Raw genomic sequence first — 72,089 nt, forward strand, 5'->3', positions numbered from 1 at the left:
CAGCTGTTTTGTCCTTATATTTCAGGTAAGTATACTTTTTTTTCAGATTTGAGACTCTCTGGATGACTGAATCGGTCTCTTGTTTGGCTTTGATATCTTCAATGGAGAGTGGGTGAGTAGGTGGTACAGTGCTGCCATTTTGTAGTAAGACCTCAGCATTGCAGGTGACAGCAGAAATCCAGTTTATTTCACCTGCTTGGCTAGTCCTAAGGGCCTTACCGATGCTCCCCATGACCTCCGGCTCACATTCCTCCGTGCATTCCTGAATGATATGTTCAATGGGCGTTGGTCTACGGGACAGGAAGTCAGCATCCCTGTTGGCTGTTCCAGGTCTGTACTTCAGAGTGAACCGGTAGTCTGCCAACTCTGCAACCCAGCGGTGTCCAGTGGCGTTGAGTTTTGCAGACTTGGTGACATAAGTTCTTTCAGGTACATTAAATGTAGCATTGGGAAGAGAAGTGCATTGGTTTGCAGCAGGTTCAGTGTTTGGTGCAGTGCCAACCTTATCCACCAGAGGGTGCCGGGGTGATGTAGGACCAGACTTGGACAGCGTTTTCAGTTCATCCGTGTCTTCATTTACTTTTAACAATAAAGACATCCCTCCATCTTCTAGCACAGTAATATCCTCACAGTCCAAACGCTGAAGTATGAGCCTTCTCAATTTTCGAGGGGAGTCCTTATCCGCATCATTAATGTTTATTTCCAGCATTGCACAAATATCAATAAGCTCCAACGCAGGTAAGGTGATTAACTTTACTTCTATTTCCTCAAACATATTCTCCCACTCAGAAGACATTTGCTGTTGTGAGGCAGACATGATTGAAAAATTGTCAGTTTTACCTTGGATTTGATTATGATTTGCGTTGTTGTCCTTGGAGTAGTAGCCTTGTAGCCTTAGCCGTAATGGGATCCAAATGGGATTCTGATCCATTCATAGAGCCCCCATGGTGTTATAAATGCTGTATAGGGTCTGCTCTTCTCACTCATGAAGCCTTGGTGGTATGCTTTGCCCTGGTCAAGAACCGTAAACCAAGAGTTTCCTCCGAGGTTCTCCAGGATTTCTTGGATTCTGGGGATGGGGTGACGGTCTGGCAGTGTCTTCTCATTTAGCAGCCTGTAGTCAATGCACAAACGGAGACTACCATCCTTCTTCCTCACGCACATGACAGGTGATGAGTAGGAAGAATATGACTTTTGAATCCAGCCTCTATTTAACAAGTCCTGAATGTGAGCTTTAACTTCTTGATACAAGTGCCGTGGGATTGCATTGTATGTTCTTTGCACGGGAATATTGTCTTTTAGGTTAATGTCCATTTGTAAGCCAGTAACACAGCCAGCATCCCACTCATCTCTGGCAAAAACATCACACTCCTCCCTTAGCATTTGCCGCACCCCTTGCTGCTGCTCTGCAGAGAAGTGACTCAGGTCCACGGGCGGGTCCCAGGGCTCCCCCTGTGGTACTTGACTGGATTGCTCCAACGGTGATGAGGTGCTGCGGTCTGGTGCCTTAGCTTCTAATGGACAGATTGCATCAACACTATGTAACCAGCCAAGCGTCATACGGCCACATAGCGTAAGGTCAGTGTCTGTGGTATTCTCAACAAACACTTTAATTCTTGTGTTGGTCTGGGGGAGTAGAATAAGCTATTCCCTCACTTTACAACCGGTGGGCCATGGCGTCTCTGGGCTAGGTTCCAAAATGGCGTGAGCTCCACTGAACACAACCTGCACGTAATTACACTGGACTTCAATGGTTTTGTTCCTCGGGACATGGATAGGCATCCTCCCAAGACGTGCAATATGGGGCTGGTCCGTAAGTGACTGTCTCTTTAAAACAGAGAGGACAGCTCTTGCAGTTTTCTGTCCCACTTCCAGTGCTGAACAAAGTCTTTTTATCATATGACCGCTGGAAATACAGCTCTCTGTCCCTTCATTTGTTAAAGCCAGCTCTTCAACTACATTGAATCCGATTATGGGACGTTCAAGTTCAGTAGTGGTGACCAGAATTGGGACAACAGGTTTTTCACTCATCCCAGTGACAGCATTTTTAGACAGCCTAAACTCCACTTCAACCCAGCCTTTATTTGGAATGTGTGTACCATTTGCCGCAGATAGGTCGAGTCCTCCTTTGTCCAGTAACTCCTCCACACGCCTCAGTGCAACATCCGGTAAGTGTCTCCGTTTCCACTCAGCTCCGACGATGGAAACTTGTGAGCCGGTGTCCCATAGCACTGTGGTGTCCACATTGTTCAGCGAGGCTTGAACAAGACACCTTCTCCCCACTAGCTTGGCTGTTTGTTGTTGTTTGCCAGTGAGGGGCGCTGTGGTGCAGAACCGGTTTTGTTGTGTCTTACCGAGATGTACCAACCTTTCAACTTTGTTGATGGAGGCTGTGGCATTTCTGGGAACTTTGCGGCAGCCGGTGGCCCAGTGGTCTGTACTACCACATTTATAACAGTGATCACATCTTCCTCCTGGATTTGTCTGCTGACACTGTTGACACTGTCTGTAGGTGCGTGTTCTTGGTTGTGGCCTGCTATAGTTTTGTCTGGCCTGTCCCCTTGCTTGTGGTGGCGGTGATGGTTGTTGCCTTGGAAGCTGGTGTAGGCTGGACAGCTGAGTGGTGAGGTTCTGAATTGCCTCACAAATGGCTTTATTTCCCTGGTCCACCTTCTCCAGCAGTGTGTCACGTTTCTGGGCTTGATCTGGCATTTTGTTGCTTGTAGGGTTACTTTGGTGACCATGGTTCTCTGCAACTGTAGAGTGCGAATCATTACTCACTGCTGACACTTTAACTCTGGCCTTTGTCATTGACAGCTTGCTCCTCCTCTCCATTTCTAGATTGTAGGCAGCAGTCATTTTCTCCAGCAGGACTTCATCCGTTATTCCCGGGTTTTGGAGGTATGGTTTTAAATCCGTGCGGATGGTGTCATCTTGGAGTCTGGTGAGTATTGTTTGTAAAAACTGATTCTGAATCAGCTCTGGGCTGTACTGTAATCCATTTTCTGCTCTCTCAGTAGCAAAGTGTATTTGTTGCCGTAAGTCCATGGCTCGAACAAGGAACTGAACAGGAGTCTCTCTGGGTTCTTGGGCAGCACGAGTGAGTGAGTGATACAGCTCAGTAGCATCTTTTTCAACAAAATGAGTCCTTAAAATTTGTCTCAGAGCTTGCAGTGAAAGGTCAGCTCTACTCTCCAGGTAACTTCTGAGTTTTGTGCCAGGAACAATGGCTTGAACAACAGCATCCACAATATCACATTCATCGTATCCCTTCTTGATTGCTTTTGCAATTTGGCGGTCTAAACTTGCAAATCGCAACTTGTCCTTTTGATTATGTTCCCCAATTTGTCCAATTATTTTAAAGTCTTTTCTGTATAACTGTTGTACAAACGTTCTTTCAGGTACATTAAATGTAGCATTGGGAAGAGAAGTGCATTGGTTTGCAGCAGGTTCAGTGTTTGGTGCAGTGTCAACCTTATCCACCAGAGGGTGCCGGGGTGATGTAGGACCAGACTTGGACAGCGTTTTCAGTTCATCCGTGTCTTCATTTACTTTTAACAATAAAGACATCCCTCCATCTTCTAGCACAGTAATATCCTCACAGTCCAAACGCTGAAGTATGAGCCTTCTCAATTTTCGAGGGGAGTCCTTATCCGCATCATTAATGTTTATTTCCAGCATTGCACAAATATCAATAAGCTCCAACGCAGGTAAGGTGATTAACTTTACTTCTATTTCCTCAAACATATTCTCCCACTCAGAAGACATTTGCTGTTGTGAGGCAGACATGATTGAAAAATTGTCAGTTTTACCTTGGATTTGATTATGATTTGCGTTGTTGTCCTTGGAGTAGTAGCCTTGTAGCCTTAGCCGTAGCTCCGCGTTAGCTCCGTGTTAGCTCCGTGCTAGCTCCGTGTTAGCTCCGTGTTAGCTCCGTGTTAGCTCCGCGCTAGCTGCTCCCTCGTGGTTTATTCACCAAATCCCCTGACAGGTGCCAAGTGATGCAGTAATCCACAGCAATAGTCCAAATAGTTACTCCGTCCAACTTAATCCAACCGGGTGGAAACACCACGATTTTCAGAATCAGAATCAGAATCACTTTTATTGATCCCCGAAGGGAAATTCTCTTAGTTACCAGATGCCACAACCACAGGATAGAATTTAAGAATAAGAATAAAAAGTCATTTAAATAAGAATAAAATTTGTGCAAGAATAAAGTGTCATGCAATAAGAAATAAAGTGTCAGTGTTGCACTCTTTAAAATGATCACGGAGAAAAGATCCCTTTTCATCATTTATTGGGGGTGCAGTAAAGTCATAACAGAAGAGCCCTGGTGAAAACAACAACAATATAAAACCATTGTAGTGTAGATACAGTATGGATTATTTGTGGATTTAAGTTTACGGAGTATAAAAACAATAGTGGCAACACTTACAGCAATAACACCGATCAACGTCCCGACAGCAGCACAGACACAAGTCTGGTGGCTGCTTCTCCACATACCTAATATGATTCAGTAGGCCGGCTTAAATTTGCTGCGCTCTACCTTGGAACTGGTCACGTGTTTTCCGGGCAACCAAATAAATATTTACAATAAAACAATGAATAGTAATGTTAGTTGTAAATGACCAGATACTGTTATTTACAGTGAACACAAATAATTAAAGTGCAAGTGCTATACAAAAAAAACAGTGTTAAAAATGACATGCCCGCAACATAAAACAGACTTAGTGACAAACAGACTGACTTGCAGTGGTGGAAAAGCAGTTGCGGTTTTACTCAATTAGGATTTTGGCTATTTGCTCTCAAGTAAATTCTTAGTGAATAGTTCCTTTAGTGTGAGTCTTATCTCTCCTGCCTATCATACTCCCTTTCTCAGCTATACACCCTCTCCTTTCTTTCAACCCTACCCCCACTATCTCCCATCAGCATTTGCTTGTGTACCTGAATATCAAATTGAAAACCTTTTCCTCCACTAGACAATGGACGGTAGAGGAACAAAGTTTACTCCTGCTACAACAAAGGAGGCATGTACTAATGCATTAGATATACTTTTGTTTGGGACAGAGGATAGAAAGAAGAAGAAGGTGACAGAAAAGTTTGGTATGTGGGTAAAGTACTTGCAGATGAGAGGTTTGATAGGGCAGGACACATCTCCAAATCCTAGAAAAAAACAATTACTGAATATTCAAATGGTTGTCCATGCTGCTTGTGATTTCACTGAAGCTGAATGGGAACGAAATGGCAAAAAATGTATAGGGGAGTTTAAAAAGAAAGTGGCTATAGCTAGAAGAAATAAAGCTCTTTGCAATGCATACCTCCCCCACTTAATGAGTTGGGCAGGTTTTAACATAACATACACCACAGTGACGCCACAAATACAATTGGTGCAGTTTAAACTGAAAGGGACACGACCTTAGATAAGAAGGGGGAAGATGTATTGACCCTTCACCTTATAGTGAGGCCCATGAATTACTAACTCAAGCTACTAATTCACAAACTTGGGCTGTTACACCCCCAACACTGATAAATACTAATGAATCCAAGCCAACACCACAATGTCCATTGGTATTAGTTAAAGCAGGATTAGTAGACATAGTAGAAGAACCTACAACAAATGAAGCTATCAAAGTAGTAAACACAATGCTTGCTGATAATGCGGAAGCAATCAGTGATGACAGTGCAGGAGGAGCAACATCTATGACAGGGCAACTGATTGACCCAGATGATGTTAAAACACTGAAATTTGTTAATGTGAAGGGCATTAGCACTGAAGGCTCAATAACTCCTACACCCACTAAATCGATAAGAAAAACAAAACAATTTGGAAGTGATGATAAGCATTCTCAAAGCACTACACTAGAAGAGGTTTCTAGTAAAATAAAAACAAAAATAGATAAATCATTGTATGAGACTTAATTTACAACTGATGTTAAACCTAAATCTACAAGGCCAAAAGGTTTACATATTAGTGATCTACCAAACACAGGTTATGATAGAGTTCCAACTGACCTTTTGACCCCTCCTACCTGGGTCAGGTATGAAAGATCACCATACTCTCAGAATCCTGCACTCTCTGAACAGTTTACTCATCAGAAGTATGCATATAAAAAGAAAAAGCAGCATGAATTGAGTGTGGAAGAGGATAGTGAACATGACAGCACTGACTCAATCAACTTAGATTAATTAAAATTGGCTGAAACTAAACAGAAACATAAAAAGAGGCTTAATAGAGATGAGTGCGATCTCCAAGGGAGACATGCCCAATCACCATTAATTGAAGTGCCGAGTTCACATGGTATGTTAATGTACCAACCAATGATAATCCAAGATAAACAACTGGTTGCAAGTAATCTTGATCCTCTAGTGGATGGAGGACAAAAATGGATAAGAAATTTAGAAACTGCAATGCTAGGTCAGAGGCTATGTTTTGGGGACTTGCGGACCATTCTTGAAACAGTATACTTATACACGTGCACCACAAGATTTTGTGCACTCTCCGGGGTATTTTAATCAGGCTTTGAAAAGAGACCTTACTGACCTTTTGCTTCCAAGTGGTACAGTTCTTATACAATATGTAGATGATATCCTCATAGCCTCCCCTAATTAACAGGACATTCTCACTGCAACCCACTTCACTCTTTTACGATTGGCTGAGAAGGGGTATAAAGTTAGTAAATCAAAATTACAGTGTGGAAGATGAAGGGTTGTATTTCTTGGGAGATCAATTTCAGGCTCATCTTCCTCAGTTTCAAACCAACATCGATCTACCATACTCCACCACCCTAAACCTAAATTAGTAAAAGACATGTTATCATTTTTAGGTTTAACAGGCTTTAGTAAGAACTATTTACCTGAATATGTCAACCACACAGCCCCACTAAGAGCACTAATAACTGAGGCAGGGCCAACTAACCTTACTGCTCAATTAAACTGGAATATTAAAGCAGAGGAAGCATTTATTTCCTTGAAACAACAGATGGCATATTCATGTGACTTGGCTGTACCAGATTATACCTTACCTTTTCACGTAGATGTGTATGAGAAAAATGGATTAGGCAATGTAATACTTTATCAGAAAAAGGGGGACGGTGTGGCAGGTCAACGTAAAGTGCTTATGTATCATAGTGCTAAATTAGACAATATAGAAAAAGGACATCCACCATGCACACAACATGTAGCAGCTATATCTATGGCCATAATTAAAACAGCACACATAGTGAAATGTCATCCTCTGATCATACATACACAACATGGAGTAGCAGCCTACTTACAATCAGTAGCTTTTACACTCTCAGAACAACGCACAGAGAAAATCAAACAAATACTAGATCAGCCACATATTACATTTGAAGGCACAACCATCAATATGGCAAATGATTTAGGGACAGGGACACCGCACAACTGCGCTGACATAGCACAACTAGACATGATTCTAGTACCAACATTGTATACAGAACCACTGCAGAACCCACAACTAATGCTGTTTTGTGATGGATGTAGCTATAGAGATAACACAGGGAAAATTAGAACATCATATGCAGTAGTGAAAGCCACTGGACAAAAGTTTGAAATCATGGAAGCTAAAGAGATACTTACGCCAGGGGCTTCAGCACAATTAGCAGAAGTCATAGCTTTAACCAGAGCATTGCAATTAGCTAAAGATCAAACAGCAAATATATATTCTGATTCTGCTTATGTAACGCATGCAATACACATTGATGCCCCTCATTGGATGCGTAAGGGATTCATAACCAGCACTGGACAACCTATTAAACATCTCAAAGAAATGACTGAATTGATAGAAGCTGTTAAATTCCCATCTGAAGTAGCTGTATTAAAATGCAAGGGCCATGCAGAGAGAACAACACTTATAGCTAGAGGGAATGAAGCAGCAGATGCAGCAGCAAAAAAGGCAGCAGGTTATGAGGGACCTCCAAGTAATAAGTATATGTGTGTGCAGATGGATGAAGATAAAGATTCAGTGAAGTTGACAGAGCAGGATATTATTGACTTACAAACTCACGCAGGACCATATGAACATAGTGTTTGGACTGACAAGGGTGCAAAGAAGGACGAAAAAAGACTTTGGCGCTATCAGGACAGACGTTTGGGACACCTAGCAGACTATTGAGCATATTGGCTACAGAAGCTCACAAGCTAGGACATATTTCAAAAACCAAAACTATTTCTTTGCTTGAGCTAACATGGTGGCATCCACACATGGCAGATATCATATCTCTTACTGTGTATGAATGTGACAATTGTCAAAAATGTAATCCTCGAGCGGCCATTAAAGCAGCCATGGGAACATTTCCTGTTCCAGATGGCCCATGGAAACACATTGTAATTGATTTCACAGACATGGGTCCCTCAAATCGATGTAATGGTTACAGATACCTATTGGTATGTGTAGACTCTTTCTCAAGATGGGTCGAAGTTACCCCAGTAAGGAGAGAGACAGCTAATTCAGTCATTAAGTGGCTGACAATGATCCAAGATGGCGCCACGTACGGTCGCCCTGGTGATTTGGTGCGCTGTGTGTTTTTTGTTTTTGTGCGTTTGTCCTGTGTTCGCGTGCTCTTACACCCGTGAAGAGCTCTTATCCATCAGAACTACCACTCCTGTCGATCTACTGCCGGTCTTTTTAGTTCCTGCAGTAGATTTTGTTCACTCTTTGGCCAAAAGAGTGAGACGCCGAAGACGAGGAAAGCGGGCAGGGGCCTTGGTGCGCCTCCGGAGACGCGGCGCTCGCACGCCCCTACCTGGAATTTTCCTGTCTAACGTTCGCTCACTCAGCAACAAGACGGACGAACTGGCGCTGCTGATGTGGAGAAACAAAGACTTCTCTTCCTCTTGCGTCTTATGCTTCACGGAGACATGGCTCAATGAGCGTATCCCGGACTGTGCGCTTCAACTGGAGGGATTCCAGCTCCTCCGCGCGGACAGACAACGGGGACTCTCCGGGGGAAAGACGAAAGGTGGAGGTGTCTGTTTCTTCATCAACAACGCCTGGTGTACGGATGTGACTGTGATCTCCCAACACTGCTCTCCCGCCGTGGAATATCTTTTCATTAACTGTAGGCCTTTCTACTCTCCACGTGAGTTCACTTCATTCATTCTGGCCGCTGTTTACATCCCTCCGTGCGCGGACACGCACGAGGCCCAGCGCGTGCTCGCGGAGCAGATTCTGGATGTGGAGCGAACCTTCCCGGACTCTTTACTGATCATCCTGGGGGATTTTAATAAGGGAAATCTGAGCCAGGAACTACCCAAATATAAACAGTTTATTAATTGCCCGACGAGAGAGCAGAAGACGCTGGATCACTGTTACACAACGGTCAGTGGAGCCTACAGAGCCGTGACCCGCGCTGCTCTAGGATACTCTGATCACGTCATGGTCCACCTCATCCCTGCTTACAAACAACGGCTGAAACTCTCCAAACCTGCTGTGAGGACTTCTAAGAAGTGGACCAGTGAGGCTGTGGAGGAGCTTCGCACGTGTTTGGACACTACAGACTGGGATGTGTTTAAGGCTGCCACAGACAGTTTGGATGAGTACACAGATACTGTGACGTCATACATTCAGTTCTGTGAGGACAGCATCATTCCATCATGCACCAGGGTGACTTTTAACAACGACAAACCCTGGTTCACACCCAGACTTAGACATTTGAGGAGGGAAAAGGAGATGGCTTTCAGGGCAGGAGATCGTGAAGGCTACAGGCGTTGCAAGTATGCGTTTAGCAAAGAGGTGGAAAAGGCTAAAGCGAAATACAATACACGTCTGGAGCAGCAATTCTCCACCAACGACTCTGCTTCTGTCTGGAGAGGGCTTAGGCAAATCACCAACTACAGGCCCAAAGCCCCTCCCGCCGTGGACAACAAACAACTAGCAGAAAAGTTAAACGGCTTTTATGCGAGGTTTGAAGTTTCACACCCCTCCCCCTCCTCCCCCACCATCATGGACATTACCTCCAAACCCACCTCGGACCCCCCCTCCTCCCCCACTGCCCTCACAGTTGTGGAGCAGGACGTGACTAAGCTTTTCAGGAAGCAGAATCCCCGTAAGGCCGCGGGCCCAGACGGTGTCTCTCCTTCCACCCTTAGACACTGTGCTGAGGAACTGGCTCCTGTCTTCACGGACATTTTTAACACCTCCCTGGAGTCATGTCACGTCCCAGCCTGCTTCAAGCTGTCCAACATCATCCCCGTCCCCAAGAAGCCCAGGATCACTGGACTTAATGACTACAGACCTGTGGCGCTGACGTCTGTAGTCATGAAGTCATTTGAGCGCCTGGTCCTGCACCACCTCAAGTCCTTCACCTCCCCCCTCCTGGACCCTCTGCAGTTTGCCTACAGAGCCAATCGGTCTGTGGACGACGCCATTAACCTGGCCCTTCACTTCATCCTCCAGCATCTGGACTCCCCGGGAACCTACGCCAGGATCCTGTTTGTGGACTTCAGCTCTGCATTCAACACCATCCTCCCTGCTCTGCTCCAGGACAAGCTCGCTCAGCTCAACGTGCCTGACTCCACCTGCAGGTGGATCACTGACTTCCTGACAGACAGGAGACAGCGCGTGCGGCTGGGGAAGAATGTCTCGGACACTCGGACTATCAGCACAGGATCTCCACAGGGCTGTGTACTTTCTCCCCTGCTCTTCTCCCTGTACACCAACTGCTGCACCTCCAGCCACGACTCCGTCAAACTGGTTAAGTTTGCGGATGACACCACCCTCATCGGACTCATCTCGGACAGCGATGAGTCTGCCTACAGGAGGGAGGTGGACCGGCTGGTGTCCTGGTGCAGCAGTAACAACCTGGAGCTCAATGCCCAGAAGACAGTGGAGATGATCGTGGACTTCAGGAAAGTCACAGCCCCCCTGCCTCCCCTCACCCTGACGGACTCCCCCATCACCACTGTGGACTCTTTCCGCTTCCTGGGCACCTGCATCACCCAGGATCTCAAGTGGGAGCCGACCATCAGCTCCCTCATCAAGAAAGCCCAGCAGAGGATGTTCCACCTGCGGCAGCTGAGGAAACGCAAGCTGCCAGTCCAGATGATGGTGCAGTTTTACACGGCCATCATTGAGTCCATCCTCACCTCCTCCATCACTGTGTGGTTCGCTGGGGCCACTGCCAGGGACAGACAGAGACTGCAGCGCATTGTGCGCTCTGCTGAGAAGGTGATTGGCTGCAGCCTTCCATCTATTCAGGACCTGTACGTCTCCAGGACTCGGGGGCGAGCAGGCCGTATAGCAGCTGACACCTCTCACCCTGGACATGGACTATTTGAGCCACTTCCCTCTGGCAGGAGGCTACGGTCCATTGGGACCAGAACCTCTCGCCATAAGAACAGTTTCTTCCCCTCTGCTGTTTGTCTCATGAACACTCTATAATATCTGCACTAAACTGGACACTTTATAACACCGGTCACTTTAATAAGCCACTTTGCACTGTTGTTCTGATGCTGCTATTGTACATATTTTTTCCCTTTAAGTATTTCATTTGATTTTTTTAAGCATATCTTTTTAACTTTGTGCATGCTCTTATTTGTATTTGTATTTATTCAGTGTGTTTATGTTGCACTTTTTCACCATATCAAGTTCCTAGTTTGTGAACTGTGTTCACAGACTATGGCAATAAAAGTCTTCTGATTCTGATTCTGATTCTGACAAGAGAATTTGTTCCTAGGTATGGGTTTCCCCGTACCATCAGATCCAATAATGACACACACTTTTGTAACAAAAATATGACAGCAATGTGTGAATATTTTGGTATAAAACAACATTTTGGAACAGTCTTTCACCCACAATCCCAGGGCCTGGCTGAAAGAGCAAATCGCACATTGAAAAGCTGTCTAGCTAAAATCATGAAATCCACCAAAATGACGTGGCTGGATGCCTTGCCATTAGCGCTAATGGCAATGCGATCCACACCACATAAACATCTCAATCTCTCTCCACATGAGATCTTAACTGGGAGAAGGATGGACACTCCTCTCCAACCTGATGTGTGTGTACCTAGAAATGACCAAGACCATTAAAATCTCTGACTATTACAAAGCATTAACTAATTTAAGTTTAGTTCTCTCCCAACAGATCCTGAACCTGGAGACCTCCTCTGAGTCAACTTTGGAAGACCCAATCAAACCTGGTGATTGGGTACTGGTAAAAAGTATTAAACCTAATTGGACTGAACCCAAATTTGTAGGTCCTTAAAAGGTACTTAACAGTCGCTCAAGGGCTATTAGAATCGAAAAAATTGACAAAGCCCACAAAAGCAAAGTGAGCCACTGGATTCACATTACTCATTGCGTCAGAGCCCAACCTCCTGAACACACTCTGAAACAAATTAGAAGTAATTTGGCCAAACTTGATTCTTCTTAATTATGACTGTGGCATTGTATTAGTACTCTCAAAGAGATACTACATTAATTGTAATGCGGATGCTGCATAATTGCTTCTTTTTTTTTTTTTTCTTTACATGTTCCTATGAAATAATCACACAATAACAACACTAACAACTAACCAATAACAGTTTTGGGCTTCACAAAATGTTTATTTCAGCAACAGTAATTTGACTGTTCTCTTGCAGCAGAAGACAACAAAGCCAAAATTGACAAATGTTTATATAGATATATAAATGTGTCAAAGGGGGGATATTACAAATTTGATTTTAGTTTTCAAAACTGGATTGTGTGAAAAAAGGTGTTATCGTTTGGAGAATGTTCCATTAACTTTAAGATTGCTAACCAAGTTGCTGCAGGTTTCAAATCTATTCTTTGTTGGTGGTGTACCATTAATAAAAATGTAGATAGAATTAATTATATTCATTACAATGTTATGTATCAGGCCAATCTAACAAGAGCTGCTTTACTCCTATTACAAGAAGAACTACATGCTAATACGTTAATGACCTACCAAAATCACATTGCTCTAGACATGCTTTTAGCTGAAAAACAAGGTGTATGTTCACTCTTTGGTGACCAGTGTTGTACAATCATACCCAATAACACTGGCCCTGTTGGGCCTCTCCAAGAACTTTTAGATAAAATGAGAGATCACTCAGACCAGATGCTTACTGCCTCTGGAATTAATGATGTAATAGGTGATTGGTTTTCTGATACCTTCGGAAAATGGAAAACTGTATTTCTCTCGCTTTTCACTTCTCTTAGCATAATTGTAACCATACTGATGGTCTGTTGTTTTATCCCTTTTGCTCGTACTATGGTTGAGAGGTGTGTGTCTACAGCTTTTTCTAAAGAAGCTACTGCTGCAAAACAAATGGCACTACTTCCTATTTCTTCTAACACCCCTCCTCCTATGTACATCACAGTTATTTCTGACTCTGAGACTGAGGACATTCAGTATAAAAATACTATATAATGTTGTTTTGGGAAATTCATGTTTTTGATTTTGGGTTGGTTTAATAATAGCATAATCATGTACAGTACTGTGGGTATATGTGGTGTCTTCGGACGGCTGCCGGGAGCAGGGCCACAAAATGTCTTTTCCCATTTAAGTCAGAAGGTGAAAAAAAATGTCAATACTATAATAAATGGGTTTTTAGATTTTGTACCCATAAATCCACGTACTTTAATTAAGCAAACTTATTTTCATAGTGTTTACTTATTGTGGTCATGTATGAGTAGTTTATGGTGAGAAAGTTTTAAAGTCTCAAATTACAATGGATAATCTGTATGTGGTGTGCTGAGTCTACTCATGAATGTGAATGCTTTTGTTATTATCCTTAGTATTATACTTGATTAAATGATTTAGGACGTAATATTATGTTTTTGATTTCTTCCATTATTATTACTTGTTGTAAATATTGCTTTTTATTTTTCATAGTTGGGTTCACACCATGTTGCATGGTGTGAAAAGGGGGAATTGTAAGGTATTTTTTAACAATGTAACACTACATCAGATGCCTGCAGCCCTATTCACCAAGGACTGTGTGACCCCCACCCTGAGAGGGTCATAAAACAATGAGATTGTTTGATTTAAAAACACACATTGTTTGATTTTGCCAAAAGGTTTTTAAGGTGTGACCATATGCTGACGAGAAGAAGTCCCACCTCACGTGCACACACACACACACCCATGCACTGGGAGACCATATAAAAGCTGTAAACACAAACATCTCAGGACTCTCTCTCTTCCTATCTTTCCTGAGAGTCCGGTGCTTCATTGTTCACTTTACCTGTGAGGAACTCATTAAACCCTTCTGACTTATACTTCAGTCTCTTAGTCCTCTTTGACGCTTGCACCAGAAACAAACAATTCTAACACGTTCACTCACTCAGCAACAAGACGGACAAACTGGCGCTGCTCATGAGGAGAAACAAGGACTTTTCCTCCTCTTGCGTCTTATGCTTCATGGAGACATGGCTCAATGAGCGTATCCCGGACTGCGCGCTTCATCTGGAGGGATTCCAGCTCCTCCGCGCGGACAGACAACGGGGACTCTCTGGGGGAAGACGAAAGGTGGACGTGTCTGTTTCTACATCAACAACGCCTGGTGTACGGATGTGACTGTGATCTCCCAACACTGCTCTCCCGCTGTGGAATATCTGTTCATTAACTGTAGGCCTTTCTATTCTCCACGTGAGTTCACTTCATTCATTCTGGCCGCTGTTTAAATCCCTCTGTGCGCGGACACGCACGAGGCCCAGCGCGTGCTCGCGGAGCAGATTCTGAATGTGGAGCGAACCTTCCCGGACTCTTTACTAATCATCTTGGGGGATTTTAATAAAGGAAATCTGAGCCAGGAACTGGCCAAGTACAAACAGTTTATTAAATGCCCGACGAGAGAGCAGAAGACACTGGATCATTGTTACACAACGGTCAGTGGAGCCTACAGAGCCGTGCCCCGCGCTGCTCTGGGATTCTCTGATCACATTATGGTTCACCTCTTCCCTGCTTACAAACAACGGCTGAAACTCTCCAAACCTGCTGTGAGGACTTTTAAGAAGTGGACCAGTGAGGCTGTGGAGGAGCTTCGCACGTGTTTGGACACTACAGACTGGGATGTGTTCAAGGCTGCCACAGACAATTTGGATGAGTACACAGACACTGTGACCACATACATTCAGTTCTGCGAGGACAGCATCATTCCATCATGCACCAGGGTGACTTTTAACAATGACAAACCCTGGTTCACACCCAGACTGAGATATCTGAGGAGGGAAAAGGAGATGGCTTTCAGGGCAGAAGATCGTGAAGGCTACAGGCGTTGCAAGTATGCTTTTAGCAAAGAGGTGGAAAAGGCTAAAGCAAAGTACAATACACGTCTGGAGCAGCATTTCTCCACCAACGACTCTGCTTCTGTCTGGAGAGGGCTTAGGCAAATCACCAACTACAGCCCCTCCCGCCGTGGACAACAAACAACTAGCAGAAAAGTTAAACAGCTTTTATGCGAGGTTTGAAGTTTCACACCCCTCCCTCTCCTCCCTCACCATCATGGACATTACCTCCAAACCCACCTTGGACCCCCCCCCTCCTCCTCCCCCACTGCCATCACAGTTTTGGAGCAGGACGTGACTAAGCTTTTCAGGAAGCAGAATCCCCGTAAGGCCGCGGGCCCAGATGGTGTCTCTCCTTCCACCTGTAGACACTGTGCTGAGGTACTGGCTCCTGTCTTCACGGACATTTTTAACACCTCCCTGGAGTCATGTCACGTCCCAGCCTGCTTCAAGCTGTCCACCATCGTGCCCATCCCCAAGAAGCCCAGGATCACTGGACTTAATGACTACAGGCCTGTGGCGCTGACGTCCGTAGTCATGAAGTCATTTGAGCGCCTGGTCCTGCACCACCTCAAGTCCTTCACCTCCCCCGTCCTGGACCCTCTGCAGTTTGCCTACAGAGCCAATCGTTCTGTAGACGACGCCATTAACCTGGCCCTTCACTTCATCCTCCGGCATCTGGACTCCCCAAGAACCCACACCAGGATCCTGTTTGTGGACTTCAGCTCTGCGTTCAACACCATTCTCCCTGCTCTGCTCCAGGACAAGCTCGCTCAGCTCAATGTGCCTGACTCCACCTGCAGGTGGATCACTGACTTCCTGATGGACAGGAGGCAGCGCGTACGGCTGGGGAAGAATGTCTCGGACACTCGGACTATCAGCACAGGATCTCCACAGGGCTATGTACTTTCTCCCCTGCTCTTCTCCCTGTACACCAACTGCTGCACCTCCAGCCACGACTCCGTCAAACTGGTTAAGTTTGCGGATGACACCACCCTCACTGGACTCATCTCGGATGGCGATAAGTCTGCCTACAGGAGGGAGGTGGACCGGCTGGTGTCCTGGTGCAGCAGCAACAACCTGGAGCTTAACGCCCAGAAGACAGTGGAGATGATTGTGGACTTCAGGAAAGTCACAGTCCCCCTGCCTCCCCTCACCCTGACATACTCCCCCATCACCACTGTGGACTCTTTCCACTTCCTGGGCACCTGCATCACCCAGGATCTCAAGTGGGAGCCAACCATCAGCTCCCTCATCAAGAAAGCCCATCACAGGATGTTCCACCTGCGGCAGCTGAGGAAACGCAAGCTGCCGGTCCAGATGATGGTGCAGTTTTACACGGCCATCACTGAGTCCATCCTCACCTCCTCCATCACTGTGTGGTTCTCTGGGGCCACTGCCAGGGACAGACAGAGACTGCAGCGCATTGTGTGCTCTGCTGAAGGTGATTTGCTGCAGCCTTCCATCTCTACAGGACCTGTACGTCTCCAGGACTCGAGGGCGAGCAGGCCGTATAGCAGCTGACACTTCTCACCCTGGACATGGACCATTTGAGCCATTTCCCTTTGGCAGGAGGCTACGGTCCATTGGGACCAGAACCTCTCGTCATAAGAACAGTTTCTTCCCCTCTGCAGTTTGTCTCATGAACACATTAGAATATTTGCACAAAACTGGACACTTTATACACTGGCCACTTTAATAAGTCATGTTTGCACTGTTGTTCTGATGCTGCTGTTGTATATATTTTCTACCTTTAAGTATTTTATTTTATTTTTAAGCATATCTTTTTTTTAACTTCATGCATGCCCTTATTTGTATTTGTATTCATTCATTGTGTTTTATGTTTTATGTTGCACTTTATCACCAAAATAAGTTCCTAGTTTGTGAACTGTGTTCACAAACGATGGCAATAAAAGGATTCTGATTCTGAACTGAGAGTCGTGCTGCAGGAACCTTCTGCTGTGACGCGCACACAAGCCAAGAGGGCTTGTATGTGAAATATCATCTGTTTCAAGCGCTTGCTGATTGTAAATATTTTCTGCACTTCTGAATGGCCATTCATGTGAACTGTCTGTCTTAAATGTTGCATGTAATTTATTATTTCTAATATATGGTACCAACTAAACTCAATTTCAGTCTCCTGTCACTTCCCTCCCAGAGCGTTCTCTAGTCTTCTGATTATTAGCTCATTATACCTTCCTTACTATATAACGACTGCACTATAGTAGTGCCTCACTGTTAACTGAGTTATTTCTTTACATCACGCAGTTGCTACAATACACTTCTAATGTTGATGATTTGTTGAACTTTGAGTGTTTTGAATGTTCTGGACACCATTGCCCCGATGAAGGTTAAAATGGTTAAAGATAAGCAGAAAGAGCCATGGAGGAATGATGACTCGGTCAGGGCACAGAAAAGGGAGTACCGGAGGGCCAAGCGGGAATGGAGCAAGTCAAAGCTCCAGGTTCATTTTGAGATTTATAGAGAAAAGATGCACATGTACAACCACACTTTATGTGGAACAAGGGAGAGGTATTTTTCTGACATTATTGGAAGCTGCAGTAACAACTCTCGTGTCCTGTTTGCAAAAGTAAAAAGCAAATTCTCTAGCTCTGCTGCCGTTAGAACAAATTTCCACATTTAAGTGCAATGAGTTTGCAGTATTCTTTAATGACAAGGTTTAGGGCATTAAAAATGCCAACAATTCCACAATGCAAATAACAACCCAGCAGCCACCTAGACACTTAGAGCTGACTCACTTTGCACCAGTAACTGACAAAACTGTCCAAGAGATCGTCACCAGTCTGAGTTCCTCTCCATGCTGCCTCGATGTGTTACCCACTAAATTTCTAAAGTCTGTGCTCAACAGTTTGCAATCGCTTGCATAGTTAATATGTCACTTCAATCTGGACCATTCCCAAGAGCTTTGTAAACTGCGGTTATCAATCTTCTCCTAAAGAAGAGCAGTCTCGATGCCACAATATTGAACAATTACCAACCAATCTCAAATTTGACCTTTTTAGGCATATCAAGGTGACAAATGACATTTGCTTAAACACTGATGCAGGCAAAGTCTCAGTCTTGATTCTGTTAGATCTGAGTGCTGCCTTTGACACTGTGGATCATGGGATCATCCTAAAGAGACAAGAGGACAGGGTGGGCATTGTGGTACGGCACTAAACTGGTTCAAGTCCTATGTAGAAAACAGGGAGCACTTTGTTGAAATTGGAAAATGTGTCTCAGATAAAAAGTCCCTGACAATTCTGGGACCCCTGTTGTTCAATTTCTACATGCTACCGTTAGGCCAGTTAATATGCAGCAATAATGTGTCTTACCACAACTATGCAGATGACACTCAGATCTATGTCTCACTGGCAGCAGGTGAATATGGTCCAGTGCATTCACTCTGCCACTGCATCCAACAGATCAGTGTGTGGATGCAAAACAACTTCCTCCAGCTAAACTCAAGCCACTGAAGTCATAGTCTTTGGCCCACAGAAACAGAGAAAGTGTTTGCAGTCACCTCCAGTATCTCTCTCTTTAAAATCTTCAAATCAGACTAGAAATCTAGGGGTAATAATGGACTCAGACTTGGAACTTTAACAGCCACATCAAATCAATAACATCTGCAGCTTTTTAACATCTAAAAAACACAGATAAAAAAGCCAGACTTAGAGACTTATCCATGCATTTGTCTCCAGTCGATTAGACTACTGTAACAGCCTGCTCACTGGCCTCTCCAAACGAGACAGACAGCTGCAGTACATGCAGAATGCTGCTGCTTGGTCCTGACTAGAACCAGGAAGTATGAGCATGTAAGTCCTGTGCCCAGGTCTCTGCACTGGCTTCCTGTGGCTCAAAGAATAGACTTTAAAGCAGCTCTACTTGTGTACAAGTCTCTCCATGGCCTAGCACTAAAGTACTTTTTGGACATGTTAGTGCCATATAAACCATCTAACACTTTGAGGACTTCAGCGAGCTAAAACCTGGAGATGGTATGGTATGGTATGGTATGCTTTTATTTGAACAGGGACAGTACACAACATTACATTGACCTTAGAAAACAGGAAAGATGTTTGGTGCCAGGTTATAGCATAAATACTAATTTCCACCTGTAGTCCCTGGACAGGCTGATGTTTAGTAAAAATAAGTTTGGTGTAGATGGATGAGAAAACTGTAAATCTATGGTACATATATCAAATGCAACACATCTTACAATCAAATATGACGTTTCTAAAAACATTCAGCTCACACACACACACTTCCATACTGAATTATTCACACACACAAACACTGACTTTCAAATATGCAGATACTCTTTCTTTCATACACATTCACTAATGAGTGCAAATTCACTTTGATATTAGCCATTCCTTTGTCACTTATGCAAACCTTTGAAAACTTGTGCATGCTATAATCTCATTTGGCAAACTATTCCACTGACTCACAGCAACAATCGAGAAAGCCAATTTAGCAAAAGAAGTCCTACGTTTTGGAACGCTGCACTCTCCTCTAGAGGTTGCCCTAGTGACTCGAGTTGTTGTTTCTGATCTCAGTGAGACAAACCTTCTTAGGGGAGGACTAGCAATACCATGAATATTTTTTAAAACAGATTATTAAAGTTTAGAAAACCATATTTGGAGAGGATCTGACAGTGGTGATACTGTCTGGATTTTTTGTCATGAATCTTTAGCGCATATTTATACATTGATACAAGAGGCTTTAAAGCTGTTTTGCAAGCCTGCGACCAGCTTGTTATGCAGTAAAGAAAACGTGACAAAATCATAGAATTTAAATACATGTTTGATGCCTCAGTTGTAAGAGACCGTCATATGTATCTATAATTTGCCAAATTAAATTTAAGGAGTTACACAGTTTGTTTTTTTTTACATGATTCTTAAAGGCTAAGTCTGGATCAAGAGTAACACCTAAGTAAGTAAAATAGTTGACATTTTTTATTTATTTTTTTTTTTGTCATTAAAATAGATATCTGGGTAATCTGAGTATTTATGCCTGTTTGTAAAATACATTGCAACTGTCTTTTCTAGATTTAATCTAAGACAAGAATTCTGCAGCCAGGCAGCAATCTTTTGCAATTCCCTTGTTAATCTCATGGCCACTTCTGCATTGTTTTTCCCATGAGTGAACAGGACTGTATCGTCCGCATACATGATGACATTTATACTGCACACTGAGGGGAGATCGTTGATGTACAAGTCAGCACACTTGTTCATTTTATGGTGATGTCACACTCACTTAGTCCACTTCTTTATACAGTGTTTGTGTGTATGTGTGTATGTGTGTATGTATGTATGCATGTATATAAACATTTACCAAAAATTAAAAACATAAAAAGGAGGATTAAACCAAGACAAAAAGATGACTATTCCAAGAGTAATCCTGAACTAAACCATTGCAAAACATTTAGAATGAAACAAAAAGACCACAATTAAACCAGAACTAAACCAGGATTAAAATAGAACTAAAACAGTTCTAAATTGATGTTCAGTCAAGTTGATATGTGTGTGCAGATCAGTGTGATCTGCAGCTATCCATAAGATGTGCTGACAACTTCACAGATCTTTGTTGTGATAATGTTTATGTTTTCTTCTCCAATTGGGCACAGAAGTCTGCGCACTTGTTCATTTTATTAAGCTGTTCTAGATGACTATGGCGATTTAAAATGTGCAAAGTATAACATAATGATCTATGGCTGACATAGATTTTGAATATATAGCAGACACAAGCACAATAAGTCTGCTTTAAACCCAGTGAAATTTAGGAAAAGGTTAATTATGATTAAAGTTAGAGTTTGGTTAAGGTTAAGAACAGGATGAGAAAATCAGCTCTGTCCCTGTAAACACAGCTAACTTTGAATTACACAACACAGTGTGTGTAGGATTATAATGATGAAATCTGATATTAAACTACTACATATGATATGTACATGTGTGGATAAAATGCAAATATTGAATCATTTCAGACAATGGCAGGTTTATCCAAGATAATAATTTGATATATCGATGCATCATCTCGACAAGGCGCATTAACTCAGCAGAACACTGCGATTATACCTAGATAGAAATATGACTGCATCCCAAATGCTTACACAGCTCTCCCCATAGTCTCATAAACGCTATAGTCTACTTTCTGTGTGTGCATGCATGTTTGTGTGTGTATTTCTGTTTGTGACAGCTGATGGATGAGCTGGACTCTCATTACAGGCTCTGCCCAGGTGCCCTCGAGCAACACACTCACCAAACAGGTAGCATCCAGAGAATTGGACCACAATGCTTCTGTCATCAATGTATTTTATGTCCTGTCATTCAATGCAGAGGAAAGAGATGAAGTGGGAACCAGGGGAAACCTTTGCTACATAAATCTAAATAATTGATCTGCTGGGACTTGTAAAGGACTGAAATATGTCACCAAGATATACCAACATGGTAACATTAAAATGGAAAAATGTTTGGGTTAGGATCATTTAAAAAGCATGGCATGTTCGACTACTCATTTCACCAAAACACAGTTAACCTCATTAGGCAAAAAAAAAAAAAAAAGTATTAAACAAGATTGAACATGCCACAATCAAAAGTTAGAAGAAGCCAAATTTGAAGACACAAAGAAAAAATATTGAAAGACGACTGAGTAGTAGAAGGAGATGAAACATGGAAAATAAAACCCATCATGCAAAAATTATATTAAAGCCCCGCCTTAAACCCAATAGGAAGTCAGCCAAGATCATTGTATCAAACATGAGACTGACAAAACTGACTGACATCTCCCCAACAGACCAGTTTTCATTTTCATGGAAAATATTTCAAATTTGGTCAGAAGACACAAAACCCATGTGCAATTAACAGTTGTCTTTTAGATTTCAATATGAACAAAACAGAATTTCTGTAGCTGACGGTAATATGTCAGTATATTTGTTTTCTGAAGTTCAAGATGATTGATCAATTTGTGTCAAAACACTGATGTTTATATTTTATTAACTTTATATATCTTATTTGTAAAAAAGCATTTACCATTGTGAGTCATGTGAGAGTATGTTTGCCCCGGAAGTTAAAAAAGAGAAATAGTAGTAGCCGCAAAAAGTGTAAAAAAAAGGAGGCAAGGAAAATGCGAAAAGATGCAAAAGAAAGATGTCAGACTTAACTACCGCTGGTCATGATGGCGGACACGGTAACGATTGTTTTGTTTTTGGTTTTGGTTCATGGCTGTGAGGCGAGGAGGAGGAAGACCAGGCGAGGAGAAGGAGAGCCGAGCGAGGAGGATGAGAGCCAGGCGAGGAAGGAGAGGGAGGCGGGTGGAGGAGGGCCAGGTGGAGAGAAGGAGAGGGTCCAGCTGTCATCGGGGCATCTGAAAGAGTTACACTCCACTCCACTTCCCCCAGCTTGTTATCTCCTACTGCAGCCTATCTTATCCCGGGTTTTAATGTCACTCCCTAACTCCCTCACTAAGTAACCTGGTCATAAGCTATACTGAAGAGGAAGGTTTTAAGCCTGGTCTTAAATACAGAGACTGTGGGGGCCTGTTTAACATCAGCAGGGAGTTGATTCCATAGCTTGGTAACTGAATGCTCTCCCTCCCACTGTAGTTTTGGACACTCTAGGAACCACTAATAGTCCTGCATTCTGAGAGCGGAGTGCTCTGTTTGGCGGGTACGGGACAATAGCATCTTGCAGATAGGATGGGGCCATACCATTTAGGGTTTTGTATGTCAGGAGGATGAATTTGAATTTGATTCTAAGCTCGACAGGAAGCCAGTGCAGATATTTTAGTACAGGACTGATGTGGTCTCTTCTTTTAGTTCCTGTTAGGACTCTGGCCGCTGCATTTTGGACCAACTGGAGGCTCCTTATAGTACTTTTGGGGCAGGCTTCGAGCAGAGAATTACAGTAATCAAGTCTGGAAGTAACAAATGCATGGATGAGTTTTTCAGCATCGTTTTTAGGTAAAATATTTCTAATTTTAGTTATATTTCGCAGGTGGATGTATGCAGTTTTACAAGCTAGGTTTATATGGGCTGTGAATGAGAGATTTTGATCAAATAGGAATATAGGCTAGAAGCTATATTCACATTGTCAAGTGAGATTATCTGGTCCGACAGAGAATCTCTTTGACCTTTGGGACCAACGACAATGACCTCTGTTTTTTCAGGATTTAAGAGCAGGTAATTCAAGGTCATCCAGGTTTTGATGTCCTTCACAGAGGCACTGAGTTTATCTATTTGATCAGTCTGATTTGGTTTCATTGATAAGTACAGCTGAGTGTCATCAGCATAGCAGTGAAAATTAATGCCATGTTTTCTATTAATGTTACCTAATGGCAACATATACAGAGTAAATAGGATTGGACCAAGCACAGATCCTTGTGGAACACCACAGGCTACTTTAGAACAGGGAGAGGATATGGATCCAATGGATCCAATCCAATGGATTGGTCGTCCTTTAATTATAACACCTTTAACTGAAAGTCCAGTTTAGAAAACTGCTTAAGATTTAATATGTAATCTTCCTCCATTTAAAAAGTAGGACCAGACAAAAAGAAAAACAGTGAACAGATTACTAAACTTGACTTGCTAACTCTAAATTGTAGCTTGCTGTCACTATTCTGCTGCCCTAAGAGTTGCAAGAATCCCTGGGTTCACGAGTGCCCCTACCATGACGCCAGGTGACTACGTGCCTCACCCGGCACCTTTTCACAGCCGCTTAAAGCAGTAGCTGTCACTGCTGAGCATACAGCAGAGTCAAAGCTCTTCAGAAAGGTCAGAATCACCTTCACACAACTTAACAAAATGAGACCCTCTGCCAGCCACAAATTGATCGTTCTCTGATAAATCACCCAGGACTGCAGGAGGAAAAACATGAGAACTTGAGCCCTTTGAAGGTTGATTTGTATGTTGTTCGTGGAAGGCCGCAATGAGACGTTGGACCAAAATATAGCTAGTGGGCACCTGTGAGCTCTCTTCTGAACCATAGCCTTCCCAATCAGCCAGGTACTGAATGCCCCGACCACGACGTCTGGAACGCAGGAGGTGCCGCACAGTATATGCAGGCTCCTCGTCAATCAGATGTGGTGAAGGCAAAACAGGATCAATAGGGCTTTTCACAGACAGGCTTCAATTTAGAGACATGGAGACATGCTCGCCTCACTGTGGGTTGACTCTTCAAGTCAACCCACAGTGGAAGATTCTTGGTGGAGAGCAAAATAATGTGACTGGCCGGGTAAGCAGGGTAGGTGGGCTGGTGAGCAGGGTAAGCGGGCTGGTGAGCAGGGCAGGAGGGTTGGTGAGCAGGGCAGGCAGTAACTCTATAGGAATTAGAAGGATTTTTTTCAGGTTCGGCAGTGGGCATAGGGCATCGATCAGGAAGTTTCTGCCTTTTCTCTATACGCCGAGCTTGGATATGGTGATCAAGTTTGGTTGCCAACTCGATCAGGGGAGGGGAGGGGAGATCATAAGAAACCAGCTCATCCTTAATTTAGTCATTCAGATGCAAGAGATAGGCATCAGTCTGAACCGCAACATTCCACTGGCTTTGAAGGGCTCGGGTCTGGAATTCAATAGAGTAATCACTAACTGTCGGACTCCCATTAGACCACCAGCTGCATCGGGTCCGGGGGATGCTAGTCCGAACACCTTGCAGAGTTGCTGGATCTGAGCCATCAAATTAGCAATATTTTGTTCACTAGCTGCAGTAGAATCAGAATAAAAATTTTATTGCCAACTAGGAACTTACTTTGGTGATAAAGTGCAACATAAAACACACTGAATAAATACAAATACAAATAAGGGCATATACAAAGTTATAAAAGGATATGCTTAAAAAGAAAATAAATAAAGTACTTATAGAGACTTATGGAGTCAGGCATGTTGAGCAGAGCGAGCTTGTCCTGGAGCGGAGCAGGGAGGATGGTGTTGAATGCAGAGATGAAGTCCACAGACAGGATCCTGGCGTAGGTTCCCGGGGAGTCCAGATGCTGGAGGATGAAGTGAAGGGCCAGATTAATGGCGTCATCTACAGACCGATTGGCTCTGTAGGCAAAATGCAGAGGGTCCAGGAGGGGGGAGGTGGAGGACCAGGCACTCAAATGACTTCATGTCTACAGACGTCAGCACCACAGGTCTGTAGTCAGTAAGTCAGGTGATCCTGGGCTTCTTGGGGATGGGGATGATGGTGGACAGCTTGAAGCAGTCTGGGATGTGATATGACTCCAGGGAGGTGTTAAAGATGTCCGTGAAGACAGGAGCCAGTTCCTCAGCACAGTGTCTACGGGTGGAAGGAGAGACACCATCTGGGCACGTGGCCTTACGGGGATTCTGCTTCCTGAAAAGCTTAGTCACGTCCTGCTCCAAAACTGTTAGGGCAGTGGGGGAGGAGGAGGGGTCTGAGGTGGGTTTGGCTGTAATGTCCATGGTAGTGAAGGAGGAGGGGGAGGGGTGTGAGACCTCAAACCTTGCATAAAAGCTGTTTAACTTTTCTGCTAGTTGTTTGTTGTCCACGGCAGGAGGGGCTTTGGGCCTGTAGTTGGTGATTTGCCAAAGCCCTCTCCAGACAGAGGCAGAGTCGTTGGTGGAGAAATTGTGGGTGCTTTCTCCCGAAAGAAGCCGAGTCCAGAAATAAGTTTCCACAGATTTATTGTAGTTTTGAGTACGAACAGAAATTACTTGAGTATACAGATTAGGTGTCTCATTCACTAGACCCAATTGAGAGAACCCAGACCAGTTCAGTGAGAAACAAGTGGCTCTGAATCTAAAGATGCCAAGATACCCCGAAACCCCAGTAAAGCCCCGAATCCCCAAAGCCCCAAAAGCCCCCGATTTGGGTGTGACTGTCCCTTTTGTTAGATCTACTCCACTGGAGGTTCCACCCCTTCCTTGGACCGTCCACCCACCTGATGTAATTTGGTACAACTCTAACACCGGACCTAACTCTGACCATAGAAGGGAGTGAGATGGGATCTGAGCTCACTCTGGCATCTGGTTCCTCTCGAAAAGGTCACCTTGACATCCATTTATCAAAACATTTCCCAACATCCTTGTCCCAAGTTCATTTCTGGTAAACAGTGTGAACAGTATGAACGTCCAAGAGTTATGAAACATTTCAAAACACCCACAAAATGCTGCTCCAGACGTGTATTGTACTTTGATTTAGCCTTCTCCACCTCTTTGCTAAATGCATACTTGCAACGCCTGTAGCCTTCACAATCTTCTGCCCTGTAAGCCATCTCCTTTTCCCTCCTCAAATGTCTCAGTCTGGGTGTGAACCAGGGTTTGTTATTGTTAAAAGTCACCATGGTGCATGATGGAATGATGCTGTCTTCACAGAACTGAATGTATAACGTCACAGTGTGTGTGTACTAATCCAAACTGTCTGTGGCAGCCTTGAACACATCCCAGTCTGTAATGTCCAAACACGTGCGAAGCTCCTCCACAGCCTTACTGGTCCACTTCTTAGAAGTCCTCACGGCAGGTTTGGAGAGTTTCAGCCGTTGTTTGTAAGCAGAGATGAGGTGAACCATGTCGTGATCAGAGAATCCTAGAGCAGCGCAAGGCATGGCTCTGTAGGCTCCACTGACCGTTGTGTAACAATAATCCAGCTTCTTCTGCTCTCTCGGGCATTTAATAAACTGTTTGTACTTGGGCAGTTCCTGGCTTAGATTTCCCATCAGTAGACTGATGAGCTGCTACAGCAGCAGATGTTAGCTCGGCCTGATGTTGCTGCGTACTAGCTTCAAGTCTAGCAAGCCAATCCATTGGGCTCTCATTGTGTGCTGAGACCATACTGGCTAGATTGTCCTATCATGCAGGTGAATAGGACTCAAATGCAACACAAAGAGAGCAGTCAAACGTCTTAGAAACTACAACAGAAAGTGTCCTTTAAACAAGTTATTCATAATATGGTAAATCAGGCAAATAAACAACTGAGGAATAATGTCTTATTTAATGTCGACAAAAATCTCTGCCACATTTGTGATACAATAAGGGACACAGGCTGTGGAATTAAACTCAGTAACAGGTAACTCAAACAGATATAAATGCAAGTTCAGAAATGCAGAAATGCAAACAACAGAGTATTTCAGATGAGCTTGAGTGTTGCTCTTGACTGGTCAACAATCTAGCAAGAACTGGCAGAACAGAAGCAGTATATCTATATGTCTCAATTCACCAAATGCACCTTTTGAAGGGACCCTTCAAATTACTCTTCAAAGTGTAGTTTGAAGGTTCCGGATGAGAATCTGCCCTCCTCAGTGTAGAGGAGGGCAGGCCTACACCACGGACTGCACTTCCACCTCTGTCTTTGAGCGTACGATACATACATTACGTATGTTTTTTTTTTTATTTATTATTTAACAGAAGACAAGCCAAGATGTCATCGTCACAGCCGTTTCTTTTTTTTTTTTTTTTTAGATTGAATGTCAATAGGCAAATATAACGTTCAAGGTGATTTTTTTCTCATTTGTAGCTACTTCGTAACTTTAACAAAATATACCTTGTGAAAACGTAATAACAGAGACAGAGGTAACAGTATCATTTTTACATTCATATAAAGATACAAATAAAGATTTATGCCAAAGAAAGCCATAACAGTCTATAAACCAGAGAACACTTATTAGTGGTACATATAGTGGGATATTGCAGTTTAACGATTCAGTATTTTGGCCAGTGGCTACACCACTTTAATAACAGTAGATGGCAATGTTTACCTTCTATGCCATGCCAGTTCTTTCCATCTTATTATTGTGAGGTATTTTCTAGCAGTGCAGCGCTACATCACACTAGTATCTTCATTTACTAACATGAAGGTAAATGACACATGCCCACAAGGGGGTGCAGACCTATGGAATGTACGGAACTCATGAAGATTTTGTGCATGTCTCAGGACTCTCTTCTATTCTTTCCTGAGAGTCCCTTGCTTCATTGTTCACATTACCTGTGTGGAACTCATTAAACTCTTCTCATTTTATGTTTCAGTCTCTTGGTCTTTGACGCTTACAATAGAAATGAACATTCTTACATTATTATTATTGCAGTAATAATTTCTAATATAATAATGTCTTCTTATTGTGTAGCAATAACTGCACATTCCTTTATTCCATGTAATTCCCCTCCTTTTTAATCCTCAAACACACAGTACAGATCTTTATTCAGATTTAACAGTTTCATGTCGCACTGTTGTAGATGAGGTAAACCAGTACGAACATTTGAACGTATATTGCGCAGCGGACTCCATGTTCTTCTGTTTCTTGCGTAGTTGCGGTGCATGATGGGATATAGAAGTGCGTGAAGTGCACGCTTCAGTTACATCCGATCTCCATGGAAATGGTGGAAAGGGAAGGGCAGGTTTGTCGGACGCATTCAGTTGGGTGCGTTGAAATGGGACAGCCCTTGTCGCGCCGGAAATTACGTAACTGCCCTTCGACGCACACTTCAAATGGTGATTCTAAGGCCAGTTTGGCGAATTGGGACACAGCCATAGACTACCCAGGGCTGATTAACAAAACAAGAGGCAGCTGCAGCAAAAACAGGGAGGTAACAAAAGAAGGGCCGGTAGAGCCTGAAAAACAGGCAGAACTGTGACAGTTGAGTCTCAATGTGAAGCAAATGCTAAAGAGAAAGAATGTGCCAAACCAGGTAAAAATGAGACAAAATTGAGAAAATCCTCTTGTGAAAGACTACTCACTCCAAAAATGCAAGAGTTAAAGGAGCAAGAACTAGCTCAGAAGGTAAAGAGTTTTATTGCAGTGCATGAAAAATAGAAATCTAAGTAGAGTAAGAGTAAGAGACATTCGGACAATACTAAAAGAGGCATGCTCAGAAAAAGATTTGTGTAACATGATGGATGAAGCTGAAGCATATGATAGTGAACTGAAAGAGCTGTATGAATACAGCTCCAAGAAATCAGAAGGAAAATAGATGCATCCTCAGCTGTTACATCTGATTTGCTGTGCTTAAAGAGAGTCAGACTAACTGAAGAAGGAGAGCTTGATGTTGTGGCAATGACTATGCCAGATCTATATATGGGTGTGCAGCTACTAGAGTGTCTGCACATACTGCCGTTCCAAACATCCCACAGAGTCGCCCAGCATCTCAAGAAAAAGAGCAGAAATCGCTGCAGAGTTGGCTGCAAAGCAAGCTGAAAATGATATGGAAGAGGCTATAGAGGCACAATGTCAAGAATTGAGAAAGTTTGAAAAACAGAGAGTGGAAATGCAGGCTAAGTTGAAGGTGTATACTGAAGAAGAGATGAAAGTGAAACGAAAGATATAGCTCTGTACAAGACAAAGGCAGGGCTCGTCTATCATCTCATAATAAATGCGTACAACATCCAACCACACAAAATGAAGTATTTATGCAGACTTTACAGGAGTCCATTGCTCTCACTAGACTTCCTACTCCTACTAATCCTGCAGACAGATTATTTTATTTGCAAAGGTACATAGCAGGAGAAGCTAAATGTACCCTAGAAGGCAGTTTCTACAGAGAAGATGAGGAAGCTTATCAACAGGCATGGGATAGGCGGAATGCTAGATATAGGCATTAATTTGTAGTACAGCGAGCCTTTAGAGATAAGCTTAACAAGTGGCCAAAAATAGGTGGCAAGGAAATATCTTAAACTGAGAGTTTATTGACTTTCTTCAAACATGCAGTCATTCTATGCCTTACATTAAAGGTCTACAAGTTCTAAAAGACTGTGAGGAGAGCTATAAATTGCTGATTAAACTCCCAGATTGGATCACGTTAAGGTGGAATCATAATGTCATTGAGCAGCTGGAAAAAGGAAAGGACTATCCAAGCTTCTACCAGTTTGCTTCCTTCATCTCTAAGGAGGCACACATAGCTTGTAACCCTGTGTCATCCCTGTATGCTCTAAAACCACCTGCAGATATTCCAACAAGACAAACAAAGCAAACAAATGCTTTTATCACCAACAGCTCAGAGACATCCAGTTCCACATCTAACTTTAATACAGAGTGTGTGAAGCTTAAAGACTCAAAGAAAAGAGACTTTACACCACAAAACTCATCTGTAAGCAAATATATGTGTTGTGGAGAGGAACACTCCATGTCAATCGCTCACAGAAATGTCTGCAGATGATAAGAAAAAATATATACAAGAAAACAAACTGTGCTTTGCATGTATGAGGAAAAGCCACAACTCCAAAGACTGTAAAAACTGAGCAATGTGTAGCATATGCAAAAAGAGCCACCCATCTCCATTGCACGAGGACGGCTCATCAGCAGACAAGCCTCCTGCAGAAAGCACAGTAAGTGAAACTACCACCTCTCTCTCATGCTCTGTGGAAGGAGGTGTGAACTGCAGTACATCAATGATTGTGCCTGTATGGATCTCATCAGTTCAGGCTCCTGACAGTGAAACAGAAAGTGCTCGGTATACTCTCTACTGGACACTCAAAGTACTCACACCTTTCAATTTCAATTTCAATTTTCAATTTAATATTTTATTTCATTCATTAAAACAAAACAATCCGCATAACTGCATACAGTATTACGGCTTTTGTACAATTTTGTTAAGTGAATGAAAGGGCACAGAAAGAAGCAAAAGCTTATAATATCTGCCCCTTATCCACTCTGACTCTTATTCACTACATTATACAAAGTCAAACATAAATGTACAGCTACTTTACGAAAAAAAAAAAAAAAAAACAACAACAAAAAAACAACCAAAAAAAAACACAAAATCATCCTGTCACATATCAGTTATATATTTTCTTAATAATGATAATTTCAAACTTTTCTTAAACATATAAATGGATTTGGATTCTTTAATATTACTTTCTAGGCTGTTCCAAAGACTGACTCCCTTGATTGAAATACATCTTTCCTTTGGTTTTGTTCTGAACACTGGTTTAGAAAATACATCAGTTCCTCTTAATTGATATCTATTTTCTCTCTTTCGAAATCTATTTTGCAACTTCTCTGGTAACACTTTTTGATGAGCTTTGTACATGGTTTTAAGAATGCTATATTTCACCAATTTGTTAAATTTCAACGTTTCTAACTGAATAAAAATTGGATTTGTATGTTCTCTATATCCACTTCCATTGATAACTCTAATAGCACGCTTCTGTAACAGAAAAACTGGTTCAATGTAGGTTTTACAAGCACTTCCCCACACTTCAATGCAATATGTCAAATATGGAACGATCAATGTGTTATACAATAAGAACAATGCATCTCTGTTGAGAGACTCTTTCACCTTGTGTAATACGGCTATGGTTTGTGATACTTTTGATCTTACTTGCTCTATGTGGGATTTCCACGTCAGCTGTTCATCAATCATAACCCCTAAAAAACGAAATGTACTTGTTCTTTCTATCTCTAATCCTTGTGTGAATAATCTTACCTCTAAATCTTTCTTTTTTACAACTAAAGACCATAAATTTTGTTTTGCTAATGTTTATAGATAGCTTGTTAGCATTGAACCATTTTAATGTTTTTGAAACTCATCTTCTACATTTTTTATAACCTCATTTATGTTTTTTCCTGAGTAAAATAATGTGGTATCATCAGCAAACAAGATGCAATTTAGTAATTTTGATACAGACATAAGATCATTCACATAAAGGAGAAAAAGTACTGGCCCCAAGACCGAACCTTGGGGTTGCCCACACGTTACTTGACGATGTTCTGATTTTATGTTGTTAATTTCCACAAATTGATAACGGTTCGTTAAGTAACTTGTGACCCATTTGTGTGGTACACCTCGTATACCATACTTGTATAACTTCTGTAATAATATTTCATGATCTAGAGTATCAAATGCTTTTTGAAGATCGACAAAGATACTAACTAAATATTGTTTCTTGTCCATGGCATTAGTGATTTCTTCAGCTAGATCCATTAATGCTGTGGCGGTTGAATGATTGGAACGAAATCCATGTTGGTTCTTACTTAAAATTTTGTATTTTCCAATAAATTTATTTAATCTGCTAACAAATAGTTTCTCTAAAATTTTTGAGAACTGCGAAAGCAGTGATACAGGTCTATAATTTGAGAAATCATTTTTATTTCCTTTTTTAAAAAGTGGAATGACTCTGGCCACTTCCATGTGATCTGGAAATATTCCTGTGCTGAATGAAAGATTACATATATATGTGAAAGGCTCAATAACGTTTATCACTTTCTTGATCAATAACATATTAATATCAGTGTAATCATTAGATTTTTTATTTGGACAATTTTGAACAATTGTCAAGACTTCATTTGCCTGCACACTCTCCAAAAACATAATGTTTACATTATCAGCTATTGCTCCATCATTGTTGCTTTCTTTTGGGATATTGTTTGATAAATTTGGGCCAATGTTAGAAAAGTAATGATTTTCGTAATTTTGCAGTTTTTGTCATATAAATTGAGAAACGTTGTCATGAAAGTGTTATAAGCACTATTTAAATTATTTGTATATACATGATTCCAATTTTGTTTTTCAAGGTCTTCTCTGAAGGCCTCCAGAGCCTTACTAGATTTATCTCTTATTAGCATTGCCGTTACATCCTGCGCAAGCTCATCAAAACACAATTTTTCACAGATAATAAATACAGGAAGGTGATCGCTCACATCTGCCATAAAGATACCACTGATAATATCACCATGTATATTTGTGTATATATTGTCTATGATAGTCGCACTATGACCCGTAATACGAGTTGGTTTAGTTATCATCGGGCATAGACCAACTGTTTCCATATAATTCCGAAAGATATTTGTTGCTGCTTGATTTCCCAGGTCTATGTTAAAGTCACCACACAAAATAACTGATTTGTTAACGTTCTCAAACATTTCAAGGATCTGATCTGTAAATAAGTCAACACCAGCCCCAGGCGGTCTATACACACAACTAATTAATACGTTTTTCCCATTATCATTAATGATTTCTATGGTAATCAATTCCATCAAGTCACTCCCAGTTATCGTTTTTTGTTCAACCAGTTTACATTTTAGATTTACATCCACATAGAGGGCAACACCTCCTTCTTTTTTATTAACCCTGTTTATATAGAACATGTTATAACCATCAATCTGTACTTTATCCATATGTATGTCCTTTAACCAACTTTCAGTAATAGCAATTACTTTGAAGGCATGTTTAAAATCACTGATCAGCTCTTTAATTTTATCCAACTTATATTTCAAACTTTGACTATTGAGGTGAATGATGGAAAGTGCTTTATCTGAGACCTTGTCTGTTCTGGTGTTAAACTGTTGAACTGTAAAATAATGACTTTCTCCAGGTGTTAATAACTTATGTGCGACATCAGATTCAATATCATAGATTTTATCTTCCTCATTTGTGTCAATATTAATGTCCATATAACTATTTAATATGTTTTACGTCCACAACTGTGTGTATCCAACCTTACTTCTCCTTTGGTCCATGTTGACAGACCTTCTCGGCCGTTATCTTCCTCTTTCAATGTCCGTTTTCATACTTCTCAAGTTCTTTCAAGTCCCTGATCATCCTTGCTGCTCCATCGTTGTCTCTTATCCACACATTGCCATTACGTGTCCATGTCCCAGTTATTTTCCTCTGCTTTCTCAACAGTCTTGTTTCCCTCGCGATGCCACCATTTTTCTTTGTAAGATGTTCGTTTATAAACACATTTGTGCCCTTTAGTTTCCTAGCCTGTATTAAGACATCGTTTTTCATGTTCCTGCTAATGAACCGTATTACAATAGCAGGTCTTATTTTCTCTGACTTTCTGGGTAGTGTGTGACAAATCGAAATAGCTTCTTTACATATGTTTATACTCTTACTGTTCAAAAAGTCCACCACCTCTTGCTCCAGCGACAGCAGCTCCCCTCTCGGCGCGTCCTCTGAGGTGTCGGCATTAGCTGCCGCCCGTGCGTAGGTCCGGTGACGAGTCTCCAGCCCCGAGATGATCAAGTCCTCCCTCCGTGTGTACTGCTCCAGCTCGTCGACTTGCTGCTCCAAGAAAGTAATCCTTTTATCCTTTACACTCATCATAGTTTTCAGGGTAGCTACTTCATCCACGAGTTTGAGCAGCCGCTCCTGTTGCGATGTTAACTTTGCCAACTCTCCAGACATAAAGTTCAGTGATCGCTTGATCTCCTCCATATCCTCTGTCTTTGGCATGTTCTCGTCTTCTTGTTAAGTGCTTTTCCAACACTAGGTTCCGCGCAGTTTGTGCTAAGGATAGTGCTAGCACCGGTTAGCCCAGATGTGACTAAGCATGCAGCTCCATCCTCGTCTCACGATCAATTGTTGATCCGAAATCCACTGCATCAAAAGGTTTACTGAAATGATCAGTCCAATTCTGTATGTTTATGTTACACCTTTGTTGATCAGGAAATGTGTGAGAAGCTGCAGGTTGTTACAGAGCTAGTAAAACTAAAACTTGCCACTATGGTCAAAAGAGACTCTATTGTGAAAAGCTAAAGAGTAAAAGGACTAAAGATCAGAGGGTTTTACTTTATTTTATTTATACTAGCATTGAGTTGTCCCCAGCTTACAACAGAGACTTTATTCCTCTTGATATTTGACATCTGCTGTGAATCTAGACCACTTTATTGTACTGTTCTCTGTGGCGTTGTCTCGGTGCGTAGTTAGTCCGTGCGCACCAGCACGTCGGGAGCGTACATTGAACTCCACGACTGCCTCTTTATTTTCTGGCGCTTTCAGTGCATATGGAATTATGAATAGTGACAATCTGGAAGATGTATCGCCGAATCATCTACTCTCCTCTTTCACTGATATTTGTACAGAGGTTTTGGACTCAGTGGCTCCATTCAGGCTTAAACGTGTAAAGCCTAAATCACAGCTGTGGCTTAATGATACCACACGTGAACTTAGGCGCACAAGCAGATGCGCTGAGAGGAAATGGAAAAAGGATGGACTACAGGTTTCCCAGCAAATACTGAGAGACAGTCTTACAGAATATCAGCGGGCAGTTAAAACTGCTAAATGTAACTTTATGTCCAACCTTGTGTCATCCAACTGCTACAGACCACAAATGCTTTTGAACACTTTGAAATCTCTTGTAAATCCTTGTAACACAAATATTGTAGTGCCATCACCAACGCTTTGTGAACGGTTCTTGTCATTTTTCAGTGATAAAGTCTCAGTGCTTAGGTCAACACTGACACCTGTTGTGGTTCCTGTAGTTCCAACAGTTTGTAATTCGATCTTTGAGCATTTTGATCCAGTATCTTTTTGTAATTTGAAGAAAATTGTCCAACAGCTAAAACCTTCCTCTTGTCCTCTAGACATTATTCCAAGTCGTCTTTTCAAAAATGTTTTTGATTCTATTGGACCTTTTATGGTTAAAATTGTAAATTCATCTTTGTTGTCAGGTTGTTTCCCAACTTCTCTGAAACATGCTGTTGTCCAACCTCTCATCAAAAAGTCAAATCTTGACTCAAATGTTCTGTCTAACAAATGTTCTAGACCGATTTCTAAGTTGCCCTTTATGTCCAAAGTTTTAGAGAAGGTTGTGTATGATCAACTGCAGGCCTATCTCAGTTCTAATGAAATTGGTGAAAAATTCCAATCTGGTTTTAAATCACAGCACAGTACTGAAACTGCCCTCTTAAGAGTTTTTAATGACCTGCTTTTAACAGTGGACTCAGGACAATCTGCTGTTCTTTTGCTTTTAGACTTATCGGCAGCCTTTGACACGGTGGACCACAGCATTCTTTTAGCCCGCTTAGAGTCATGTGTGGGCATGAAGGGTACTGTTCTCAGATGGTTCCAATCATATCTGTCTAATAGGAGCTTTTCTGTTAACTTAGGATCGTATTCTTCTTCTGTGTCACCCTTAAATTATGGTGTACCCCAGGGTTCTACATTAGCGCCTGCTCTTTTTGCTTTATATATGCTTCCCCTGGGTGCTGTTTTTAAAAAACACAAAGTGTCTTTTTATTGTTTTGCAGATGACATTCAAATTTATCTGCCTATGACGGCGGCCGATAGTCAGACCACAATTAAAACACTGCAGGACTGCCTCAGGGATGTACAAAATTGGATGAGCAGTAACTTTTTAAACTTAAACCAAAGTAAAACTGAGATTGTGGTTTTTGGTCAAACCGAGCTACTCTCTGGACATGACAGTGTGATTAGGCCACTGTCTTCCTTCTGTCGTCCTACAGTGAGGAATCTAGGAGGGATTGTGGACTCCATGTTCAAGCTCGATAAACATATCAGCTCAGTTACAAGAACTTGCTTTTGTCAGCTCCGGATTCTGGCTAAACTTAAGCCTTATTTGCCTCTGGCTGATTTTGAAAAAGCTATACATGCTTTTGTCTCATTGCGCCTGGATTATTGTAACGCTTTGTATGTAGGTCTGGACCAGGGCTCTATACAATGTCTGCAGACGGTTCAGAATGCTGCAGCTCGGCTTCTGACCAAAACTAAGAGATGGGAGCACATTACACCTGTTCTGTGCACTTTACATTGGCTCCCTATTGCTTTTCGGGTGAAATTCAAAGTGTTATTGATTGTTTTTAAATGCCTTAACTTTATGGGCCCAAACTATCTTAGGGAGCTGCTGCAGCCTTATACTCCTCCCAGAGCTCTGAGGTCAGCTGACCAGCTTCTGCTTGCTGTGCCTAAAGCTAGGCTCAAATCTAGGGATGACAGGGCCTTTTCTGTGGCAGCGCCCAAATTGTGGAACAGTCTCCCTTTGTCTGTCCGATCATCTGAGTATCTTACCCAGTTTAAGTCTCGGCTTTTCTCCCTGGCTTTTAATACTGTCTAGATAGAATGTCTTGTATTTTATGCTCTTTTGTATAATGCTATTATACCTCATTGTGTTTTATGTGTTTAGTTATTTTATGTGAAGCACTTTGATCAGCTGAGGTTGTTTTTAAATGTGCTATATAAATAAACTTGAATTGAATTGAATTGAATTGAGAGTACTCATATCCCTACTTGTCAAACAGCAAGCAAATGGCAACACCTTGCTAACTTAGCTCAAAATATGCCTCCTTTAATGGACTGTGCTGTTGGACTTTTGATAGGGTGCGATTGCTCCAGAGCCTTACCCCTCAGAGAGCCCTATGCTGTTAGGAGAGATCTAGGTTGGAGCATTGTAGGAGAGACACCTCAATTTGTAAATGCTAGTAATGTAATTGGTTTATGTCACATAGTGTCTGTTAAAGAGGTTAAACTTGTAACCCCTTCAGCCATTATTAAAGAACTTGAGTCAGATTTTGCAGACACCTAACAAAGCAACAACATTATATCCCAAGAGGATATTAAGTTCCTTCAGATTCTAAATGACAAAATCAAACAAAATGAGCATAGACACGTTGAAATGCCCCTGCCCTTTAAAACATGCCCACAGCTCCCAAATAACAAAACTTTGGCTCTTATTCACTTAAAGCAGCTCGAAAGTAAACTAGATAGAGACTCGAAGTTCAAAGCTGATTATGTAAAGTTCATGGAAGGAGTTCTGATGCAGAAAAAGGCAGAGTCACAGCCCATTCAAGGAAATGTTTGGTATGTACCGCATAAAGGAGTTTATCATCCCCGCAAGCCAGACAAAATCAGGGTGGTATTTGACTGCTCAGCAAAGTATGAATGAACAGCACTAAATGACCACCTACTAACAGGACATTATCTTACAAATGGCCTAACAGAAGCACTTTGCCCTTTTCGTAAGCACAACATTGCAGTCATGTGTGATGTTGAGAAGATGTTTCACAGGTTCCCTGTTAGTCAGGAGGACAGAGACTATAAATGGTTCCTTTGGTGGGTCAATGGGGACACAGACTCAGAGCCCAAAGAGTACCGAATGAAAGTGAATTTGTTCTATGGATCCTCATCCCCTGGCTGCACCAATTGTGGCTTGAAGCATCTGGATAATGAAAACGAGAAAGACTACCCATCAGCCGATAACTTTGTCAAAAAACATTTCGATGTGGACGATGGCCTTACAAGTGTAGAGTCAGTGAAAGAGGCAGTTCAATTTGTAAAAAAAGTCACAAGCTTTATGTGCAAAGGGAAAACTGCATATTCACAAGTTCCTGTCAACAGAGAGGTCCTAGACTCAATCGATCCTGCAGAGAGAGCTGTAGAGATAAAATAAAATGCTGATCTCAACTACAAAGACCTCCCAGTGCAAACCGTGCTAGGTATAAAATGGGATATTGAAAGTGACAGCTTTTTCTTTCAGTTCACACTTAATGGAGGGAAAAAGAGTGTTTCAAGAGATGTGTCAAAAGGCATTGGGTGGGATGATCCGCTAGCTTCTGAGCTAAAGCTAAGGTGGGAGGGGTGGGTGAATGATTTAAAAAATCTTACATTTATTCAGATTCCCCAGTGTTTTAAGCCTCTTAGATTTGGTAAAGTCCTGAGAGTTGAGCTTCACCACTTCTGTCGCAAGTAGTCAAGGCTATGGTCAGTGTTCTTATATCACATTAGTGAGTGAACAGGAAGTACATTGTACATTAGTAATGGGCAAAGAGTTGCACCAACTAAAATAGTAAAAATCCCAAGGTTGGAAATAACAGCTGCAGTAACTTCCACCGCTGTTAGCTGCATGTTGAAAAAAGATCTAGAACTCAGAGTTGAGAGAGTATTTTTGGACAGATTCAAGAGTAGTACTCGGTTATATTAAAAATGAGGCTAAAAGATTTCATCTTTTCATGGCAAATTGGTTTCAAAGAATTTAATAAACTACAAACCCAGAGCAATGGCATTATGTCGACACAAACAAAAACCCAGCCGACCACGACTCAAGAGGCTTAAAAGTATCAGACCTTATCCACTGGTCCCAAGTTTCTTTGGGACAGAGACATTGTGACAGAACAAACCACACCACTAGATCTCATGGTGGGAGATCCTGAAATAAAAACAATCCAAGTACTGAAAACTGAGTCAACACAACAAAATGAGATCAAGAAGCATTTGGCAAGGTTCTTAAAATGGCCTGCTGTGGTCAGTGTCATTGCTTGGGTCACCCGCTGAGGGTATTTTTTTTTTTTTTTTTTTTTTTTTTTTGGGGGGGGGGGGGTGTCTTAAGGCCTAAGGGTCACAATCAAATTTACAGTGTGAAAGACAAAGGTAAGATCCTGAATTAAAAGATGAGACGTGACAAACGATTAAAATGATTTTATTTAAAAAGTTTCTTGTTTTTCTTTCAAATATTCTAAATCAAATTCTAATATGGCTAAAACAAAATAAAGTTAAAGACAACTAAATTAAGGAAAATGTATTTACTACAACATTATGTTAAAAAGGTAGAAAGTTTTAATTTTATTACAAAGACAAGTTAACAGTTAAATTGGTACTTAAAATAGGCCTAGGAATAAAACAAAAGAAGTTTAAAATTACCCCAAAAAAAAAATAAAAAAATATAAAAATAAGCTAGCTGGGGCCACCAGTGAAGTCCCCCAGGAGAACAACGGAAAAACAATGCCCATGTGGGTAATGACAGTGACACTTGGAGGGGCGTGATTGGGAGGAATGGCCTCCCCTATCTGAACCCGAGTGGTGTTTTGTTATTGGACTTGTGCTAGTCACAGTTTGTCCATAACAAACACCATGTTCGAGCACAAGGGTGTCCATCGGTGCACGTGGCACCAGGACACTCTAGGTCGGAGGTCGATGATCGACTTTGTTGTCGTGTCATCTGATCTCCGACCGCGTGTCTTGGACACTCGGGTGAAGAGAGGGGCTGAGCTGTCAACTGATTACCACCTGGTGGTGAGTTGGATCCGCTGGCGGAGGAGGAAGCCGGACAGACCTGGCAGGCCCAAGCGGATCATGAGGGTCTGCTGGGAACATCTGGCTGAGCCCTCTGTCAGAGGGGTCTTCAACTCAAACCTCTGAGAGAGCTTATCCCTGATCCCAGGGATGGCTGAGGACATGGACTCTGAGTGGGCCATGTTCTCCACCTCTATTGTCGATGCAGCTGCTCATAGTTGTGGTCGTAAGGTGCTTGTCGCAGCGGCAATCCCCGAACCTGGTGGTGGACACCGGAAGTAAGGGATGCCGTTAAGCTGAAGAAGGAGTCCTATCGAGCCTTGTGGGCTCATGGGACTCCTGAGGCATCTTATGAGTACCGGTGGGCCAAGCGTGCCACAGCTCGGGCAGTCACAGAGGCAAAAACTCAGGGTTGAGAAGAGTTCGGGGAGGCCATTGAGGAGGACTATCGGACGGCCTCAAAGAGATTCTGGCAAACTGTCAGACGCGTCAGGAGGGGGAAGCAATGCTTCACCAACACTGTTTACAGTGAGGGTGGAGAGCTGCTGACCTTGATTGGGGATGTTTTCGGGCGGTGGAAGGAATACTTTGAGGATCTCCTCAATCACACTCTCACGTCCTCCGAGGAGGAAGCAGAAACGGGGGACCTGGAGGCGGACTCGTCCATCACCCTGGCTGAAGTCACCGAGGTGGTTGGCAAGCTCCTCGGTGGCAAGGCTCAGGGGGTGGACGAGATCCGTCCTGAGTACCTCCAGTCTCTGGATGTTGTGGGGCTGTCTTGGCTGACACGTCTCTGCAAAATCGCGTGGTGGTCGGGGACAGTGCCTGTGGAATGGCAGACTGGGGTGGTGCCCAACCAGTCCACATGTGTTTTGTGGATCTGGAGAAGGCATTCGACCCTGTCCCTCGTGGTGTCCTTTGGGGGGGTGCTCTGGGAGTATGGGGTCCGGGGCTCTTTGCTAAGGGCTGTCCGGTCCCTGTATGACCGGAGCAGGAGCTGTGTTCGCATTACTGGCAGTAAGTCAGACCTGTTCCCGGTGCATGTTGGACTCCGCCAGGGCTGCCCTTTGTCACCGGTTCTGTTCATTATATTTATGGACAGAATTTCTAGGCGCAGCCAGGGGCCGGAAGGGGGTCTGGTTTGGCAACCACAGGATTTCATCTCTGCTGTTTGCAGATGATGTTGTTCTGATGGCTTCTTCGAGCCAGGACCTGCTGCAGGCACTGGGACGGTTTGCAGCCGAGCGTGAAGTGGCTGGGATGAGAATTAGCTCCTCCAAATCCGAGGCCATGGTTCTCAACCGTAAAAAGGTGGTTTGCCCTCTCCGGGTGGGTGATGAGTCTCTGCCTCAAGTGGAGGAGTTCAAGTATCTCGGGGTCTTGTTCACGAGTGAGGGAAGGATGGAGTGTGAGATTGACAGGCGGATCGGTGCAGCGTCTGCAGTGATGCAGTCGCTGTATCGGTCCGTTGTGGTAAAGAAGGAGCTGAGTCCAAAGGCAAAGCTCTTGATTTACTGGTCAATCTACGTTCCTACCCTCACCTATGGTCATGAGCTTTGGGTAATGACCGAAAGGACAAGGTCACGGATACAAGCGGCTGAAATGGGCTTCCTCCGTAGGGTGGCCGGGCGCACCCTTAACGATAGGGTGAGGAGCTCGGTCACACGGGAGGAGCTTGGAGTAGAGCCGCTGCTCCTACACGTCGAGAGGAACTAGTTGAGGTGGCTCGGGCATCTGCTTAGGATGCCTCCTGGACGCCTCCCTAGTGAGGTGTTCTGGGCATGTCCCACCGGGAGGAGGCCCCGGGGAAGACCCAGGACACGCTGGAGGGACTATGTCTCTCGGCTGGCCTGGGAACGCCTTGGGGTCCCACCGGAGGAGTTGGAGGACGTGTCTGGGGTGAGGGAAGTCTGGGAGTCCCTGCTTAGACTGCTGCCCCCCCGACCCGGCCCCGGATAAGCGGAAGAAAATGGATGGATGGGCCACCAGTGGTGAGCAAACTATCTTGGGTGTGCCCAGGGGTGCTACCACATATTCACCTCAGTGGACACAGCAAACGGCACAGCAAAATGAAAAGTGCATAAAACTAAACTCGTGATCCCAGTGCACTAAATAACATGCAAAGGTGGGGGAACCTCACCAATGTGCCTAGCCCAACCACCAGAGGGCACCCAGCGTCGCTGAAACAAAATCAAATAATTTGACTCCAGTTGGGATGCAAAAACAATGTACAAAACTGAGTGCAAAACAGTTTACAAAACACGCTACAAAACTCTGTACAAAAACACAGCAGCAGGTTTAGCCTTAAAAACAACAAAATCTGTTAAAGGCTCACCTGTATTACATCCTTCTCCTGTACAACCAACTTACCACCTTTCAAAGCCTAGCAGGAATTAAACCAGCCCTCTGTCGCAGATCTACCATTGGTTGACGCCCACAGACCAACAGTGCAGAGCAGGACTAATGAAAATAAATTAGATTAAAGCCGCAAGCGGCGATGATGGCCCTTGCCCCCCTGCGACCGCCCCCCCCACGCGACCACTCGGGGCTGGCCACTGCCCCCACGCACCATTCCCCCCGCCCAGCCACCCCCTGGCCACTCTCCGCCCCCCTTCACACAGTTTCTATAGCGCATTGTGGCCATTGCATTATAATGGCTGTCCACGACGTTGAACCGGCAACCTCATGCATAATACAAATATGGTGTAATTGAGTTCTTGGTATGTTTTGACGTCCACAATTATCTCCTCAAGTTTCATGCCAATCGGACAAAGTTGTGTCTTTTACCTGTACTGTAGGGGGGCGCTATATAGGTCACTGGCCACGTGCTCATTATGGTTCTCTATTCACTGGTTTATTCTGCATCAGTGATTAGAATTTGAGCTTTTGAGGCTGATCCATGTGTCCGTGAGGGGGAATCAAAGAAACAGGAAATGAAGGGGTTATTCGGCGGACGCGTACAGGCGAACGCCGTGGAATTTGGAGAAAATGTGGATGTTTTATGAAAACCCATGTGTCTGGATGTGGCATGTGAAATCTGAGCTCATTTGCACCAAAAACCTGGGAGTAGATACAGTTTGAAAACATGCGGCAAAAAAAGTGGCAAATATTCAATCCAATATGGCAGACTTCCTGTCCGTCATAGAGCAATGCTTAAATTCATTTTTATGCTTGGCCCACAATTCTCTTACTGTTCCGATTTGGGTGCATGTATTCAAAAATTTACCAGCCTCCTCTCCCATAGGGGTGAAATTGTAGGTGGCACCTTCGAGTTGGTGGGCATGGGAGTTTTTCGAGATGCCAAATTTATCAACCACGTACATAATACAGGTATAGTGTAATTGACTTTTTTTCCCCTTTTAATGCCCTCAATTATCTCCCCAAGTTTCATGCCAATCAGACAAAGTTGTGTATTTTACCAATACTGTAGGGAGCGCTATAGTGTTCATTTGATAACAATTAATAGTGCTTTCTATTAATACCCTGATATCACATGTGTGATGAGAATTTCACCTGTCTGGACCAATGTATGTTCGTGTAAGAAAATTTTTTATGATTTTTTTTTTTTAGTATTTGCACCCCTGGTGGCCAACCGTGGAAAATGACTCATGGCCATAATGTATTTTTTTTTCTTCTGATGCCACCAATTTATTCCCCCAATTTCGTAGGAATCCGATAATGTTGGCATTTCACCCCTATGGTAGGGGGCGCTATAGTGTTAATTTTGATTAAAGTTAATATTGCATTCCATTCATGCCCCAATCACGCATATCTGATGTGAATGTGAGCTCTGTAGGGCATTGCCTGTGGCCATGAGAGGACATCAAAAAAACAGGAAACAAAGGCGTTTTTCGGCGGCGACGTACGGGCGAATTAATAGTGCATTCTATTAATACCCTGATATTGCATGTGTGATGAGAATTTCAGCTGTCTGGACCAATGTATGTTCGTGTAAGACATTTTTTTATGATTTTTTTTTTTTAGTATTTGAGCCCCTGGTGGCCAACCGTGGAAAATGACTCATGGCCATGATGTAATTTTTGTTTCTTCTGATGTCACCGATTTATTCCCTAAATTTCGTAGGAATCCAATAATGTTGGCGATTCACCCCTATGGTAGGGGGCGCTATAGTGTTCATTTTGATTACAATTAATAATCAATTCTATTAACACCCTCATATCACATGTGTGATGTGAATTTGAGCTGTCTAGACCAATGTATGTGCATGTCAGACATTTTTCAATGACTTTTTTTTGGAGTCTTTGTGCCCCTGGTGGCCAAGTGAGAAAAATGACCAATGCATATTATATTATTTTTTGGTCCACGTCAAGCCCCCAATTTATTCCCCGAATTTCGTAGGAATCCGATAATGTTGGCGTTTCACCCCTATGGTAGGGGGCGCTATAGTGTTCATTTTGATTAAAATTAATATTGCATTCCATTCCACATATTTTATGAAATTTTTCTCCGAGCCGGTCGATCCTATACCTATATGTGGGAGTTTTCGTCGAAGTTCAGGAGGTGAAAACTGCGATTGTTTTGGCGGAAAAATAATAATAATTAAAACTGCAAGCAGTGATAAAGGCCCTTGCCACCCCTTGCAGCCGTGTGGTAAAGGCCACATATCCTGCCTTTCATTCCCGCTTACATCGCCCCTTACCCCAAAATCAGCAACTGAGTAATACTACTCCATTCATTTAAAGAGACGATTTATGACATTGTCACGCCTGAACGGTTGGAAATAAAGGTATGACTTCTTTGGCTTTTTTGTTTAGTATGATGAGAGGAATATGTGGACCAAATTTCAGTGGTCTATGACAAAGTAATTATTTTGTATCCCGGTTAACCAAAACCCATGTATTACAATGAGAAATGTCAGACATTGCCATGGCAACACCTTTGAAAATAGAGGTATGTTCTCATTGGCTTTTTTGTTCAGTATGTCAATAGGGATGTCCATGCCAAATTTCAAATGTTTATGACAAAGTAATTTTTTGTAAACCATAAAAAGGTTCAAGGGGGCGCTGTGGAGCAATATAATGTCTGACCTGTGTAAATTGTATATCTATGCGTTCAGATCAACATTTTGAAATAAAAGGATATTCTTGCCGGGAAATAGGACACTAACTGTGTGAGGTACACGCAATTAAAAACTTAAAAAAATGGCTTTTATCTTTGCAGGCTGGCCACACCCACATTTTATAACTTAGAAAATTCCAAAAGAGTTTTTTTATAATCCCACATGGGTCTACTTCATTTTGACCAATTTGCATCTTTCTTGAATGAAAATCCGAGGCGTAAAAAATTCAAATGTGAGAGGTAAAATTTTGAAAAAATGGGGTTCTACCCACAATGGCTGACTTCCTGTATTGTTTAGGGTGGGGTCATAATATATTTTTTTTACTTTTCTTGACAGGTTCTATATTTGTACCAAATTTCATTTCTCTACGATGAAAAAGGTCTCTCATTGCCGCAATGTATTTCAAATTTTGAGGTGGCACTATTGAGTCATTTTGAAACATAAATTTTTTTGAACATCAAAATAATACATTTTTCACCAACCTTGAATTTTGGGTCCAATAAAATTGACTTTTCGTTAATGTTCAGGGGGTCAAATATGGCTTCAAATTCGTGACCAAAATAATAATAATAATGGAAACGCATTTTCCACCCATTATTTTTCTCCTAAACCATAACAGTTACAGTCATGTGACTTTTTCACATTGTGCCCCATCACATATAAAGCCCCTGTGATTTTTTTCACAAGTCCATGACAAATTGTTTGTCTTCTACAAATTTTTGAAAATGAAATTTGAAGAGGGCGCTAGAGAGCCATTTTGTGAGAGAGTGCCTTGATTTGCATATCATTGTGTTCAGCTCACAAATGTGCATAAACGCTGTATTAGCGTTTTCCCAACAAAAAATGTGTGAAAGAGAAATATTTTATAAAAATTTTCCAAAAATTGCAATTTTGTTGAAAATTCACCCTGACCACACCCAAAGTCATAATTAAAACGTAATTGATAAATCTTTAATCACACATGGGTTTAGTGGGATTCCGCCAAATTTGAAGTGTTTGTGATGAAAACTGTGCGAGGAGATGTCCTGAATGTGAGGGTGTGCACTTTTGTCATTCCAGCGTTTGATCCAATATGGCCGACTTTCTGTACATTTTAGGGCGGGGCCATAATATAATTTTTATCATGCCCTGACATGATCTATTTTTGGATGTTAGTTATTGGCCTTCGCCATCACTTCATGAGTGGTGAGGGCTAATTAACTTACAATTTAAGCCATATATTAAGAGCCTCTTTCCTACTTCGAGATGTTAAGCTTGAGCCTCTCAGCTCGACACTGTACCGACCCTATGAAGTGGAAGTGTTGCCGAGCATTGTTTCGATACGCGCTTCACCACGTCAAAAATCACGTGACCAGTCAAACCGAGGCCTCGTTACATCAGAAGTGTCGGAGATACGTGTCGAGCTCCGGTTTTAAGCTGCTTTGCGGGAATTTTCATGGGGGTGGCTTGTAATTGTGTCAGAGCTTTAAAAGAGAATTGTGGGTTTTGAGAGGAGGATATTTTGTTGATGGCATTTCTAACACTATACTAGTTATTCAATAAGGGAAAGTTTATATTAAAGCAGGTAAGATACAACAGGTAAGAATAAATTACACCTAGTACAGATACATTTATATACATTGGTGACATATTACATAACACAAGATACACTCCACCACACACACAGATTCACATCAACATACACCTAGGCCTATATAATACACATAGTCATAGTTTTAGGTAAGTGATATAGGTAAGTGGTAGGTAAGTCTTGACAGTGAGTTTGAGTGATTGAAAGAGAGTGTGTGTGAGACAGTAAGGGATAGATATGGAGGGACAGCTATTGCCACCAAAAAGAGCACGGTCATATGCACGGGAGCACTTTGACTTAATAAGCCCCAATAAAGTCAAGTGTTTGATTTGTGCTCAAGAGAAAATCTCTAAAACTTTACAAATACCATATCTTACATTTCCCCACTCACATCCCTGACACCTTTTCCAAAAATGTTCCAATTTCAGAAAAATTACAGTTGCACAATCACTATCCCAGTTGCTTAACCACATCATTTTATTCTCCAATTTTTCCAGTTTAAAATGCCTATGTAGCTGCAAACTCTTTAGTTGGCCAAGTCAGAGTAAAACTAATGCATACATATAAGTACAGGACATAAAGACATCAGTTTGAAAAGTACATTTTTTTTATTAGAGAGTAGCCATTTTATTTGTCTAGTGCATTTAAAAACGTGAGTTGCGCCAAAGAGGGAAAAGCAACTTAATTTAAACACAAGTTGACACAAAATTAGGTAAAACAATATCATAATAAACAGGAGAATAAGTTATACGAGAATAAAAATAAAATGGAAGTGATAAAATTCATTCAGATAAAAGTCACAGAAAAGGGGAGTGGGGATTAGAGGAAGGGGTAAGCGAGGTTCACAAAAGCTTTACGTCACATCCACACAAATGCATTACAGAAAAATCCAGCAGATGTCGCTCTTCTGACTGTGTCAAATGATTCAAAGCAGTGTGTCATTTTCAGTGCAGTTGTCTCAAAGTGGTTCAATGTTTCATGAGGTTTCGGTTTTACCATCACTACCTCACAGTCAACCCAAGCCAAGGCACAGCAGCGGACAGTGTGGCAGCAGCAAAGAGTGCCATATTGGGAGCAGGTGGCTTAAATAGTTCCTAACTAGGAGGGCGGGGTCAAGGGTGGAGCCCACAGTAGTGCTTTCAAGGACAGCAAGGGAAAGCAGACAACCCCACTACGTTCGCATCACACGAATGGCAAATGACATTAGAACAATGGACCCTCCAAATGTGGAGGAAAGACAACAAGCCATGTTAACGCTATTCAAACTTGCACAGCTAGATGCATTTGAAAAGGACATGAACAAACTGAGCCAGCTTCAAAAGTTGCCACACAACCACTGGACTCATTCCTCCAAGATGATTGTTTAATTAGAGTAGGAGGAAGGCTGAGAAAGACCTCCACGGGTTTTGAAGTGAGACATCCTTTAATCACACCTAAAGTCTGTGCTATCACTCATCTCACTGTTGCACAATATCATGACAAGACCCAGCACCAAGGCAGAGGGCAAACTTTGAATGAGATCAGAGTAAACTGCTACTGGATTGTCAGAGGAAGTAAAGCAGTTGCCGAGTTCATCAGACAGTGTGTGTGGTGTAGGAGAGCACGTGCACCACCTGAGCAACAGAGGATGGCAGATCTACCTTTTGACCGCATCGACCCTTTGCCACCATTCACTTATTGTGGCATGGACTGCCTTGGCCCCTTTAATACCAGACTGGATTGTTATAAACGGTACGGTCTTCTGTTCACTTGTTTAAGTTGTAGAGCCATTTATATTGAAATGCTAGAGGATATGACGACCGATGCATTTATCAATGCTTTAAGATGTTTTACAGCTATCCTGGGCCTGTCAGACAGATCAGGTTAGATCAGGGAACTAATTTCATGGGTGCAAAAAATGAACTAGCATAAGCTTTATGTGAAATGGACAATGACAGAGTGAAATCCTGTCTGGCAGAAAATAAATGTGACTTTCTTATGAATGCACCAAGCTCAAGCCATGCAGGAGGTGTCAGATTAGGACAGTTAGAAGCGTGCTGTGTAAAGTTCTTGCCCAAACTGTTGATAGATTGGATCATGCATCCTTAAGAACTTTTCTTTATGAAGCAAGGTATTGTCGTAATCCTGCTGTGCTGTCACCTTTTGTTACCCCTCCCTGTCTGTGGGTCACGTGGCAGAGTTTGGAGCTGGGGCAGAGAGCTGTCTCCTCCCGTGCGCACCTGCAGCGGATTGGCAATCAGCTGCACCTGGGGGACCTGGGAGGAATAAGAATAGCCCGGATCTGACACTCAGCGCCAGATCGTCCTCGTACCTTTGTGGTAGCTACGCTTGGCTCTGTTCTCGTTTTGACCTTATGCTCGTTTTTCTAAAACTGGATATTTTTGCTCCTGACAGATCCTGCTCCCGCCTCCCGGACCAGCTCTGCTCTCTCGCCGTTGTTTCAGCTCCACCCTGCCGGTAACATCCGCTACATCACCTACCATGCACTGCTCTCTCCGCCTCTGTCTCCTGGACCCGCTCCACTTTCCCGTCTCCGACCCTGCTGCTGTCCGCATTATCGGCTCCGCCGCACTGCCCGCTCCATTCCTGGATCCTGCCCTGTACTCTGGCCCCTGTTCCCCGCTGGATCTATTTCTGTGTTTGAATTTAAATTCACATATTGTAAATAAACACTGTTCGTCTTGCCCTCTTGGTCCTACCTCTGCCGAGCGTTATGACAGGTATATTGTAAACAGCCATCCAATTACTGTTGATAGCATAAGTGATCCCAAGAGTTTAGACCCCATAACACCAAACCATTTAATCACCATGAAAGGTTCTGCTCCACTTCCCCTCCAGGTAACTTTGTATAGTAAGATTTGTATGTTAAGAAGTGCTGGAGAAGAGTTCAGTAACTATCAAAGCAGTTTTGGCACAGGTGGAGAAAGGAGTATCTCACTAACATTACTCTGAGACAGTGTTGGTACACCTCAAAACGTAACATGAGGGTTGGTGATATTGTAATAGTCAAAGATGAGAACACCCCTTGTAATGAATAGACCATTGCTAACGTTATTGGGGTGGACTAGTGAGAAAGGTGACTTTACAAGTCGGTGACAAGTCGGTGACAAAAAACTGGGAAAGAAGGGAGAATGCTTACATAAGGCATCTGTCATATAACAGACCTATTCAAAAGTGAATGAGAAAAATTGGGAGGTTTCCCATTAGGATAACATTGGCAGTTTGGCACATCACCATGACAACACCGAACAAAAGAGGACATGGGTCTGATTGACTTTATTGATTGGGATGACCCAGTTGAATTTTGTGTCAAATTTCGTAACATTTGGTAAAACAACATTTTGGGCTCGCTACACAAATTTATTTGTTATTCTGTAGGGGGAGCTATAATGGCAATTTTACAACAGTAGAATTAGGCATGAATTTTTTTACAACTGACTTGAACTTTAGCCCGATCGGACTTTGTGTGCGCAAACGGGAGCAAATTTTGACATTTGAAATTTTCAAAAATTGTGATGGAAATTTGCGGCTTCGCCACACCCAAACCATGATAGACATCATCATACATTGGATAACTTTTGATGCCTCACTTGTCTAGATGTAAAGTGATCTTCAACCCTGCAGGTAAAGCCCCCTCAGAGGAGTTGATTAAAATGTGACGTCAGCGAAAATGCTGACTTTGCATTTCGGAATTTTCAATCCAAGATGGACAACTTCCAGTCTGTTAGGGGTTGTGGCCATAATAATATTTTTTGTTTGGCATCACTTGAAGAATGTGTGTGCCGAATTTCGTGCCTCTATGGCAAAGTTGACGTCGGAACGTCTCCCATTGACGCAATGTATTTTGGCTTTTTTTTTTTAGCTTAACAATTACTTAACAATTAGATTCTTTGCCATGTCCATGGCCAAAGCTGGTTTACAGAACTACTGTTACATAAAGCTCAACAGCTATCTGCTAACAGTTCTTAGGATGAGACCCTGATTGGACTGTATATTACTTTAACTACTACCCCAATTCCAAGTTGGGACACTGTGCAAAACTTTAAAAAAAAAAAAAAAAAAAAATATATATATATATATATATATATATATATATATATATATATATATATATATACTGAATACAATGATTTGCAAATCCCTTTCAACCTATATTGAACTGAATAAACTACAAAGAAATTATATTTAATGTTCAAACTGATAGACCTTATTGTTTTTATGCAAATAATCACTCATTTTCAATTTGATGTCTGCAACACATTCCAATAAAGCTGGGATAAGGGCAACAAAAGAATGGGAAAGTTGAGGAATGCTTTTTTTTTTTTTTTTTTTTTTTTTTAAAGGGACAGTGTATATTAATGAACATAAGATACATATGTAAATATGCCAGATTTTAGTCACAGGCTAATTTCCATCTGTCTGCTTAAAATACACCTGTTTGGAACTTTCCACAGGTTAATTGAAAACATGTGGTGTCATGATTGGGTATAAATAGAGCATCCCTGAAGGGCTCAGTCATTCACAAGCAAGGATGGGGCGAGGTTCATCACTTTGTGAACAACTGCGTGAGCAAATAGCCTAGTGTTCTCAACGTACAATTGTAAGGAATTTAGGGATTTCATCATCTACAGCTCATAATATCATCCAAAGATTCAGAGAATCTGGAGAAATCTGCACGTAAACGGAAAGGCCGAAAACCAACATTGAAAGCCCATGACCTTCGATCCCTCAGGTGTATTAAAAACAGACTTGAATGTGTAAAGGATATTAGCACATGGGCTCAGGAACACTTCAGGAAACCAAAAAGCCATATATCGACAACACCCATAAACTCTGCCGGCTTTTCTTGGCCCGAGCTCACCTGAGATGGACTGACGCAAAGTGGAAAAGTGTACATTGGTTTGACAAGTCCACATTTCAAATTGTTTTTGGAAATCATGGATGTCGTGTCCTGTGGATCAAAGAGGGAAAGGACCATCCAGATAGTTATCAGTGCAAACTTCAAAACCCAGCATCTGTGATGGTGTGGGGATGTATTGCCCGTGGCATGGCTAACTTGCACATCTGTGAAGCTGAGACGTACTTAGAGGTTTTGGAGCAACATATGCTGCAGTCAACATCTTTTTCAAGGATGTCCCTGCTTATTTCAGGAAGACAATGCCAAGCCACATTCTGTATGTGTTACAACAGCGTGGCTTCGTAGTGAAAGAGTGCGGGTACTAGACTGGTCTGCCTGCAGTCAAGATCTGTCTCCCATTGAAAATGTGTGGCACATAATGGAATGCAAAATACGACAACAAAGACCACAGACTGCTGAGCAACTGAAGTTGTACATTCAGCAAGAATGGGAAAGGATTCTTCCTGCAAAGCTTCAACAATTAGTGTCCTCAGTTTCCTCACGGTTATTGATTGTTGTTAAAAGGAAAGGTGATGTAACACAGTGGTAAAGATGCCCCTGTCCCAGCTTTATTGTACCGTGTTGCAGACATCAAATTGAAAATGACTGAATATATGCATAAAAACAATTAAGTTTATCTATTTGACCATTAAATATCATGTATTTGTAGTTTATTCAGTTCAATATAGGTTGAAAAGGATTTGCAAATTATTGTATTCTATATATTTTTTTAAGTTTTACACAGCGTCCAAACTTCATTGGAATTGGGGTTGTAATTTAATGAAAGTGTGAACAAGATCTGTAATGTTCCTGTGGAAAAATAGTTAGACCCATACTCCTATGAAGTTTGACTATGGACTGTTCAGTCTTTCGTGTTTTTGCCTTATTTCAATATCTTAAAAATCTGAAACTGTAAAATTGACTTTACTATGAAAGAAAAGTTCAATACTATTTAAACATTGTATTTCTAGCTGAAACATACATATTACTGTGGAGGTGAAACCATAGTTAACCAAGGTTTAGCATGTGCACTGTTTAATCAAGTTAAAACAATTGGCAACAATGAGTCCTATGATTCTACAACTCGTTTCACAAAGATAAGTCCACCTTGGGATCTCATTGAAACAGTTTTGATAACTCACATGTGAAAGTTGGGTCAAATACAGTATTTTATTTGATTATATTTGAAATAACTTTGCAGCTTTGGTACTAGTGTTATAAATGCCCTACTACATTTTACAGCCTAACAGCGCCTAGCCTGACTCTGTGCTAATGCCCTCTGGGGGGGGCGATATGTCCGCCACATCTACGGACCAACCACTCTGCAAATAATATTATTCCTTCGGCTCAAAGTTTTAGACTGTAGGCTGACTTAAGTGCATAGCTTCTGTGTCCCCAATGCAGTAACAGCTCTGATATGTGTCTGTGTGTTTTCTGAATGGTTATGGTTGACAAGAGCACAGTGCAGTGCACTGAACTGCTGTTTAGGGATCTGATAAATTTGTTGCTTTTTTGATTGATTAATAATGTAAACAACATGTAAGTGTAAGTGGTAACTACAGAAATTAGTGTAAATGTGCTTTCAGAGTGCGCTGTTGGTGAAGCCCTTTAAACAGACTGTGGTCCTGCCCTGTGCTGGGGCAGTGCACACATTTGGTCAGAGTCGGGGCTACATCAGTGTTCTGCTTTTAAAGAGTGTCTGTGCTGTGAGGAGAGTGTAGGGGGCACTAATGTGCTGTTTGTCTTTACAAATCAATACTTTTGAATATAACTATAATCTGATTAGGATCCTTAGGTTTTCTGTACTGATTATACTTGAGATTCTAATGTGCTGTCTTCTATTTGTTTCTTACCTTACCTGAAGATCATCAGTATCCGTTTACATGAGCTGACCAGACAGGTCACAGAAACATCACGTGACATTTCTGAGGGATGCGGCAGACTGCAGTCAAAACTGTCAAGGCATGAAACAAAGAAAGGACGGCATATAAGAATCTAAAGTTTATTAGAATAACTCTAAAATTAAGGACAAACTGATTTTATAAAAAACACAAACTAAATATCCATCCATCCATCCATCTTCTTCCGCTTATCCGGGGCCGGGTCGCGGGGGCAGCAGTCTAAGCAGGGACTCCCAGACTTCCCTCACCCCGGACACGTCCTCCAGCTCCTCCGGTGGGACCCCAAGGCGTTCCCAGGCCAGCCGAGAGACATAGTCCCTCCAGCGTGTCCTGGGTCTTCCCCGGGGCCTCCTCCCGGTGGGACATGCCCAGAACACCTCCCTAGGGAGGCGTCCAGGAGGCATCCTGAGCAGATGCCCGAGCCACCTCAGCTGGTTCCTCTCAACGTGTAGGAGCAGCGGCTCTACTCCGAGCTCCTCCCGTGTGACCTCCCGTGTGACCGAGCTCCTCACCCTATCCCTAAGGGTGCGCCCGGCCACTCTGTGGAGGAAGCCCATTTCAGCCGCTTGTATCCGCGATCTTGTCCTTTCGGTCATTATCCAGAGCTCATGAACGTAGATTGACCGGTAAATCGAGAGCTTCGCCTTCTGGCTCAGCTCCTTCTTTACCACAACGGACCGATACAGCGACCGCATCACTGCAGACGCTGCACCGATCCGCCTGTCAATCTCCCGCTCCATCCTTCCCTCACTCGTGAACAAGACCCCGAGATACTTGAACTCCTCCACTTGGGGCAGAGACTCACCACCCACCCGGAGAGAGCAAACCACCTTTTTCCGGTCGAGAACCATGGCCTCGGATTTGGAGGAGCTGATTCTCATCCCAGCCGCTTCACACTCGGCTGCAAACCGCCCCAGTGCCTGCTGCAGGTCCTGGCTCGAAGAAGCCATCAGGACAACATCATCTGCAAACAGCAGAGATGAAATCCTGTGGTTCCCAAACCAGGCCCCCTCCAGCCCCTGGCTGCGCCTAGAAATTCTGTCCATAAATATAATGAACAGAACCGGTGACAAAGGGCAGCCCTGGCGGAGTCCAACATGCACTGGGAACAGGTCTGACTTACTGCCGGCAATGCGAACACAGCTCCTGCTCCGGTCATACAGGGACCGGACAGCCCTTAGCAAAGAGCCCCGGACCCCATACTCCCAGAGCACCCCCCAAAGGACACCACGAGGGACACGGTCGAATGCCTTCTCCAGATCCACAAAACACATGTGGACTGGTTGGGCATACTCCCATGAGCCCTCGAGGACCCGATGGAGAGTATAGAGCTGGTCCAGTGTTCCACGACCAGGACGAAAACCACACTGCTCCTCCTGAATCCGAGGTTCGACTATCGGTCGGATTCTCCTCTCCAGTACCCTGGAATAGACCTTACCGGGAAGGCTGAGGAGTGTGATTCCCCTGTAATTGGAACACACCCTCCGGTCCCCCTTCTTATACAGAAGGGGGACTTTGTACAAACTAAATAAATGTCTGAATATATTGACTGGAAATAAACAACCAAAAAAAAAAAAAGTCATATTTAGATAATTGTGTCATTCATTTCTACTCTACTGTACTGTAGTTCAACTGTAATTATATCCAGTTCAGTTGGGTGGATAAAATGCCTTGTACATGGTGTTGTGCCTTTAGGGCATAACCTTCATCTCTTATCATGGACTTAAACCCTATAATTACTGGTCATAGGGCCTCCATCAAATGCGCAACACCTGCAGTTTTAGTTTCACATTTCAGACTGATTTCATTTGGGTCCCAGCTGTAAGGTGGGGTTCAATCACCTGCTAAGACGTACAGTAATGAACACTCTGACTCCCCGCAGACTCCTCAGCCCACTGCTCTGATTTGTTTCTATTGGTGATTTTTTTTTTTTTCCCCCCACAGATATGACCTGTAACAGGTGGTGGTGTAACAGTTTTGTCTCCATGAAGGAAGATGAATTACTGTGGAACATTCCAGATAAAGCAAACCCGAGAGACAAGCAGGTAGCAGAAATGTTGCAGGAATAGTGCTAGGCCTGTCACAATAATTACTGAATCAACTTATGGCTCAATACATGACAGATGGAACAATAATTTTTGGGTGATACTTTTTCTTTGTACTAGTGTGGAACTTTTAGTTATTTTTCTATGTCTCAGATTCTAACTCATTGTGTTTAATTCTGGTATTTATTTATTTTAACAATATCGTTTGATTAACTTTTTTTTTTTTTTTTTTTAGCATTTCCTGCTTTAGGGTTATTGTGCTAGTGTCAGTGTAATCGTTGTTCTCATCTGTTCAAATTAGTTTCAATAATATTCACTATTATACACAACATATGCAGATTTTAATTGTTGTTACATTTATACTTCATTTTAAACAGGAAAATGGCTCTAAAACAGCCTCATTAAAGTCGACCTATTCTGTAAATACTTCTTAGAGCATTTAACCTGGTTGGATGCTCTTTTGGCTGACTAGCTTGCCCACTGAGCTTTCACAAATGTTTAGTACAAAGTACAGCATGTGCAGTTCAAAGTGCTGAAGTGAAGGACTATTGGATTGTTTGATTTGAGCAGTTTGTTTTTCCTGTATCCATGGTGACCCTGCATAGAGCAAGCTGAGAGGTTCCAGAGGGAATGTCCCATTTCATCACCAAATGAAAAAAAGGAGAGTAAGACTGAGGCTCAGAGAGGCTTTCCTGTATTTCCAGAGTTTACCTGGCTCCTTCTGCACACTGTTGTGAGGCCCAGGCTTAAGGCCCAGGATAGCGAAAGGGACACTTTTGTCCTGAGGATTGTTACGTACCACTAACCGCCCTGACACTAGATCTGATGACTCTGCCTTTTGAGCTACTCTGAGACTTTTGTTTAAAGAACAAATATAATTTTTTAATGACATGCCAAAACATGTATGTATGATGTACAATACTTGTAATATTAGATCCTCTGGTCTTAATTTCTCATAATTTGTGCTCCAGAGCCCCATCTCAGACCCTTGCTCAGAGCACTGACTGCAAATGGCTTGTTTTGCGCTGGCTCCTTTAAATGCAAATCAGATACTTTATACCCTTTCTTTACCTACGTCAACAATTGCTGCGCCCCGGCAGCAATTGTTCTAGTCCTGTAGATAACGGAATCACACTCTGCGGAGGTTTTTCGCTTTTTAACTACAGATTAAAAATGGCACATCAAGTGCATACCTCACTGCAGAGCCTTCAGAATGTGGGAACAGAACATTTGATGTTGTTTGCTGATCAAGCATGTCGTTTTGGCTCATGTATGCAATTGCTGTAGCTCACTTTGTTTATATTGTGTCTTTAAGTGCACATGTGGCAACTGCCCTACAATGCTGACTAAAGTGGAAAACAGATGCTGTAAAGAAACCCCCAAAGTGAGTTTGCTTTACAAAAACTTGTTTTCATTTACGGTATACACTCACCTGAAGGATTATTAGGAACACCATACTAATACGGTGTTTGACCCCCTTTCGCCTTCAGAACTGCCTTAATTCTATGTGGCATTGATTCAACAAGGTGCTGAAAGCATTCTTTAGAAATGTTGGCCCATATTGATAGGATAGCATCTTTCAGTTGATGGAGATTTGTGGGATGCACATCCAGGGCATGAAGCTCCCTTTCCACCACATCCCAAAGATTCTCTATCGGGTTGAGATCTGGTGACTGTGGGGCTACTGTAGTACAGTGAACTCATTGTCATGTTCGAGAAACCAATTTGAAATTATTGGAGCTTTATGACATGGTGCATTATCCTGCTGGAAGTAGCCATCAGAGGATGGGTACATGGTGGTCATGAAGGGATGGACATGGTCAGAAACAATGTTCAGGTAGCCCGTGGCATTTAAACGATGCCCAATTGGCACTAAGGGACCTAAAGTGTGCCAAGAAAACATCCCCCACACCATTACACCACCAGCAGCCTGCACAGTGGTAACAAGGCATGATGGATCCATGTTCTCATTCTGTTTACGCCAAATTCTGACTCTACCATTTGAATGTCTCAACAGAAATCGAGACTCATCAGACCAGGCAATATTTTTCCAGTCTTCAACTGTCCAATTTTGGTGAGCTCATGCAAATTGTAGCCTCTTTTTCCTATTTGTAGTGGAAATGAGTGGTACCCGGTGGGGTCTTCTGCTGTTGTAGCCCACCCGCCTCAAGGTTGTGCATGTTGTGGCTTCACAAATGCTTTGCTGCATTCCTCGGTTGTAACGAGTGGTTATTTCAGTCAACGCTGCACTTCTATCAGCTTGAATCACTCGGCCCATTCTCCTCTGACCTCTAGCATCAACAAGGCATTTTCACCCACAGGACTGTCGCATACTGGATGTTTTTCCCTTTTCACACCATTCTTAAACCCTAGAAATGGTTGTGCGTGAAAATCCCAGTAACTGAGCAGATTGTGAAATACTCAGACCGGCCCGTCTGGCACCAACAACCATGCCACGCTCAAAGTTGCTTAAATCACCTTTCTTTCCCATTCTGACATTCAGTTTGGAGTTCAGGAGATTGCCTTGACCAGGCCCACACCCCTAAATGCATTGAAGCCACTGCCATGTGATTGGTTGATTAGATAATTGCATTAAGGAGAAATTGAACAGGTGTTCCTAATAATCCTTTAGGTGAGTGTATTACGTACACTCAGGTTACTGATAATATATGTGGTAGAATGGAACAAGTCCCCAGCCAACTCACATGCATGGTGGACCATCCAGGATTTGACACTGTATGTCTCAATATATACTCTCTTCAAAATGCCATGAATGTGTACTAAGCACAGTTTGGACCATTACAGTTGAGAGGAATGGTGCAGTAAGTTGACTTTTTGATTATGGTGCCAATTTATTGTAAAAAAAAAAAAAACACTAAACATTACATTGGAAGTGCAATCAAATAAAAAATAAAAATATTACACACTGTATCTATTATTATTATTATTATTATTATTATTATTATATTTTTTTATTATTATTATTATTATATTTTTTTTACATTGACAATGCAGACACAGACATATAAAAAAAAGTATAGCACACTGTAACTTCTTTGGTCTCACAGCAAACACACCAAATAAACAACTTTAAAGACACAAATTGATTAAGTATTGCACATTTTTACTTCAGTCTCACTGCAAGCAATACTCTAGAAAGACATAACTAAAAATACAAACAAATAAATAAGCTGTTGCATGCTGTATAACTTTTAATTTCTGTTTCACTGCAAGCACACCCATAACACAACTTAAAAAAATAAAAATAAACATAAACAAATAGATACATGTATAATTATTGCACGCTGTATAATCAGTTATATGTGCTTCAGTCGTTATAGGTACTGTGCCTATAGATGTTTCATGTCATGGTGCTGGGGATGGCGGGGTTGGAGAGTTCACATGGTTCTGCCATCTTATGTTGTCCTCCGAATATGCCAAGAGTTCCCAGATGAAGAGGGGCATAATGTGGGCTTCGAACCAGTTCTGAATTAAAGCGGGAGGTAAAAGCAGAGACGACAATTGTCTTGTCTGGATGGGAGTGCTGAGTGGACAGTGGAGGTGGAATGGGGATCTGTACTATCTCCTGGATAAGTGAAGCTGGGTCTGGAAACACCTCTTCAAAGATTAGCTCCAGGCATCAACATAAACTGCAATAATAGACGATTATCTGTCTACTATGTGTATAGTTTCTGTTGGTAATTTTTTGCATGCAAAATAGTTTTAGACAGAGATGTGATGACTGTCTATGTGCAAAGTCAGCAGTGGACGTACCAACACCAACATCTGTGCACTGTTGGGTTGTCTGAGTTCCAAACGACAGCTGGTCTGCAGTGGAAGTCCCCTAAACAACAATGACATGTTAATTGTGCAATATATAATCAGTCAATAAGTAATAGTCCTTCAGTGGTCATTAGGTACTCTGCTTAAAAGTTATAAGTCTTCGTTATCCACCATATTTAGGTACACACATCCCAACATCAAAACAGGAATAAAATGAACGATGCCCGTCTATGCTATTATTATTATAAGAGATTATAAGAGATTCTCTGTCGGACCAGATAATCTCACTCGACAATGCGAGTATAGCTTCTAGCCCTACTGTAAAAAATCTTGGAGTCCTATTTGATCAAAATCTCTCATTCACAGCCCATATAAACCTAGCTTGTAAAACCACATACTTTCACCTGCAAAATATAAATAAAATTAGAAATATTTTACCTAAAAACGATGCTGAAAAACTCATCCATGCATTTGTTACTTCCAGACTTGATTACTGTAATTCCCTGCTCGCCGCCTGCCCCAAAGTAGTATAAGGAGCCTCCAGTTGGTCCAAAATGCAGCGGCCAGAGTCCTAACAGGAACTAAAAGAAGAGACCACATCAGTCCTGTACTAAAATATCTGCACTGGCTTCCTGTCGAGCTTAGAATAAAATTCAAAGTCCTCCTCCTGACATACAAAACCCTAAACGGTATGGCCCCATCCTATCTGCAAGATGCTATTGTCCCACACCAGCCAAACAGAGCACTCAGTACAGTGGGAGGGAGAGCATTCAGTTACCAAGCTCCTGTGCTATGGAATCAACTCCCTGCTGATGTTAAACAGGCCCCCACAGTCTCTGTATTTAAGACCAGGCTTAAAACCTTCCTCTTCAGTGTAGCGTATGACCAGGTTACTTAGTGAGGGAGTTGGGGAGTGACATTAAAACCCAGGATAAGATAGGCTGCAGTAGGAGGTAACTAGCTGGGGGAAGTATGGCAACCTGAGCGCTATCCTCTGCTTCCTCCTATTTTCTCAACAGCAATCTATTCACATGTTGTCCCCTGTCCTACTCCCCCTGTGGAGTGTAACTCTTTCAGATGCCCCAATGACAGCTGGACCCTCTCCTCCTCCCTGCCTGGCCCTCCTCCACCCGCCTCCCTCTCCTCCTCGCCTGGCTCTCATCCTCCTCGCCCGGCTCTCCTCCTCGCCTGGCCCTCCTCCGCCCCCCTCCCTCCTCCTCGCTTGGCTGATTTTTCTTGTTTTGTCTGATTTTCCTGTTTGTTTTTGTGTGTAGGCAGCACGGTGGCTGAGTGGCAACACTCATGCCTCACAGCAAGAAGGTTTGGTTCGATCCCCGGGTCGCCCAGGCCTTTCTGTGTGGACTTTTGCATGTTTCTCCCCATGTCTGGATGGGTTTCCTCCGGGTACTCTGGTTTCCCCCATCAACCAAAACATAAATGCCCTTCGAGACAACTGTTGTTGTGATTTTGGGCGTTACAAAAATAAAATGAATTGAATTGAATTATTAATATTAGATGCTAAACACGACTTCAAGCGACCCAAATAAAGTATTTGAGCTAAACATTTGATATAGCAGCTTATGTCTTCTTACAGCTCACGTGTGGGCGCTTGGTTGTCATTTGCAAAAACACAACAGGAATATTTACAGGGTTGTGTAACTCGTAGCGTTACCATCTCATCCACTGAAAATGCCTTGGATGTTTTCCATGTAGCCTGTGATAACAGGACTGGCTCCTGAAGACCACGGTGTTTAATCTTCCTTGTGGTTTGAACCAAGCTGCGAGTGTGCGCAATTGCGCACTGCTGACACGGTCTCCGCGGACAGAAAATCTGTGCTGCGCACAAAAAAATCGAACCAGAGTTGAAAATAAAATAAACACACAACAATTCATTCTGCGCTATTTTTCAATGTGAGTCAGTGAGTGTGACCGGCGACTAGCTGCTCCAGCCAATTATGTGATTCACATACGTATTTGCGCAGCTTATCAACATCATTGACAGGCGTCCTCTTGTGCCGCTACCAGAGTTTTAGCTGATGTGGCCGACGTGGAGTGAAGACTCGCTAATGATTCTAAGTGCTGTTTAACCCCTTAACGTTCTGAAGGCCCACCCTCGGGCAAAGATCCGAGCGTAAAATTATGCTTGCGTAATTGCGTAATTTTATGCACTGTTTTGCAGCAGTTTTGCATTTTAAACATGACGAAACGGACAAAACAAAGGAAGTACGTGACTGAGGACACTGTGGATGTTTGTACAAGTCAAACTAGAGGCATCTCGGACCCGGAGCAGTTCGTGGAACCAAGAGAAGATCATATAGTGGACTCTGGAGTAGAGGACCTTATGTTTTGATGGACTGGATGCTGTTCCTGGTCGGTAAGCATGGTTTATTCTGCTATTGACTTAATTGTGGGTCAAATGTGTATTATGTGTAATCATTAGCATTAGCTAATGCCAGTCTGCGCCCCCCCAACCACCACCAATCATTCACACACACACCACTTGGGCGAATTGTCTTGCCTAAGGACACAATGACAGATCTAAGGACACAATGACAGACCTAAGGACACAATGACAGAACTAAGGACACAATGAAGTTGGTCCGTGCGGGACTCGATCCACCAACCTCTGTCACAGAATGACTGTCATACTGTCACATGTACAGTGTATTTTTAGTTTCCAGTGTGTGTTTGTTTACATTTTGAAGTGTGTGTGTGTTTGTTCACTGTTTGCAGTGTGTGATTTGTAAATATATATTTATTTTGACCCATACCACTTGTTTTGAATATATTTTATATACAAATATACATTTTATATTGTGTTTTGATATGATGTATAAATGTACAGTAATAGAGTAGCTGGTTGTGCAGATACAGATTCCTCTCAGTGTGTATTAGTCATTGAATACTGTCACTAGTTTATAAGTTGTAAAAATCAAGCAAGAGCTTCACACAATGGTTTATACTCATAATACAAGTCAGAGCTTTATCATAAAAATGTTAAGTGTGTTTTCAACATTGGAGTTTACAGTTGGCTTGGTTTGGTTAGAAGCACATGTTTTGCCATAGTTAAAATGAAATATTTATACTTTCAATAGCATTAACATACTACACAGGTCATGAGCAAGATTTTTGTAATTTTCATTGTATAAGTGGGCTATAGCGCTTAATTAAAAGCCTTATAACAGAAATGTAAATGCGGTAATTTGATTCTTTTAATAAACCATTTAACTTGGATGGATGCGATGCCAGCATGACCACAGTGCACAGGTCTGATGTTGCTCACAGGGGTCCATGGGACCGCTCAGGGAGTTTGTGTGTTTGCTCAGACTCGTGAAAAATTAGAGGGAACATTGATTTGAACATAACGTTACACAATAAAACTAGTTTTAAACACCAAATACCAACCAAATCCACCTCTGTGACCAATAAGTAGCCTGCACACATGCAAACAAATGATTAGCCTAGCAAGCTACAACCTACAGCTAACTAACCTTTTAGCATTTTTAGGTGGAATATAACAAAATAAAATGCAAAAGGCACATCAACTTATACAGCACTATTTATTATTATTTTAGTGCAGTTTTTGGCTCACCGCATCAACTGGATACACAGAAGGAAATGATCCATCTATTAATTGGAGCCTATCAGCAAATCCATCACTAAATTGACACAGGTTTGAGAAGCATTCCTCCTTGGAGTGGCGCCACATACAAAAAACATCCTAGTCACTTATGTAAGCACATTTCCCCGAAAAATAAACGTTATCCAGAGGTCCTGTGACCGGTGTGATGAAACTGGCATACTCAGAGAGGAATTAGAGGGAAGTTATTGAATTTGTATGGCCTTTTATGGAGATTTCCTCCGAAAATCAGTGACTCAACAGATCAAAAAAACGTAAATGATCGCAGAAAACGAAAACTGTGTATCTGAACCGGAATTGAGAGGTGTCTAAAAAGATATAAAGATATATCCACAGTTACTGAATAGTTCAAATTGAACATTTATGAGTTAATACAGACTCTGTAGACCCAGGAAAAGGTATCCAAGAGCTAAAAATGTTGATTTAGCATAATATGTGTTCTTTAATCTTTGTATTATTATTGTATTTTACTGTTCTATCTGTGCAAATTTCTCCTTGGGGACAAATAAAGTGATAGTGATTGATTTACCCTCTTGAAGTAAAACAAAAATGAAATTCTGTCAACTGCACAAAAAGTCCAGTTGACAGAATTTAATTGGCCCTCGCCAAGTGATGGCGAGGGGCATTGTTCTTGTTCGGTTTCTTCTTCTTATTATTTTTCCGCCCAAACGATTGCAGTTTTCACCCCCTGAACATGCACAAAAAGTCCCACATATAGGTATAGGATCGACCGGCTCGGTGAAAAATTTCATAAAATTGGCATCACGGCAATGTCCCATGGCCACTGACTCGACAGCGCAACCTAAAATTTGACCCCTATGGGAGAGGAGCCTGGTTCATTTTTGAATACATGCACAAAAATCAGAACAGTGATAGAGCACAATGCAACAGCATAAAAATGAATTGAAGCACTGCCCCATGATAGACAGGAAGTCAGCCATATCCTTTCCTGTTTCCTGTTTTTTCGATGTCCTGTCACAAATAGGGGCATTGGTCTACAGAGCTCACATTCACATCACATATGCATGATTGGGGTATGAATGGAATGCAATATTAATTTTAATCAAAATGAACACTATAGCGCCCCCTATTATGGGCATAGCTCATTTTTCATGCTTGGCCAACAGGGGTGCAAAGACTCCAAAAAAAAAAAAAAAAAAAAACATAAAAAAATTTCTTACACACATATACATTGGTCTAGACAGCTGAAATTCACATCACACATGTGATATGAGGGTATTAATAGAATAAACTATAAATTGATATCAAAATGTACACTATAGCACCCCCTACCCTAGAGGTGAAAAGCCAACATTATCCAATTCCTACGGAATTTGGGGAATCAATTGGTGGCATGAGAAGAACCAGAAAATGACATTATGGCCATGGGTCATTTTCTATGGTTGGCCACCAGGGGTGCAAAGACTCCAAAAAAAAAAAAAAAAAATTCTTTCACGCACATACATTGGTCTAGACAGCTGCAATTCTCATCACACATGTGATATGAGGGTATTAATAGAATGCACTAAAAACTGTTATCAAAATGAACTGTAAAAAATCTTGGAGTCCTATTTGATCAAAATCTCTCATTCACAGCCCATATAAACCTAGCTTGTAAAACCGCATACTTTCACCTGCGAAATATAACTAAAATTAGAAATATTTTACCTAAAAACGATGCTGAAAAACTCATCCATGCATTTGTTACTTCCAGACTTGATTACTGTAATTCCCTGCTTGCCGCCTGCCCCAAAAGTACTATAAGGAGCCTCCAGTTGGTCCAAAATGCAGTGGCCAGAGTCCTAACAGGAACTAAAAGAAGAGACCACATCAGTCCTGTACTAAAATATCTGCACTGGCTTCCTGTCGAGCTTAGAATCAAATTCAAAGTCCTCCTCCTGACATACAAAGCCCTAAACGGTATGGCCCCATCCTATCTGCAAGATGCTATTGTCCCGTACCAGCCAAACAGAGCACTCCGCTCTCAGAATGCAGGACTATTAGTGGTTCCTAGAGTGTCCAAAAGTACAGTGGGAGGGAGAGCATTCAGTTACCAAGCTCCTGTGCTATGGAATCAACTCCCTGCTGATGTTAAACAGGCCCCCACAGTCTCTGTATTTAAGACCAGGCTTAAAACCTTCCTCTTCGGTATAGCGTATGACCAGGTTACTTAGTGAGGGAGTTAGGGTTATTAAAACCCGGGATAAGATAAGCTGCAGTAGGAGTAACTAGCTGGGGGAAGTATGGCAACCTGAGCACTATCCTCTACTTTGCCCTATTTTCTCATCAGCAATGCTATTCACATGTTGTCCCCTGTCCCACTCCCCCTGTGGAGTGTATCTCTTTCAGATGCCCCGATGACAGTTGGACCTCCTCCTTGCCTGGCTCTCCTCCTCCTCGCCCGGCTCTCCTCCTCCTCGTCTGGTCTCCTGGCCGATTTCTTATGTTGTCTGATTTTTCCTGTTGTGTCTGATTTTTCCTGTTGTGTCTGATTTTTCTTGTTGTGTCTGATTCTTCCTGTTGTTTTGTTTTTTGTGTCTTGGCGGCACGGTGACTGAGTGCCATCACTCATGTCTCACAGCAAGAAGGTTGGTTCGATCCCCGGGTCACCAGGCCTTTCTGTGTGGAGTTTTTCATGTTTCTCCCAGTGTCTGGATGGGTTTCCTCCGGGTACTCCGGTTTCCCCCATCAACCAAAACATGAACGCCCTTCGAGACAACTGTTGTTGTGATTTTGGGCGTTACAAAAATAAATGAATTGAATTGAAATGAACACTATAGCGCCCCCTACCATAGAGGTGAGACGCCAACATTATCAGATTCAGACGAAATTTGGTAAATAAATTTACAGCATGACATGGACCAGTCACATGGGTTTCCATAAAACATCCACGTTTCTTCCAAATTCCACGCTGTTTGCCTATACACCTCCACTGAATAATGCCTTCATTTCCTGTTTCTTTGATTCCGTCTCACAGACACATAGATCAGCCTAAAAAGCACAAATTCTAATCACTGATGCAGAATAAAACTGTGAATAGAGAACCATAATAAACATGTGTTCAGTGAACTCTATAGCGCCTCCTACAGTACAGGTAAAAGACACAACTTTGTCTGATTGGCATGAAACTTGGTTAGATAATTGTGGGCCTCAAAAGGGGCAAAAAAGTCAATTACACCATACCTGTATTATGCACGAAGTTGCCGGTTCAACGGCGTGGACCGCCATTGTAATGCGATGGCCACACTGCGCTATAGAAACTGTGTGAAGGAGGGTATATAGCGCCCGGGGGGTGGCCGAGCGAGGGGAATGGTGCATGGGGCCAGTGGCCGGCCCCGAGCGGTCGCGTGTTGGGCGAGGGCCATCATCGCCGCTTGCGGCTTTAATTTTCTTTTTTTTACTGTCTATCAGGCCTGGACGACAGTATAGAGATAAGAAAAAAAAGAAAATTCTGTCAACTGTTTTGTTTGTGGAGATGCAAGGCCACTCAAGTGTTTTTGTTTTGTTTTTTGCAGTGCAAACATCCATCCATCCATTTTCTTCAGCTTTATCCTGGGCCAGGTTGTGGAGGCAGCAGTTTCAGCAGGGAGGCCCAGACTTCCCTCTCCACACACACTTTCTCCAGCTCTTCCAGGAGAATCCTGAGGCACAGATCCACCTGTCAATCTCACACTCCATCCTTCCCTCACTCGTGAACAAGACCCCGGGATACCTGAAGTCTTCCATTTGGGGCAGTGACTTTCCACCCACCTGGAGAGGGCAAGCCATCTTTTTCCGGTTGAGAACCATGGCCTCAGATTTGGAGGTGCTGATTTTCATCCCAGCTGCTTCACACTCAGCTGCAAACTCCCCACCACGATAAGGTGGCAATTCAAGGGGGAGTAAACATCCATATATAATAATAACAACAATAACAACAACTATTATTATTATTATTATTATTAGTAGTAGTAGTAGTAGTAGTAGTAGTAGTAGTAGTAGTATCAATAATAATATTTTTTATTTTATTTTTGTGTATATTTGTTTGCAAAAAACTGACTTACTCTGATTTAACTCAGACCCAGAGTCTGATTTTGGATTATCACAAATAAGTAAAGATAAGTGGACAGGGATCGGGAGGACACAAACATTTTTATAGCAGTCAAGCCTCAAATGCAGGACAACACAGGATTACTCAAATATGCTGAATCACTCAAAAAAAAAACAAAAAAAAAAAAACTGTTATTGGTGTAATTTATGAGCACAGATCTGCTTTTAGGGGTTGTAAAGGACGCAGAGACATCTGACAGGACATAATGGAGAGGAGGTCACTGGATGAGGACAGAATATAAACACAGAGAATCTCCAAAATTACACATTTTCTCAAATGTTAATGCATCTGGGGTTTTACCTGGGATCCTGAATACAAACTTCTATAATACATCACGAAAATGTGTCTGGTCAATGCTGTGGCTATGATTGACACCGTGAAATCACATGTGGCACTGAAATAGATAGATACTTTATTAATCCCCAGACAAGGGAAATTCATTTGTCCAGCAGCAAAAACAGAGACATAACATAAATTGCACACAGGTATAAAATCACAAACACTATAAAGATAGTAAAGTGCACTCGATTAACAAGAGCTGTTATACAGTCTTATAGCAGCAGGGATGACCGATTTTCTGAATCTCTCAGTTCTACAGTGCAGCGAGAGAAGCCTGGTACAGTGGCTGCTTCTCTGAGCTGCCACAGTCTCGTGCAGCAGGTGTCTGCTGTTGCTGAGGATGGTCTGCATCAGACTCCTCATCCTCCTCTCCACCAGCTCCCCAACAGAGTCCACCCTCCCACCCATCACCAACACACACTTTCTGATTAGCTTATCAAGCCTGTTACGGTCCCGCACAGTAATGCTGTTTCCCCAGCGCACCACTCCAAAAAACACAGCACTGGCTACAACAGAATGGTAAAAAATATGCAGAAACTCATTACAGAGATCAAAAGATTTAAGCTTCCTAAGAAAGAAGAGTCTGCTTTGTCCTGTTTTATAAGCTGCAGTTGTGTGCGCTGACCAGTCCAGTTTGTTGTCAAGATGAACTCCGAGATATTTATAAGACTGGACAACCTCAATGCTCTCACCAGCAATTACAACTGGATGATGGGGGGGGAGTTTCAGTCTACAGAAGTCCACAATCATATCCTTGGTCTTAGATGTATTTAGAACAAGACCATTTCTCTCACTCCAGACTGTGAAAGCAGCAATAAGGTCTCTATACTCCATTTTGTTTTCTCCTTTTACACATGCCACGACTGCTGTATCATCTGAATATTTCTGGATGTGACAGGATTCAGACTTATATGTGAAGTCAACAGTGTAGAGAGTAAAGAGAAACGGCGACAGTACTGTCCCCTGCGGGACCCCAATGTTTGTCACCACTGTCTCAGAGATATTGCCACCCACCCTGACATACTGTGGACGTTCTGTGAGGTAGTTGTGAATCCAAGTGATTAACATGGGATCCACTCCAATCACCTCCAGCTTTCCCCTCAGAATTTGAGGTTTGATTGTATTGAAGGCACTGGTGAAGTCAAAAAACATGAGTCTAACATACCCCCCTGTCCCATCCAGGAACGAGAGAGTTTTGTGTAACATGTATAAGACCGCATCATCCACCCCCATTTTCTCCTGATAGGCAAATTGTAATGGGTCCACAGCATGCTGCACCTGTGGTTTGAGAATCCTAAGTAAAAGCCTCTCAAAAGTCTTCATAATGACAGACATCAGGGCCACTGGTCTGTAGTCCTTTACCCCTGTCTGCCTCCCTACTTTAGGGACCGGAACAAGGCATGACGTTTTCCACCGGACTGGGACTTGTCCAGTACGAAGACTCTGGTTGAAAATAGTTTTAAAAGGCAGGGCCAGCTCGGACGCACACTCCTTGAGGAGCCTAGGTGCTACCCCATCAGGACCAGCAGACTTCCGGGGACACAGCCTACGTAGCTCAGCACGCACTTCATCAGCAGAGAAGCCACGAGCAGCAGAGGTGTAACAGCCACCATATGGAGCAGAGCCGGGCACAGCAGCAGAGGTGGAACAGCAGCAGAGGTGGAGCAGCCGCAGGGTGGAGCAGAGCAGGGCACAGCAGAGGTGAAACAACCGCCGAGTGGAGCAGATCCAGACACAGCAACAGAAGTGGAACAGCCTCCAGGTGGAGTAGAGCAGGGCCCAGCAGCAGAGGTGGAACAGCCACCGGGTGGAGCAGAGCAAGGCACAGCAGCAGAGGTGGAACAGCCACCGGGTGGAGCAGGGCATGGCAGCAGAGGTGGAACAGCCGGCGGGTGGAACAGAGCAGGACACAGCAGAAGAGGTGGAACAGACACTGGGTGGGGTAGAGCTGGGCACAGCAGCAGACTTGGAGCAGCTGTCAGATGGAGAAGAGCCGGGGGCTGAGTCAAACCTACTGTAAAAGCGATTAAACTCATTGGCCATATCAGCATTGCCCAGTGTCTCAGCTCTTTTGTGCTTGTATCCAGTGATGGTCTTCATGCCCTTCCACACTTCTCTTGTATTATTAGACCACAGGTTCCTCTGTAGACCACTTCCGAAGTCCCTTCTGGCCTTCCTTAATCTCTTCTTCAGATCATGTTGCACACTCTTTACCCTATTCCAATCCCCAGATTTAAATGCCTCCTTTTTTAAGTTCAAGAGACCCTTAATGTTGCTTTTAATCCATGGTTTATTGTTCGAAAAGCAACGGACTGTTCTCATAGGCGCCACCACATCAGTACAGAACTTTATATAATCAGTGACTTGATCCACTGCCCCATCTATGTCATCATCCGACCCCTGTGCATCAGTAAGTGTTTTCCAGTCTGTGGACTCAAAGCAGTCCTGCATAGCTTCACCAACCTCTGCAGTCCACTTTCAGAATGATCGACTGGTTGGAGGCAGTCTCATCACACAAGGTTTATAGAGGGGTCTGAGGTAAATCAGGTTGTTATCAGATTTACCCAGAGGTGGCATAGACATTGCACTGTAGGCATCTTTGATGTTGACATAACATAGATCTAGAGTATTCTTATGCCTTGTGGGACAGTTGATATACTGCGTGAAACCTGCTAAATGTGAGCTTAAGTCTACATGATTGAAACCTCCTGATATGATAACACAGGCATCAGGGTATGCAGACTGTAGTCTCGCGACAGCTTCCTGGATGATGTCACACACGACTGTGGGCTCTGCGTGAGGTGGAATGTAAACAGTGATGGCGACGACGTGAGTGAACTCTCGCGGCACATAATAAGGTCTTAAACTGACCGCTACAAGCTCCACATCACGACAGCAGATCTTCTCCTTTACTGTAATGTGTCCGGAATGACACCATTTGTTGTTCACAAGCAGCACAAGCCCACCCCCTTGGCTTTTTCACACAGTTTTGCATCTCTGTTAGCACGTACCATAGTGAAGCCGGTTATGCTAACAGTGGTGTCAGGGATATCATCATTGGGCCACGACTCCGTGAAGAAAAACAAGCTACACTCCTGGTAGGTCCGCTTGTTTTTCATCAGACCATCCAGCTCTTCACATTTATTAGGCAGCGAGTTGACGTTCCCCATTATGATCGAAGGTACAAATGGCTTGTATCTCCACCTCCTAGCCTTTAGCTTCACTCCGGCTCGGCAACCACAGAAAGGCTTTTTAAGTTCAGGCGGAATCGGATGTATAATCCCACTTGATTTACATCGCAGATGTAAAAGCTCATCCCTTGTGTACTTAAACAGGCACATACTCCACGAAAAACACACAGAAGACAGGAGCTGCTTGGACTTGCTGCCACCACGTCGGCGCATTATTTAAATAAATAAATAAACAAATCTGAAATAACCAAATCTGATTGGATGACCATGTGTGGTTCTGTGGAGATTGATATCAATCTGTATAAATATATCAGTCTTTTTCCAAAATTGTGCAGCTGTAGAGTGCACAATGACTGAAGCAGCGCCTGTTTATAGATAATAAATGAAGCATGCAGAGTCCAGCTTTGAACTCCTTTTTTAGGAGTTAACCCATTAAAAGTGAAAGACACGCTTTGTAATACTAACAGTAAGAACAGTAGTTACATTACTGTTATATTTATTTGTTAAATAATTATATGTTTATTTACAAATTAACCCATTAAACGTAAGAGACTCACGCCGTTACAGTTGTAATACAAATAGTACAAACAGTAGTTAGGTTGCTATTATATATATATTTTTTTTAAATAACAATTATTTTTATTTTGAAATGAACTTATTAAAGGATTAGTCTTTGGCTCGTGAGAGACACACCTTTACAGGAACAGTGGTTACACTACTAACAGTAGTTAATGCACTAATAGCATGTTTCTGTTCAGTTCCATGTGAATTATCTGGGGATTGGGAAAGCAGGGAAAAAGCCTGTGCTCAAAAAGCTGCTTTTTACCATCACCACTGAGACTAAAGTGCGGCCTACACAGAGACTGTTTTAATTTCTTCACAAAGACATAATGCAGTGTAACTGGAGCTCACTATCCCTGGTTAAACATATAAAAAGGTAAATTACACTGGAGTTAATAGACAAACTATAATATATGGTTCTACAACCTTTAAGAAGATAGATAGGTTACATAGAGAGATATAAGATGTTGTTTTATTTTTGTATCAAGTTAAACTCCTCTCTTAAAATAAATATAAAATTTTGCTTTTGCATTATGAAATGTAAAAATTTTTTCCACAAGTAAAACTGGACAATAAATAAATAAATAAATAATTAAATAAATAAATGCAACTCATTACAAAAAAAACTTGACTTGGGTGGGTTTACGGTGTGTGTTGTGTGAACAGGACATGGTGAACATGCAAAAACACAGAAATCCTCCTCCTTGTGTCATTTTCCATGATATTCCAGGCTCTGAACAGCTCCGCTCTGACACTCTGGTCTAAATGGCTGTGTTCTGCTGAGGTGGGACTTTGAAGATAACTTTATTGATTGTTAATTACGCTCAAGGTCAGGCGTATGATCAGCTCATTTGGATCACGCTTTGATTCCACCTGACACATGCAACACTGCTGTCCACTGGGCTTTACTAAGGTGGAAAATAACAGGAGGATTCAATTAAAGGTGCACTTTTTGTTTGTTTTTTGCCTGGAATGTCCCACAGTATGGAATTACATTGAACTATATCTTTCAATGTATTTAATTACAATGATTTTGTAAACTAGATGGA

The 72,089-nt window shown here is 42.5% G+C and overlaps 2 pseudogenes; one reads left to right on the forward strand and one right to left on the reverse strand.

Annotated features, from left to right (window-relative positions):
- Nucleotides 1-22,741: 22,741 nt before the first annotated feature.
- Nucleotides 22,742-34,372, reverse strand: LOC117377270 (uncharacterized; annotated as a pseudogene).
- A 3,541-nt stretch (nt 34,373-37,913) lies between these two features.
- Nucleotides 37,914-60,084, forward strand: LOC117377477 (uncharacterized; annotated as a pseudogene).
- Nucleotides 60,085-72,089: the final 12,005 nt, after the last annotated feature.

This window comes from Periophthalmus magnuspinnatus, chromosome 10 (genome assembly GCF_009829125.3).
Source record: "Periophthalmus magnuspinnatus isolate fPerMag1 chromosome 10, fPerMag1.2.pri, whole genome shotgun sequence".
Lineage (NCBI taxonomy): Eukaryota > Metazoa > Chordata > Actinopteri > Gobiiformes > Gobiidae > Periophthalmus > Periophthalmus magnuspinnatus.